The sequence below is a fragment of the Phalacrocorax aristotelis genome, chromosome 2 (assembly GCF_949628215.1).
Source record: "Phalacrocorax aristotelis chromosome 2, bGulAri2.1, whole genome shotgun sequence".
NCBI classification, from domain to species: Eukaryota; Metazoa; Chordata; class Aves; order Suliformes; family Phalacrocoracidae; genus Phalacrocorax; species Phalacrocorax aristotelis.
In genome coordinates, this window is record NC_134277.1 from 62,932,395 (window position 1) to 63,004,483 (window position 72,089).

The window sequence follows — 72,089 nt, forward strand, 5'->3', positions numbered from 1 at the left end:
TGGTGACAGCCTTATGTCTCATGACCCTCATTAATAAGACTAGCTCTGGGTGATGAAGCTTTCCAATTAGGGACACTGATTTTAATCAGTGCCCAAGATGACTGTGAACAGGCAGCTGCTAGTGGGTTAATATCAAAAGAACGAGTACTCTGAATCTAGTCTCTAAAGGCATGTGTTATGTATCTGTCTAGGTTTGCCGTCACATCTCTGCAATTTGCACTAACCTAACAGGCAGTTTTAGGAAAGAGGACAAAGACAGGAAAAAGATGTGGCCATGAATTTTCACATTACTCCACTCTCTTTGGGTGTCTTGGTAAATCTCTGATTTGACATCTGACACAGAATCACCTAGAACATGTTCAAAATCTGGGTAGGTAGAGTGAAACAAACACTAATTCCTACAGATAAAGTGAAATTTACCAAATAAAGCCTCCGTTGGATCCAGTCTTAAGCAATTCAGATGCCTCCCTGAAAGTGAGTTAGCTCATTTATAAATGGTTTACGCTGATATCAGATAGAAATAAGCTACACATTAGGATCACAGAAGCAGCTGAGCACTCATCTTCTATTGATATCACAGAACCTTTGCAACTTATACCGCTGAAGATTTCAAGCCAAAATTTCAGGACTGGAATCATCCAAGGCAAAATACAGATAGGCCAGAGAACTATACACCAGCATGTAGCATTATACATCCATGAGAAGTGTCAGATTTTTCACTTTTATTTAGTCTTCATCTGAGTTGGCTTTCACTGATGTCTCCAGCCATCTTCAAGGTGATATAGATCAGATTCATATGCAATAGGCATCTAGTGCAATCTTAACTACCGTCATTTAACAGAAAACTGGGAACAAAAAAATAAAAGAAGTTCCTAACACAAACAGGTATATACATACAAGGTAGCCAAACTACCTCTGTACAATACCTTGAACAATCAACATCCTGAGTCATTGTGGCACTTAAACCATTTGGCAAAACACAGGATAACATCTGAGACAGCATTATCCTGATCAGCTATTGAAAGTGATACACAAATTAACAAGATAATCTAACAGGGTATTTGGAAGGTATCTTCCAAAGCAGCAGTAAAAATGACAATTATTTACACTTCTGTCTGAGTGAGGCTATTTAAAATACAGCAGCTTTATTAAGAATATGAAATGAATTGCTTGTGACCACATAAACTAAAATTCTGAGCTAATTCTGGATGTTCTTTCATTCCAGTGTTACTGAGTAGAGGAAATGAAGGTGAAGGAAGGAAATGGCATTCCTGGAGTCCATGATTAAATTTCAAGATGCCCAGACTTTCCTCTCCCTGGAAAGTTTTCCACCAGAGGCAATATACCACAATTACTCACTGACACAAATATTCAAGAGGAAAATATTTTTCTTTAGCTTGCACTTATGAAAGGCACTGATCCATTTCAATCATAGTAGACTTAGCAGGCAAGAGGCTAACCATTGGCTTGTCTTAGATTAATTTCATACATCATAAATATTGAATTCCATTACTGAAGCAACAAATGCAGCCTATTTCTTAAAATTTATTTATGGCATAATGGTATAATGGCATGATAAACCATTTCCATGTAAAAAAAACAACAAGAATTTACCATTTGAAAAGATTCTTGGTTTAGCCCTCCAAAAATAATATTGATTTTTTGTAACAGTCTACATGAAGAAATAACAAGGAGGCATATTTCCCCTTCGCTATACACCCTTTCATTATGAATGAGAACTTAAAAATGTAAGTGCATCAGAAAAGCTCCAGTGTTTCTGACATCATGGGACCCCACTCCCTTTCCATCTGAAAGCATTCTGGAGCAGATCCCATGAACCAATAGGTTGTTCTCTGTTTTTACAGAAGCCCTTTGTTCAAGTTATGCGCTCATCTTCTCCTTTCAAGTAAGTCCTGGCTCACAACTGTGTTTCCTCTTGTTCCAGAGAATGTGGAGGGACATGGCAAGATGCTGGAAGAGATGCTAGCTTCTGAAGCTTAGGGTGTTGCAGAGGTTTTGGCCTGTGAAAAGAACGGCGGCTTTGTACACGTCTGGCTGCAGCAGATCTGTAATTTGCTTGTACATCAAGCAACATTTTCTCCTCTTGGGGGTCCTTCATATAAGAGTCTTCCAGCCCTTCAAACAGAAGTAGAGAATTCTCTTCTTGGGAATTCTCTGACTTGTAGCTAACTTCGGAACAGTAACCTGAGTTTACTGTCTCTTTGTTATTTGTATCTGTACCTTCCTCCCAGAAAAGGTCAGGTACATTTGGGTCACAAGAAGCTATATACTCAGAGACAGTAGAAAGAGATATATTCCCTCTGTTTTCCAGTGAGGAATAGTTCTGTGTCCAAGGCATTTGAAGACAAGATGGGAAGAAGTGGAGGGGAGTCACCGAAATATTTTGGTTTTGGTTTAGTTGGTCATCTGAAGAGGAGTATTCTGTCATTTCAACATCATGGTCCATATCACCTAGAGAGCACAATTAAATAGAAACATTTGTAATACACGCTTTCTGTACTAGTATGCTGGCTATTGGGCTTTGCTTTTGGATATTTTTATGAAAGTGAGTGGTTTAAGATGGCTTTTTTTTTTTTTTTTTTTTTTCTGGGGAACTGTACCCTGTCCCAATTTCTATCTCGGACAACCTAAAGTGAGTTTATTAAACTTCTTATCCTTGCTGAGTATCAGGCAAAACTTAGTTCAGTGGTTGTGATGAAGAACTGCCTGTTTCAGATATTTAGGAGATGGAGCCATCATCTGGTCATTAGGGTATATCTTTTTCTTGAAACATTTAGTCCGGATGCTCAGCAAGGAAATCTTTCATAAACTTTTGAAAGAAATTGTGCTCTTTCAATCGAGTAGCAGAGCATATCACCAGGGGTTCGATTTCTTATTCACTGGAGCCTATGATCAGTTTTCTGTATGCTGTAGACTATGTAAAGAAACTTCACATTTCCACCCTTGGCTTTCAGTTTACATTGTTTTTTAAAACCTATTATTTGACATTTCAGTACCATTGTCCTGTTAGGAGAATTTTGTTAAGGACAAAATTCAGAGGAATATTTCAGGGAGTAATCAAGGTCTAAGCTTATTAGCATGGGAAATCTAACTTCCCAAAACACTTCCTAAGAAACACAGCAGTCAAAACCCAGAGATTTTGATATATCAGAGATACGTGCATAAGAACTTGTACATACCAGTTCCTGATAATAAAGTCAATTACAAATAAGGCAATAGAATGGAGGAAAAGAACAAAGGTTAGCAAGAAAATGTTCAGAAATCATATACCAATATTTTACGATGATATTCTAAGTGGGGAAAAAAGTGAAGATAATTTCAGTGTGGATAAGTGTCAAGGAGGAGTTTTCCTTTTGGAATGCTGTTCATTGTTCAAGTTTTTAATGAGGATATTGGAACTTAATTAATCCAGTGTTCATTTTAAAACATAATTTTAAAATAATCAAAGATGTATTAATAAGGAACTGAGTACTAGAATGAACCACAGACCTACAGGCCACTCCAGTAAAGAAAGTGATGTGCTTCCTGTAATTACACTTGAACTGGTACATCTTCTGCAGGCACACAAGCCAGAACAGAATTAAAATGGAACTTCTTTTTCTATTTCTTTTCAAAAGTTTATTAAGTTCTTCTCAAAGCAAAATTACCAGCATTCACTCTTATCCTGAGGTCTTAGTCTGAACAAAGTTTCGCCAACTAACTAAAGAATTGCATTCAACTTGCCACATTCTTTTATTTGTTGATGCACAGAGGACACTAGGTCATACATCTGTGATCGTGGATTCCACAAAAGTGAATTCATGATGAAACTGACTATTGCATTTCATTATATAATCCCCACAGTGCCCTATGTTCTGTTTAATTATGATGTCTGAATTGTGACCTGACCCACCTCATGTACAGCGCTGACTGTGTTGATTATAGAAGTGGAGGCTGCTTTTTATGGTGCAGAAAATTTCCACAAAGCAAGAATTAAAGAGCAACAAGAATATTCATTTCAACCCAGAGCCAATTAAATTTTACACATGAGAAGCAACAAGTTATTTACTGCATCAGAAAGCTAAATATTTTTTCTGGTTTCAAAATAAGGTATGGATTAAGATAAACTCACAGTTTAAGAATAAATCTCTAACCAAAACTGGAATTCTGCTTCTCCACAGTCTGTGTAATTATCTCAACATGTGCAAGGGAACTCTGATGCATTCTAGTAAACATGCTTAATTTTTAAACCCTTTCTTATGCAATTAAATTATGACATCACCAGTGTCATTGAGGACTTGTATTGTAGAAGCGGGACCATTTTCCTTTCCTGGGGACTGGATAAATAACTTGGACAAGTGCTCAGAACTGACTCAAGGCTTCTTAGCAATAGAGTCAAAATACATATTGTAATCATGCTAAGAATGAGAACCTTAGCCCAGCTCATTGCTGGTCTAGCCTTGCTGCTCCTATTGTACATACGAATACGTTAGAGTCCAGTGCGTGAAAGGACTCATCTGATCTCTTATGGGCAAACCATATCCTTTGGTACCAGCAACTGGCATTGTCTTTCTGGGGCTTCAGACTACTCTGCTTACCTCTGCCGACAGTAGTGACATTAGTTGAAAAGACCAATCGCTGTTTAAGGGGGTTGAATCGGAATTACCTGATTCTTGTTAGGGAATTCAGGTATAAATTTTATCATCTAGAACTGACTAACCAAGAAACTTAGAACCTCTTGAAAATGGGTACACAATATTGCAGTATTTGGAATACTATTTCTTGGCATATAATATGTTGAAGCCAAAACAAAGAGCAGAACCTTTATCTGCTGTAAAAATAGCAAGGCGTTAGAGCCCAAATAGTTGGACAGCTCTTCTGCAGAAGGAAAATAGAAAGATGTTTTGTTATTCAAGCTGGAGGAAAATAGAAGATGTTTAGTTGAACAAAGATATCAGGAAGGAAAGAGATGCTCTGGGAGAAGAAAAATCAGGAAAGTAAGTTTAGTTGTCAGTAGTCAGGGTTGATAAAAAGGCTGATTAAAATAAAGGTGATAATATCTTTTCAAATATTACATATATGTTGACTCTGGGAGAAAAGATCTGGGTCGGTCCTCTGGGCCATCTGCTAGCAGGAAGGAATCTATTGATTTATTGCTGAGCCGGAATGGAGTGAGCCGTCTGAAGTTGTTTGGAGAATATGGGATCTGCACTCGGGCCCTTTGTGATGGTACCACAGTATCTTCACTAGATAACCATGGTGAAAACTTCATGTAGATGCTTTGATCATCGTCGACTGAAAATACTGGGTTATCAATTCCTAAAAAAAGTTCACGAGTGACAAATAAAATTAATCAAAGTAATTTCTTGGTAATACAGCAAGATGCTTTGTAAAGGAGAAAGCTATAGTGGGGAAAAAAAGGCCAATACATGCTGGTACAGGTGTGACTAGGCCAATACACAGACCATTATACACACATAGGTTGCTCTTTCTACCTTTGTTGTTGCTAGTCATTTTGGATTTCTATTGAAGAGAAAAAATTGATATTATATCCAATATGCACTTATGTTTGGGATATCTGGAGGTAAAAAATAAACTCAGTAAAAGAATAAATCATTCAGCAAATTTTAAGCGAAATAAAGAAGCACAATATAAAATAACTGCAGAAAATTCAAACCAAACCCAGAAAAAATAAACAAAAGATGGAAAAAAATGCAAAAGCATAAACTGCACAACTCCATAAAGAAATGAGATGTGTCTGAGGGAGCTAAAGCAGGCACAGAATGATCAGAATAAGTTACGGGAGCCTTTTAACATAGGTATCAAGTTTGTAGTGTTTGAACAGAAAAATAAATTTTAATAATTAGTCTAAGTCTGCATCTTGCCACCCACTTGTTTCTGGATTGATTTCTGGGTGTCTTCATATATTCTCAAACATAGACTTTGTCATAGAACAGTGAAAAGGCTGTATCAGCATGTCTGCCAAAAGAGTACAGACACAAGCATTTTTCTTCACTCCATGCACCATGTTACATATGAAGCACACAGTGGCATGCTGAAGATTCAAACACAAAAGTGCTAAAAAGAAACACTACATTTTAAAACTTTATAAATCATATCATATAATTTCTGTTATATGTAGTGATACACTTTCAATCTGATATTTTGGAGCCTTTCAGGGCTGGAAATCAAGCCCAATGAATGCTCCAGGAATGCTGTAAATCTGCCCTTTTCAGTGACTTCTATGAGCCTGTAAGGATCTGAGTGAGTTGTGAATTTAGGAGGAGAAATTCTGGCTGAAAGAAGCAGCACGAAATTTATCACAACATAGTGCTTCAAATGCAAGTAGAAAACAGTTCTACAGGACTAGTATTGACTGGTCTTGTGAGGTAGGACAACCTAGTGGTTTTACGTCTGGATTAGGCGGTCATGCTCACAACTTCTATCAGTAGCAATTCTGATTGTCTCCATACCGCTGGATATCCAAAACTTGTTATCTGTTAACATTAATATTAAGCAAATATATTTTCTAATAGAATACATCAAAGCAAAACAAAACAAAAAATACAGGCTAAATCAACAGTATTTATAGCATTTTCTTTAACATTTGAGAAAAACCCCTCTGTAGGTAATTAATATTTTTACCAGTAGGAGCATCTGTGAAATTTTGCTTCGTTACATTAGCCAGGAAATCAACTCCTTTGCCTAGATGCAAAGTTTCATAATCGTTATTTTCTTCTGATTCAGAAAACTCAAAATCTGAGGAAAAAAAAGAAAGTCCAGTTTAATTAGAGATTTGTATCAGTTCTGACTGATAGAATTTCATGCTGTTTTGATGCTGGCATAGTTATCAAAGATATATCTTTAACAAGGATCTAGGTAAGGGCAAAACTGTTGATTAATCAACAGTTGTAATACTGAAATGCAAATGTGGAAGTATATACAGATTGCAGCTTAGATACCAATTACATCAAGAAACTCAGCATAGGTTTCTGGCTTTCATTATTATCTGGTGCTATGATAGGCAGACATTTCACACTCTGGCTAAGCTTTTGGCTAACAGAATTGTCTGCTTTCCTGGGACTGAAACAAACTTGAACTCCTGCAGTAGAATCAGTTTTGCAACAGCTGCTAAACCACTTGTTAAGACTGTCTTCTAATGAAGCTCTTTTTCTTTAAATAGGGGATGACATCTATACACAGTGGTCTTTAACAAGACAGCACTGAATGACCTACTTATAAGTATCTGGAAAGCTCTTCCCATGAAAAAAATTTCTAGAATATTACACTTATTCAGACAGCCTGTATTGACCCTGTCAGTCAAAGAAAAATAATGCTCAGGAAATTATTCCAAGAACATACATAACGAGAAATATCTTTGCTTGGAGCTACTGAGAAAAGATTAATCCTCCTCTACTTTACTTCAGTTCTCTTTGAGATCAAGGGGTTGTGTGCATAAACAGAGGAACGAACACAAATAAGAGTTAGTTCAGTGGCTTTTAAACCTGATTTCAATTTTTAAGTGACACATATTATTTTATAACTACATAACAAACATATTAGCATCCATCATGTCTTGCTGTGACTGACATCAATGCCAAAAGATGGCTAAAACATGAGATGAAAGAATTTGGGGCTTTACATGCAGAACCAACTTTTGCTAGGAATGCTCCCTAGGCCACTCAGCTTGAGATTACACTTTGAAGGCAGACTTGTGTGTTAGATTTCTCTATGAAGGGTGAATCAGTACTGAAACTGGCCTCTGACTATATGTTCCTTTCAAAGATACACTCTCCTTGAATTCTAATGTGCTTGCTTAACATCAGCTCTGATTCAGTCCTTTCTAAACAAATGGACCTTAACTCAGATCAGAATGCCATCTCAACTACTGACATGGTGTCCTGGGAAGACATATCCTACTGTGATGAAAAAGAAAAATGTTAGCAAAAGTTGCTCTGTGCAGCTTATCCAAAAGGAAGCTGAAAGTTTATCTACATTGTAGCCACTGCATTGTATTGTGTTATGTTAAAAATGTGAGTGAAAAGGCCCATTAAAATTTGGTTTGTCATCCAGCTGCCTAGAAAAACAGCTTCTAAATCATCAAGACACTGCATTAAAGCATGGAGCAGATCCCCGCTCTGAATTCTGAATTATGACTAGAAGTCCCTTTTTAATACCAGCTTCACTGTTGCGTATCACGAATTTCTTCAGTGATGCTTTACTGAAAATATAGCTGGTAAAATGCAGTTAATGAAACTGGTCTGAGAATCTTTTTACCTTTTTCCTTCAAAGTAAAATCTTGTACTGGATTTTCTGAAGGTATTTTTCCATTTGGTATGCCACTGCTGTTTCGCTGAAAGAAAAAACCTGAAGTTACCAAAAACGCTGCCATCATCAGATAGCAATGGCAGTGACATCCTTTGAAATCGTGAATTCATCAGCATAACCCTAAAATCTGTTGTAAACTTTGTTTGAGACTCAATATGGATGTCATTAGTTTCCCACTAACACTTATACGCACTATAGGAAAAGAAAGGAACTTCGGCTCTTTGTATGCTGTACGTTCCCTCTTAGTTTCATGTGAATTCTGTGGAACGCTCTATGCTGTAATGCTAGCCTGCTACATCTACCCTGCAGCATGTTCCAACAGTGTTGTAGCATGGCTCAGGGCCTGTTGTTTTTCAAGTGATCAAAAACCTGTTGCCCAGAAACATCCCAAAGCATAGAGAAAAGCAGCATGTGAGAAGATGCCCCTTGAGTTATCTCATGGTTTAATCTCTTCTTCCTTAGGCCCTTTAAGTTCATGAAGTGATACAGGACAGAGAGAAATGCAGGACATAGGACCTGTCAGAGCCCTCCCTGCCCTCCCAGCCCCTTAGTTTCTATAATAGGTGGCTACATCTGGGTCCTTGTGAAAGTATTTTACCCTTTTTTGGCCCCGGTCTCGCTTGTGGATTTTATTGAGCTTCTTGGAATGGTTTATTCCTAGTTTGGTACTCTTGAAAGATTCTAAGCGCTTCCTCATTGTCCTATGGAAAATCTCCTTGTCTTGTTTGTCATCTTCACTGTGCATGATCTCATGTCGACTGTACAGGTGTTTGTGCTGTTGCCAGGAAGGGAAGGCAATATTCATTTATTTAGAAATACAGCTGGAAGCCCTGAATCAATGCATTCAATCAGTGTCATGCAAATGTAAACAACCTCATAAAAGACTAGTCTGAAGGCATTAGTGAAACTCCTATTTTTCTTTCTCTTTCTTCGCCATGAAACAGGTAGAAGTCCAGGAATTTTAAGTACGTAAGAGTGACTGTCATTCAAAGACTCTCCCTCTAAGTGTCTGAATCACTTCAGTTCATAAACACGCCATTTAATCCTGCTTCAGAACCTATATTGGACCCAGTTCTGCTTTCCATTGGCCACAGTGAAATCAAAGGCTCTAGTGCTGTTAAAAAGGCATGTTCATAAATGAGAAAAGTATAGACAGCCTATCTTCCTCAAGGGTGCGGATTTTGCAGATGGGTTCTTTCCTTTTGAGTTTCACTGCCAAGTTTTGGTTCCTAATGTCTCCTAGTTTTAGACTGGAAAACAGTCCAATGCTAGCCTTCTGCTCTCACCTCCTGCCTGGGTTTATACAGGTACTGTTGTAGGGTGTGATGAGCAACTGTGTCTTCTGTGTCCCGGATACTTTTCCTCCTCTGCTCTAAAGCTTGCATATCAAGGCAAACTGGTCCAGCTTTTTCTCTCCTGAAGAAGAATACAATACACAAATAGCAGTTTTAACAAACAGTAATTGCTGAAGGGGAAGGAAAATATGGAATGAGAGGGAGAAATGAAGATGAAGTTTAAAAATAAAAAAAAAGGAAAGGTCAAAATGGGCCAAATGAAAATGAGTGAACAAATACCTAATGGGAAATGTGAAAAGATTACTGGTTTTTATCTTTCAGGTAGGTGTAGCATTAATTTCTCAATGTACATGACACAGGCTCTTTAGTGAAAGAACCATGAAAGAGTTCTGGAAGGAGCAATATTTTGTCCTTGCTTTTCTCCCGACTTTTTCTGAAGCAGACACAGAAATGACATCTAGCCCTGCCTGTAGTAGTTGGTTAACAAAAGGCACACGGATCAACTCTAAAGCTTCATCTCACCAGCCTCTACTGCAAAAATTTGCTTGTGTGTAAAATGCAACAATATAATGGTAGGTATACCCATTTTATGTGGGAGAAAAAATTGATTGAAGTTCGAAAAAGTAGTGAATGAAGCCCCTGTAATTTGCATATTTAAAAATTTATAACACTGTTTCCATTTCTTCATATATAACATAAAGCCCCCAACACACACACACACACTGCCCCTCAATCAGTCCACATTACTTACAGCAAATAAGAGACAGAGCTTTCCACCGTACTTGGGCGTGGGGTGCTGAAATCCACATTTACCATGTTATCTGTACTTGGAGAACGTATAAATGCCAAGGAACCTCTACGTTCTCCCTGGCCACAGAAAGAAACAAGACATATTACAGCTGTAACCACTTAGGGCAAAATGTGTATCAGAAAATGCAGATGATTTGTGAGGCTGCTGTATGCAAATGGCACAAGAAGCATGTGAGAAGTTGTATTTGTGTAACGAATATGAAACATTTTTGATATTATGGTTTCTTTATGTTAAGTGACATCATCCCAGTGAACAAAGCTAGGAGAAAAACTATTCCACTCTTGTAGATTGATTTTGATGAGGTGAGTGATTTCTTAGGCCTCAATCTGTTTGCAGATTGTATCCTTGCACTCTTGCAGTCTAACCCTTTTCTCTTCACAGGCCCTTTCAGGGATGGTCTTTGTACTTTGTACCACATTGCAAACCAAGTATGTAGGGACATCTATGCAGATTTTTATGAGTCAACACACCACTGCACTAACAGTAGCATTTTCAAAAATACCACACTAAGTTTTCTGTTCTCTAAGACTGGAAGCAGCAAATGTTAAGTAGTGGTAGTAGTCTTCAAGACTATTTTAAAGAGGTTATGGCTTGAAGAGATGAGATACTGAAGAGATGAGATTTGCTTTCAGTTCTAAAACTAGTGTCACAGAAGTGAATTACTGGAAAAGCTCAGATTTATGTCTTCACTGTTTTCCCTACTGCTTACATAACCTCTTGTTTAGGTGAAAGGTAGCTGTTGAGTGACATTGTGGTTACATAGACTGAACCCATCTATGGTTTTGAATCACAGCAGAGAGAAATCACATAGCAGAGCTCTACATTTTAAACTGTAATAAAGAATACACCAAGAAAAACCATCTCCCTTGCAGAATATTGAAAGATGTTTTATCTACATTTCTCCAACTTTAACTGTATTTTATCCCCTTTACATTTTTATATTCATAAAGCAAATCAAACAAATGTCTCCTGTTACTGTGTTAGCCCACATACATGTTACAGTAGTATGTGTTGGATCAGATCAGTGGCATTAAGAAGCACACTCTGGCCTTTGTAGTCAGAAAACTTAAGAGAAATAAAAGTAAATTCTGGGTCAGCATCATCCCATCCATTTTCATAAGTGCATCTGACTTTGTTTTCAAATCAAGTTTAATGTTTCATACATACATCAAACCATAACATCAGTGGAAGAATTTTAGCCAGAAGTTATGAGCTGTAAGTATTTTAAGTTGCTTCTATTAACTTGCTCTGGCTTAGGCTCTGTCCTCACAATTGTAAGGAATTTATTTAGGTTCAGACTGAACTCTCTCAAGCTCTTGTTTATTGTACAGATGCAGAATAACAGCAGAGCTGAAAAAAAGAAAAATTTATAAAATAATTTTTAAACTCCTCTGTTTCTTGCAAGTGAGAAGAGAGTGAGTAGCTGAGGGAGGCAGACCTTCAGTCCTCCTGGAAGAAATGGCTTAAATGTCAATGTCAGCTTGTAATTCACAGATATTTAGCTCAAAGATATATTTAAGAAGTCAAGGAAAAGTAGTTAAAGCAGTGTATCACTGAAGCGAATACTAACGTGAGAAACGTAGAATGACTTCAGGATTCACAGCTCAGATTAATCAGGCATATTAACATAACTAATTTCCACTGGAAGAAATAATATTGCAAATCTTTTTTAGAACCTGGAGAACTTTTGATTTACTTGCCTATCATCACCAGATTAGTAGACATTTGCCAATAGAATTTGTCTGCAAAACACAGTATATACAAATAGTGTTTGGACTAGGGTAACAAAAGTCAGTTTCCTTGTGTTATGAATGGTACTAAGGTACAATGAAAAAGGCAACTCTCCTAAAAAGTTAATCATCTAACTTAATCTGACATTAGTATATGGTATTCAAGACGTTATTGGGTAATGATTCTGGGGCTAAATCTGCATGGCTTAGTGATCTACAGAGCCCTTTGCATCAATTAAAGACAAAAAATACTGTAATTAATCTACTGAACAGATTCAGCAGTGAATCTGAACATGAATCTCATGCTCATCAACATCAAAGTCATTATCTAACTTTCCTCCTTTCAGGTGTGATCAAGAAAGCACCACAAAAAACAAAATTAGTTCTTGAGCTAAAAGGTCAGCAAACTGAACAGGTAATTTACAAAATCACAAAAGGAGGTATTTGCTTATCTTATGAACCTCTCCCCATTTTTCATACTAAAATAATTTCCAAATTTCATCTTATTTTCTGAATTTAATCTTTGAAATTCCATGTTTCACTGGAAGAAGTATGCCCGGCTGTAGCTCATTTTCAAAAAAAGAAAGAGATTAGTAGTAGTAGTAGTATCAGTTATAGTAATAGTGTTAATTTTAATTTAAAAAATTAACTGGTGTATCACCTCACTGTGAAAAAGTGTTCACTTGGTGATTACAGGCATAGATATATTATTACTTCAAAGATCAGAGTTTAAAATACTTCATTTAAAACTATCCTCTACACAGTATGAATACTGCACATCTGTGGTGATTTGAGCTAAGGTGGCCAGTGTCATACTGAAGAGGATTAGTTGTTCTTACATAGCCTATTAACATTGCTCCAGTCTGGGAATGGTACTCCTGCAGAAGGCCGGTAGCTTTCTTCCATTCTGTAACTTTAAAAATTTCTCCTGTTGCAAGTCTTAAGTTTGTCTAACTTCAGAATTCTGTGATTGCCTTTGATATCACTTTAACCCTAATTTTTGAAGTGTGGGTGTTATTATTTCACTGAATTAAAGTTAACCTTCTCAAATTTTTTGTATTACTGTGATATGGCAGAAAGAGATTATAGCAGTCCACTACTTTGGTCATATAACCACACCATTTGGAAGTGTGCTTCTTCAAATCAGGTTTGTCATCGCATAGAACTGCTCTGCAGGAGCCAGACTCTGTTGACACATTTAGAAAGACAGTAGTTTGCCTGATCCCTTTGGAATGACAGTATTTTTTCGTGCAATGAATATAGAAACTAACTTATTCAGTAAAATCCAACAGAAAAGTACTCTGACATCATAAGTACAATATACTCATACTTGGGGATCAGGCATGATACTGAGAACTACAGGCACTCAAACAGATGGTACTGAGATTCAAAACACATTTAGGTTAAAAAAAAAAGCAGAGCAGAAATTAAAATAGTTTTCTTTTAGACATCTCCTGAAATATACCAACTTTTGGTTACATTATAAATAAATATATTTTAAAAAATAAATTAAAAACCAAAGCCAAAGCAAAGCCAGAATGATCCTATAATAAGTCAACAAGTGTTCATAAGTACCTCAGCCACATAGCTAATTGCATCCTTCAAGTTGAGTTCATGGAAAACATTAAGGATCTGGTCCCTTGATTTTTGAGCAGACCTTCTCATCAGTACTTTACTGAGGAATTTCCTATCAAAATTGGACCACCTGGTAATTTAAACAAACTGCGTTAATGGCAACAAGCAATTTTAGTTTCACAGCATCTTTAGTTTAGCATAAATTATATTTTTGTGATCTAAGCACGTTAAAAAAAAGGTGAACATAGCAATGTGATGGATTTGTGTTTTGAAGCTTTTCAGTTAGCATTTAAAGAAGGTTAAGGAAAAGCCTGCTACAGACTTACGCAACTGTCACAAAGCATTTAATAGGTTCACTTACCAAACACAACAGCAGGAGTGCTATGATTACAGTCTCCCATTTCAGAGTCACTAGGACATTTTATACTCTGGGAGATCTTACAACCTTATTTTTCCACTTCTGATTATGCATTGTTATAGTTAATAGCTTCATTCTAAAAGTTTAATTTGCTTTCCTCCTTTGGAATGGAATCTGCTTTTCCCCAGACATATTGTAGGACAGCCAGCCTAGAAAATCTGTTCACAACAACAGTGCCCTTCCAAAAGCACTTAGAGACGGCCTTATTCATGCCATTGATGTACTCTGAGGAATAGAAGTGATGTGTATTTTCTGTGGTTTACACTTCCAAGCTTGTCTGATAATAGGATATCTGCCATGTCATATTTAGGCTCCAGTAGATAGAGGCTGCTTTGCTTTCATCTACCTTCCTCAAGATTTTCTCTCAAGGGCATGACGCAGCTTTGGAGACTACTATTCAAAGTGATTCTATCCATCTTGCCCGAGTTGAGTATTGTGAGTTTACAACTTTTTATTCAGATTGTTGAAACCTTTTTGTTGTTAAGCATTATTCACAGAACTGATAACTATTCCTTTTCTCTAGCCAGAGCATCTGACAAGCAGTCTCTAATTCAGGCTGCCAAACCTGAGCACATCAGTGAGGATGCTTGGGGCTGCCATTTCTTGGAGGAAGCAGCACTTTCATGTACACATAGTCCAAAAGAAGCAGACTTAAGGTGGCCTCATGCAAAATACATTAGTCATCAAACCACACACTCATCCATGAATCTTCATTAAGCTACTCCTTCTCTTGTTACTCAGGGAGATTACTTTCTGACATCTAAGAAGTTAAACTCTAATCTGCCACTTTGAAAATATTTAGCTCCATCTTCAAGACAGTATTTCAAAACTGGGGATATATTCCCCCCTATTATAGCCTGCTGAAATTCATTCCCAAAAAGAAAACTAAAAATTTAAACCAAAAGAAAGAGGATGTTCTATTTGGGATGCCTCATGAAAACTCTTCACTGCATAAATGAAAAAAACAAAAGGAAATGAAGGAGACTGTCCCTATAACTGGGTATAGACAGGTGAGCAATTCTGCCTGAGCTCAGATACAATCTAGCTCCAGCCTAGGAGCTGTATAGTTATATGAGCATAATGCTAAACCTAAGCTAATGTAGTCAGCTTCTCAGCAAGGGTTAGGGGAGTGCTCTGCAGAAAGCTAACAACCCCATGGCTTTTGCATTGGAATTGACATGCTGAGTCAGCAGAATATTAGCAGGTCGGAACTGTGACTGTCCGCACCTATGTGAAATGACCTAACTCCAGGGAGAGAACTGCCTAACCTTAAATAACACTTTTTAAAATGTCCAGATTCAAAGTCCTTTTTTTCACATTTATTCATTTAGATTATGGAAGTCTCTTCATCACAACGGTCACTCTTCACATGTACTTTAAAGAAAATGGTGTTTGTATCTTTCAGCTGAGTAATTTTGCTTGTCTCAAGATGAATCAACTATAAACAGAGGGGGATGGAAATGATCCATAATTTTCATTATCGATTTCGAACTAATAGGATTAAACTATCCAAGTCTTTTCAAAGCACCCTTTGCCATCACCTTCAGACGTATTGAACACATCCTTTGTAGAAATAATATGAACAACTAGAACAGTCATAGTTGAGGGTTTTTTAGTGTCTCCACGCACAAATAATGTCCATGAAATGGACAGAGAAGGACCAATATTAACATTTTAGGTTAAATCTTGTGCAAATGCATGTTCTCAAATCTTGAGAGAAGCTGATACCTGGATGTGAACCGAGCTATTTGCAAAGGCCTAATCTGAACTGTGGAAGAAAAAGAAGAGTTGCAGTGGACAAGAATAAGCTATTTTTACATTTGGTGTATTTCCAGTATTTTCAGTATATAACCTTTTAAACTACATTTGATATCCTTGCTGTCCCTAAACTCACAGGCTTAAAAAATCATAATTTAAAGATAAGATTTCCTAGCAGTATTCAAACATTCCAAGTTAGCTACTACTTACTTGTCTCTCAGATAATTGTGTCCTATTTGTCCAGAAATGTCTTCTATAGCAGAAAGAATGTGATCAAAGGCCTAGGAAAGTGAAAGTGGAATGAATACCTTCACAGAAATAAAAGGCATAATTAGAAAATAGCTCAGTTTTCATCAGGTTAGACTAAGTGACTATGCAGAATAATTTTATTGCTGCTAAGCAGATTTTTTTCCCATTTACAGAAATACTAACTACTATATGCTTTTCTTCAAAGGTCCTGAGCTTTCTAACCAGTTCTTTACAAAATCACTAACTATTCTTGAACTACAAGGGTCTCAGCAAGAAGGTACTTAAGACTCCATTTTAGCATTCAATTTTAAGGTTCTCTTTTATCAACTCATTTTACCATCTTCATTTCTGCCCTATGAAGTACACCAGCCACTGTTAAAGTCAGTGATTAAATCAGTTGAAATATTCCCCTAGTGTTTCTTTTTAGACGTTTCAGGAATCCATACTTCCCTCAGAGAAAGCACCATTCTTTTGATATCTAAGGCAAAATCCCATACAGGGTATATTAGATAGCTGATAGAAATCCCGAGGTTTATAACTCTTGATTCAAACCAAGGCAACTGCAGAGAGAATTTGGTCTTTTTCAGTATCTGGTTGTTAATATTTCACTCTGAACATTGGAGTGATTACTGCAGAATATACAGCATGCTAGGTTTAGAACAAGATGGGTTATATGGGTTATTCCTGAACATAATATTAATTACTGCATCAGGATATATCTGGCATGGAAGCGGAGAAAATGATATTATAAATAAGTTGTCTCCCTCCTACTCCCTGAGAACAGACAGTGCTCCCGCTCTCTGAAGGCTGCAATTTATACAGTTCAAGGAGCACTGTGCCTCCTGAGACAATATCTGCCAGAATATTCTAGGAAGTGGTGTATACTGATGAGTACATACAACTTTACAAAGTGTTAGGGTTAACATTACTGCTCGGCCTGCACTACTAACAGAGATGTAAAGGTATATTCCATAAATGTAGACAGACTGTATTTCTTCACCTGCGGGAAGAACCCTGATTTTCAAATAGTAAAATATTTGAATGGAAATAGAAATTTGAATTGCTGGATAACAAAAGCATAATGTATTTATTCAGTAGCCTGTAAAAGAACTCCTCAGTAACAAACCCAGTCCATCACTAAGTTATTAATTCGCTTCAGGTAACCTCCAATGTGAAACGGACAAGATTAGAAGCTCCTACAAGAACGTGTTAAAATACTCAATGCAGGATAGCAGTGTAAATCTGAAAAGTTTATGAATTAAAGAAGGCCATGAAAGGTGCCTTATAGTTTTCCGTCCTTTAACTTATATTTGTATTGAAAGTGTATGTTTTCTTCTACTGAATAAAAACTGTATAGTGTTGTGTGAAAGGAAAAATAAACTCACTTCCACATGCTTTTTGCTCCAGCAATCTTCAGTCAAAGGTCCTTCTCTTTTAGATGAAAAGAAGGAAGCGTATTCCAGCTGTGCTGTTTCCCCAGTACTCTCAGCCCCATTGAATTCTCAAGTGAAAGACCAGAACCTTCAGTTGAGTATCCCCTCACAGGACTCAACCCAAAGACAAATTACAGCCTACAGATAACTTTTGAAATGTTTGAAGGACTTTGCACTTGAAATTTGATTATCCCTTCCCTTCCAAAAAGAAAATTTCTCTAAGAATTTTTCTCTTAAGGCACTCTGTAAAAATCCAAAAGATACCATAGTTTTGTTTAAAAATATCTTACTCTGCCATGAAGTTTCTCATTCAGTTTAGGCTCTCTGTGTTCAGTTTTCTTCACTTTCAGCCACTGTACCAGAGGCTTGATAGTCAGTCCCTAAGAATTGAAACATGATAATAAATACTTAGGAATTATCTTAGACTTGCCTCTAGCTGGTCATTGTTAAAGAGAAATAGAGCGTTTTTCTATGTTATACGGTCAGTTTCATACTTCTTCAGTTGATCTCTATCCCCTTTAGAAGATAAAATAATGCAGTACCCTCAGCTCCTGTTACAAAGGTTTGAAAAAACACCAACCAGTGGAAAAACATATCTTCTATAAGAAAAATATGGTAGTGGAAGGGGTTAAAGTGTTTCCTATACGATTGAATGTGGTATTTTCTACACGTATCAGGAGTTTGTGACAACAATTAAACTTTCTATAATAAATTTGAGGAAAAATTCCAAGCTGGTATATACTGACATATCTTCATGTAAATTAATCTTGGGTTTTTTTCATCCAGAAAGCACTATTTTATCTGGATACTAAATACTTTCTTGTCCCACTGCTTACTCTTATATTTTGAAATAAGGACTTGGGCTCAGGTAGATCAGCTTAATGACTGTATTTGCCCATAAAAAGGACTATTCCCTGTAGTTATTCACATGAGGTGAAGGATGTTTAATCAGATATTAACTTGAGCACTATTAATAACAAGCAGCTACGGCTGAACATTTTTTAGCACAGAGGAAATTGTGTTTTGTCCCTTGTGGTGCCGTATGAAAACATAAAATAGGATCTTTGTTACTAAAATTACAAATTCAATTATGCTTTCAGTTCAGTGAAACAATATGCAACCTTCAGCTGAGAAGTGCTTTAAGCATTCAGTACTTTTAGGGGACTCCTTCTCCTTGCAGGAAGCATGCTTAAGAAGTTGAATTACCTGGAAGATAACAGTAAAAAACACAACAATGATAGTAGTGCTGACAAACAGGTTTTTCTCTTTCACTTTTGTGTCATCCAGAAGTACAGCCAGAGCAAAAGCTACTGCTCCACGTAGTCCACCATATGACATCACCACCTGGTCTATTATCTCCAACTGGACCATTCTGTAGTGGTTAAGAATCCATGTCTGTAAAACTACACCTATAAAAAACAAATGCCAGCATGTTTAGATATACCCTTATGAAATGTCAATATCCAAAACTTGTGTAACAGAAATGGTACCACCAGCCTGCTTTCATAACTAATTCTCTACATCATCTACTTCTCCCTCTGTGTTGCTACACTGTCAAGGAGAGCAGGCCCATTTGATACCTTCCCCTTCATTTTTAGTCAATGGAATCAGATGAAGCGTTTTCTGTGAGCCAGCAGCTTTTCTGAGAGTGCTGCCTTCTGGCATAGGCACTACAGGTGAAATTCTGCTATGTGCTGACTTTTGAAATTCAGTTGAAACAGAATAGAATTTCTAGCACCACAGTCAGTGATATGCACAGAGCTTTACGGAAAGAGAAACGGTTTGAAACAGTGTTGATTTAGGAAGTAGGTGTGGTACTCCTTACAAATCACTAAAAATGACAGTTATGTCATTGTCTTATGGAGGAATGTGTAGTTATGCTAACACTGTCTTCAGGCCTACCAGTGAGATGCTGCTTGCTGTAGGAGACCTAAAGCTCCAGAAATCACATCTCCCAGAGCCCCCACCATACAGAAGGAAAACAGCTTCACCACTCCTGAAAGTACCACAGCATGTGTGTCCCACTGCAGCAGGCCAAGACTGTTAACCAGTACAAAAGAGATAATTCTCTTTTTAGAGAACTTTGAACTTGTGCTAAGGGAAGAGTGTCTTGTGTATATCACTGTAAGCAAGGCCTCTGGTGGAGGGGACCTTGAAGGTTAATTCATGCCACCAATCTGACTTCTCCAAGGGTATGAGAGCTGCATAAAGCCCAATATCATCAGATCTTTAGTAATTTATTAATGTCTAAGCTCAATTACTTTAATGGATGCATATTGTTATTACTGAATATTTACTACTTAATTACTGATCACACTTATTACAGGACTGTTAACCACTCATTCCAGGAATATAACAAATGACAAATTCAAGATACTGAAAACTTGTTTAAACACCTCATGCACATCAGCAGTTACTGAGAAATGGCTAAATGAACAATAGGTACAGACTATTTAGAAAGGACGACATGGGGCTAGGGCCTTCATTCAGCCCAGAAATCTCTAGACAGAACAATGATAGAAAGTCTAGTAAAACTGCCAGATAGATAGATGCATTACCTATCATTTGAATTTATTTCAAGACAAACAGGCAAATACACCCATTTAGTTTATTCCCAGAGTAAGTACGTACACCAAATCACTAAGTATGTTACTCTCTAGAAGTCCTTCATTCTATGCCTGTTTTGCCATGTTAGCCCCTTTGCTATTTCACAAAACAGTGGTTAAATAGTAGAACTACATAGTTGGGCAAACGGTAATCAGGATTTTGAAATGTTTGCAAACTTATATAAACCCAGTAAATTGACAGTAGGTAGTCCCTACCTGCCACAGGCTTTTTTACTCAGTTTTTCACCAGTCCCTGAGAATTATTTCTTAAGCCAGAGAACCTGTGTTGTAATTATTTATGGTCTTACAACACTGTGTGTCTCAAACCTGAAGTCATCCATAAAATTAGCTCAAATCAATCTCCTTATTACCAAATTGAAAGAGCTGATGGAAATAGACGGCTTACAGGACTCACATCTTTTGTTAGGCTGCAAGTTAACAAACAAATTCTATTTCCCTGGGAGATTTTGCCAATACCATGTGCTGTGTCGATGAAGGTTAGCCACCGGGTGATTCAGGTTAACTGCTGGGCTAGTCATATCCTCACATGTCATTAAAAGTGGACTCCTACTATGTTTTCAGCATATGATGAAGCTCACTGTAGAGATACACCCTCCTAACCCAAAACCAGCCATAAATTCAACTAAAATAAATGGTATATTTTATAAGGAACAAGTTTAGAACTCCAATTTTTTTTTTCTTTTGGGAAAAGAATGTGATTGCATCAACAATACATTGCAAGGACAGGAGGAAGATCATCTCCTTACCAATAACTCTATATACTGAGATGAAGACCAGAGTCAAGAGAATAAAAGCTGTATTCCAAGTCCAGATGTCTGGATTTACAGCTGAAATTCCCAGGAACATAAAGATAATAGTTTCTGCTCCGCTGGCCATCATTTTCATAGTATATCTTACAGTTGTAGAAGATTGTTCAGATATGTTAGCCTTGACATATTTCTGACAGCAGATGCCACAGAAAGTTATCCTAGGAAAAAAAAGCAATTGTTCAGAAAAATATTTGTTGTAACATTTAGTATTTTTTACATCTGCCTATCACATAGTGATAAAAGACCACCATTAACTCCTAAGAAAAAATACGCTCAGGAGTCATTGTGGAATCTAATCTAGGTAAAAAGCATATCTCAAACATTCATCCTGAGGTGACCTCAAGGTGCCTGAAGACAGCATTTCACTAGTTTGTAATACACCTAATTCTCTTCAGACTACCATGCTGCTCTACATGCAAAATTTTAAAACTTGTTTACATTAGACATAATCTTAAACTAACAATGATTGCAGTAAGTTTTTCAGATCTCGAATATACTCACTGTACCATCTACAAACATGACAAGCAAAACTAAGAAGAAAGGTATGCCGGGAATTAGTAGATACTAAAAGAAGACCACAGAGGTACTCAAGCCAAAACAGGCAAGATTTAGGCAAACCTTAACAGGCCAATCAAGACAGTGAGTGCAGCAAATGACTGGCATTCACATAATCCCTTACAAAAATATTGCTTTAATTACAAGTTATAGGGAAAGATGTCGATACAAATGGACAACCGTTTAAGTATTATTAATCACGAAGAGGAAAGAGCCAATCTTGTATTTTGCAAAGGAAGTTCTCATGTTGCATAGCAGATACTGGAAAACTTGCACTCATTTTCAAGGCTGAATGAAACTATTTGCAAACTATAATCTACTGCAGTGTGAAGATAGTAAAATTCAGCATAAACTTCATGATTATCATATTCTATAGCTGTCCTATATAATGTAGGTTTTCTTTACAACATTTTTAAAAAACATATTCCCTTCTCAGCCCCTTCACAGGCAGTAATTAAAAGACACTTACGCAAGGATAGAAGAAAGAGAAAGCATCTCTGCTGTGAGGTAGGACAGGTAGGAAATGATAAACACAAATCCAGGTTCAATGATTCTCACGTGCTTGGTGAAACGACAGACCAATGAGAGCAGGAACGCAAAGAAAATGCCAACCAGTGTCCCACCCAGGCTCACCACAAAGAATGACACTGGAAAACAAAACCAGACACAGCTTGAACAGTAGAAATATAATGGTTTGAACAACTTCTCTTCTATTGCATGGCTGGCAAATCAGAGACAGTTTTGGAGGGCACGTCGAAAATTATTTCTAAAATGCAACAACGTGTATTGTTTTTGAGCACTTGGTATGTGAATGCAGCGTTCTGTAGAAAAAACAAGGTTAATTTCTGTTAAGCTTCACCATTTTTGGCTTATTCAATACTGCACTACTTTTCTTTGAACAATTCTTTCTGCACATTCTGTGAACAAATGCTTTTCCAAACGCATATTATAGAATATACCAAAGTCAGTGTTAAAACATCGATTCATAAGACAAGGTAGTATCATGTCATGCTTGGACTGGGAAATAGTGACTAAATTTTTAGGTAAATAACATTTCTTGATAGTCAGTGGAAAATGTTACTTGATAGCAATCAGTGATAAGGAGTGAGAATGCCCATGTGCAATCTCAACATTCCTGGAATGCAGGGACAGCAGAGGTGAAACTAACGCTGTGCTATAAAATACAAAGAAAATATGTATAGCTGTCAAGTTTACAAGCTGTTGAGTCTCCTTAGAAGAAAATAAATCTTGAGTAAGTTCCCCAAATATTCAGGAATATTAACTTATTAATTTTCTTAAGACATTCGTCTATGCCACAAAAGTGCTTGAATTGTATGTCAATGATGTGATACGGAATTCAATTCTACGCACCTACGCCTTTGACACATTCAATTCCTGTCACCTTCTCTGGACCTATTGCGACAAAAGTCTCAAACACATGGTACAGCACCTGAAAAGAAAAGTAGACTAACTTAATACTTGCTCCTGAATTAAGCCTATTAAAATAATTTCATTATGGGCCTCAACATTATGAGTTCTGAAATTTTGTGTGACTGAAGAAAATTCTGTGTGGAGGGAGAAGATTTTGCAGATCATTAAATATTTCAAAACGGAAAAAAATGTAGTAGAGCAAGAAGAAACAAATTTAAACAAAAAAAGCTAACCAACTTTCTGTTTCTTATTTCAGTGTGATTTCTATCTATAAGAACCATTGTTACATACAGATGGGTTTTCTAAAGCACTTCTTACTCTAAAATCCAGGTATTTGGCAGATTTATTTAATTGCCTGTGTAAGATAAAGAAGATTCTTATGATATTTAATAAGATAATAATAATAGGATAGTGGATTGAAATAGGTTGACCAGATGTAAAATAAGTTGAACACAAAAGAGAATAAACTTTAATAATTGTACTAAAGCTTTTAAAATAATTGACTACCAGTGACAGTGCTGAAAAGAAAACCTCATCTTGTCCATACTCCTACCTAGGGTGGTTTGTATGAGCATCATTCTTGACACACGCCTCTCTAATCTACTCTTAAGTCCTCCATTGATGGAGGAGAACTTTACTACAGCTTTATCAATTTTCCTTGTTGGAGCTAAGCTTGTTAATTCTTATCATATATACCCCAACCACGGCATACAGGTTACTTTGTTCTGTACCAGTAGTCTTTTACATATTTACATTTAAAGAGTGCTACATCATCCACTTTCTTCTGTCTTTCCTTTTTCAGGGTAAGAACTCCAGTTGTTTCAAACTTTCTCATAGACTGTGCTTTCTGGCGCTTGCTCATGCTTAGTCTTCTTGTCTGGATTTTCTTCAAACAATCAAGCTTCCTTGTATTTGTAGAGTAAGTGTTTGGATTCATTTCACAGTAACAAAGATTGCTTTCTTTCTGAAAGCCAGTGATGTTGATACTTGAGTTCATTAAGGGTTTATTTTAATATTTGTTTCTGGTAATACCCCAAAAGTACTAGTGAGACAATTAGGTTTCTCTGGAGGCCCTAAATGGAATTTTCAAACTCATGTGAATAGTTAGGCTGCTGTGAGTGACCTTGCAGTGCCTTGTTGCCTTGGTTGCAAAAAATTAAGTCACTGAGCCTGGTGGACATGTCTTGCCCTCCTTTGGAGATATGCAGAAGCAGGAATAGGAGATGATCCAAGAAGCAAACTGAAGCTCTGTAACAACTCAGTTGCATAGCATCTTTCTGCCATAAGACTTCCTGGTCCCTGCCCGTTAGCACTGTACTACAAAACTATTGACCATTGTATTCTGAAAAAAATTTTGTGTGGAAAGAAAAGGTGTTTCAATCAAAACAAAAATAGCTGTAGAAATTTGGGAATACCTTAGTTCTATTAAAATACATTGTTTTCCTTTTCTTTCTAAATTAAAAAAACACCCCAGAAATTAACAAGTTACCAAAAAACCCCAGACCAAACCAGAAACTTTCTAAACTGTCCCACAACTTTTCCCAAATTGGCTCTTTGTTATATATCTGTTTGATAAACATCTGATTGATGTAAAAGAGGGAACAGGCATAAGCACTTCAGTGAGTATTCTCTGTCTCTCTCACTGTCTATATATGTGAGGTATGCATATAAATTCTGGGAACATCAGAATTATGCAGAAAAGAGTATGTGCTTTAAAAAACAACAGCAAAGAAAGGCTTAAAATCCCTGGAATTAATTTCAGTATGACATGAAAACCCTACTTGAAGAGCAAAGGCAAACAAAACATACACACCTGAAACTTAAATTTAAATGTTTTTATGCTCATCCAACCCAGGTCTGTATATTTTTATGTGACTTATGGGGCTTCAAATAACTTTCCTGCTCAAACATTTAATCTTTGCGATATGGTGTTTGTAAGCAACACAGAGAACACCATGAGCTATGTTACACTAGCTCTTGAGTAAATACACACAGATGATACAGTATTTCATTTAAGGGTAAAATACACCTCAGATGAAACCCTCTAGAGTTTGGGTGACTTTGGGATATGTAATTTACTTACCACAGTTACAGCATCATTCAGAAGCGATTCTCCAAAAACAATGATGAATAGAACTTCATTGACATGGACTTCTTCAAACACTGCCAGAACAGCTACAGGATCCACAGCGGCAATTAAGCTGCCAAACAGGAGGAAGTCTAGCAGTCCACTATTCAGATGGCCTTCAAAAACAAAGCAAACAAAGTATAAGCAGAGTCAGCTCTGCATTATCTATTGTAAAGACACACTGTGATGTTACAGATCATGCAAAATCCTTGAAAATAAGCATCCTAAGGCATCAACCTGAAAGCATGGCACAGAAACTACTTAACACGTTCTGCATTTTGTCACCTTGTATCCTACAAGGTTTGTTGGATCCAGAATTGGCCCATGTGGATCAAAATTGATTCCGGGAGCTGTACAGTCCTGTTCTTATGACAAGGCACTTAATATAACTATTTCCAGATCTAAACTGGCTTTGTATTTGTGTGTGGTATGGTTTATCTAACTTGAGTAAATTATCTAAGGAGAACTGAGAACTGATGAGATGGTAAGAGGAATATACCAGTACTCCTGAAGTAAACAATCCAAAATCCTTCATACCACAGGCTAAATTTGACTCTCGGTCACTGAGAATTGCTACAGTGGGGCTTAACTGCACTGAGTGCATTTAAACACCACTTGTGGCCTCCTTATTCAAGTACACATTCTTTGATAGGTGCAGTTAAGCCATTTGTTCCCAAATTACAATTCATGGGGTCACTGTTAAATTGCCCACAAGTGGACCATAAAAGTAGATGAAGGACTAAAATCTACTTCAACATGTTTGTGTTGATTTCAAAAGTTTTGGAGCTACAAAACTCTGGTGACAAAGTAACGCACTATTTATGTATTTTTTAATCTTCTTTTAGTTATTAAGGTTATTTTGTTCAGTTATGCAGACAGACTGAGAACAAGCATCACTGTAATTTAAAAAGTAACAGAAAATATCCTAAATGTCCTAAATATCCTAAATATCTTGCAAATTTTACCCTCTTCATGCAGTCAGGAGTGGAATCCAGTCATTTTTGCTGGGGAACAGATTTTTGAAAGGGTAGAGAACAGGAAAATTCTCTCTGTGTTTACTAGTGCATGGAGGAGGAAGCAAGGTTCATTAAGAGGTGATGAAGCCCAAAATTATATGAGGAAGAGCAAAGAAGGAATAGGTTGAGAGTTCATTCATTAGAACACAGTACAGAGGTCCATGCTGAAAATTAATAGACAGTTGTATCAGACATGATTTCTACAGGTGAGGGAGAAATCATAGAATCATAGAATAGTTAAGGTTGAAAAAGACCCTTAAGATCATCGAGTCCAATCGCTAACCTATCACTGCCAAGTCCACCACTAAACCATATCCTCAAGCACCATGCCTACCCTTCTTTTAAATACCTCCAGGGATGGAGACTCAACCAATTCCCTCAGCAGCCTGTTCCAATCTTGACAACCCTTTCCGTGGAGAAGTTTTTTCTAATGTCCAACCTAAACCTCCCCTGGTGCAGCCTGAGACCATTTCCTCTCATCCTATCGCTTGTTATGAGGGAGAAGAGTCTGACCCCCACCTCACTACAACCTCCTTTCAGATAGTTGTAGAGAGCGATAAGGTCTCCCCTCAGCCTCCTCTTCTCCAGACTAAACAACCGCAGCTCCCTCAGCCGCTCCTCATAAGACTTGTTCTCTAGATCCTTCACCGACTTCGTTGCCCTTCTCTGGACATGCTCCAGCACCTCAATTTCCTTCTTGTGGTGAGGGGCCCAAAACTGAACACAGTACTCGAGGTGCGGCCTCAAATATCCATCTCATTAAATGATTTGGAAATATGAGTCAGACAATGACAGTCAGTAACCGTAGCCAAAGGATCAATATTGCCTCTAAGGTACTTCCAGAACAACATGGCCACTCCTCTAGCGAGAACTCTTACGAGATAAAATCTAGAATGTTTAGTGCTTGGAAGGTAATTGAAACAGAAAATAGATTCCAAATATTTTTGATACAAAATGGTATGGTCATATTTACTCAAGAGAAGGACACTTACACGGGCAGCCAGAGACAGGAGTAGGCATCACCCTGTTATACACGACAATGGCCAATAATCTGGGGGAGCTGCAGAAGTACATATTCTCTTAGCTGCTGTCTGCCCATCAGAGCATCTACAATCTTTTCCATACAGTTTATAGGGACCTTGGAAAGGCCCTGAAAACAGAAATTAATGGTTTGCACAGACATATAATTACTTTATATTTTCAGAAAGATAAATAGTCCTGTTCACTCTTGGGCATATCGTGAATGAGGTCCGAATCTACCCATTTTAGTGTGACAGAGAAGTTGAAGCAGTGAGCTGAGGTCTGTGCCAAAAATTCTGAGAACAGCCTTGAACCTGAATCTAACTAATGGTTCCATTAAAAGTTGTCCTTCTCTGCCATGCTTAAGGAAGGAACAAGCCCAATGACAATAACTATCAGATATCAGGGTACAATAGAACATAAGCTTTTAAAATAAATTGGCTCACTGAGATTGCTTATCTTTTTTATATGTTACCAATTATAATCATTGGTACATTCTTTGGAGACTTGCAAAGCTAGTGAGCAAATATTTATGGAAAGGTTAGGACACATCTATAGTTCCTCCAAAACAGTGTCAAGAGGCATGGGGTTTCTAAATCAGACTTTTATTTAGGCTAACAATGCAAGTTATTTCCAAATAATACATGACCACTGCTTCCTCCAGCTCACCAGCGTATAGCTGCCAGCAGTAACACCTGAGCAAGGTAATTTTGCTGGGCCTAGTTTAAGACTTCTACACATACTCAGCATGTTGTCGCTATGACTTAGACTGTACAGGAGAAACTTTTCTAAGCATTAGTCACAGCCTCAGTTATTCTATAGAGAAGTGCTGCATGTGTTAGCTCTCCAGCAGATGGTGAACAGTTAGGTGCAATCAGCCAGGAAGATTTATGATTAGATACTTCTTCTTATTCTGTGGAAGCAGACTGGTATGGCTGTTAGCTAATAGTTAAGGTGCTGATCTTTTAGTCTCACTTCTAAAGAAGCATTTCTTTGTTATCATCACCTTCTCTCTTTTTCTCCTGAAAATTATAATACTTATAGGGATATTGAATGCAAACAAAGAACAGCTTTTATGCTTATTTATGTACGAAATCTGGGTAATCCAATTTGGATTATGCACTCTCCTATTGATGGATGGTACTACAGGCCTGTTCAATGATAAAGTTGGAAGTAATTTGGTTTTAGTTCATCTTAGTCTGTAGTGGATATACATTCCTACATTTTAATGACATTACTTTTAGCATTATTCACTCCAATTGTAGAAAAAGTGGGTAGAAACAAAAATATGCCATAGAACTTCATCCGGAGACTGCTGTGAACTCTTCCAGAAACTGAGTAACTCAGCATTCTCCTATCTTCAGCAAGGAGGAGTAACAACAGCAAGGCTTTTGACAAACTGTGGTGCTCAGATCTTGCTGACATCTTAGAGGTCAACACAATGTATTTAGTGGATTAGTAAGTATGTGTCATATAGATATTTTAAAGTCCTACTTAGCTTTGCTGGAGAATGACATAGTTTGAATCAGGGGCAGGCTTCTCTGGCCTTTTCCATAGCTGAAATTAGAATTCTAGTAGGTTATAATATGTCTTGGTGGTAAAGACAGGTCCCCACAATATACCAATTAACACTCATTCTAAACATTTAAATTCACCAGGCATGTCAGCTATTTGGTTGCTTTTGTTGACATCCCTATTTGTACCTTGTAGAGCTTTAGCTGTGACCTGTGGTAGGGGCTGATTCTCCTGTTTAACTGTAAGCTCAGAGTTCTAGTATATACTGTCACTGAAAGATTTGCATAAGGATGAAGCAGAACATGTAGCCATCAAATCCAGCTTTTACGGTTAGTCAAGAATTGTTTACAGATTGCGAGAAGAGAAAGAGATACACTTAAAATAACATTTTTGGGAAAACACTTGATTTTTCCATTTCACATCTCATAAAGACATCAATGCTTTTCCTTTAATGATTTTTATCCACATATTTTAAAAAGTAATTATAATTCATTATACTTCCCAGAACAGGTTGTTAATAAAATATTTCTGGTCATGTTTTTAAAATTGTTCCAAGCAGCTTGGATACTTACAGAAAGAAATTCTTGTTCGATCTGTAGCAATAGCAATATCCCTTTGTCACATTTTCTGTTCCTGAAAAGTCTGTATTTAACTATAAATATGAAATTGTGGATGCTGTATATTGTGCCTACAGGCTGAAAGCACATAGAACATCTTAGCTACCTATAAAAGTCAACAGTGTCTGCATCTGAGCTGTCATCTTTGTATCTCCCAAAGGAAAACTGTTACTTATAAAATGTGAGTTATAGTAAGGTAAATATCTAAAAAGCAAGCTAAATCTATCAGAGAGGTCTGTATTACAAATATCTGCATTTGCATAAGATGAGTCTTATATGAACAAGTCTGTGATCTAGTTCTTCCAGACAGGGATTTTCAAATGAGGACAACACAGATTTTCCTTAAAATGGATGGAACAGATATCCCACTCTTATGCTCAGTTTCAAAGAATGCAACCCCACATTCTGCTAATTCCCTGTGCTGGACAGTGGGAGCAGAGTTTTTGAGGCTGGAAAACTCTGCTGTGTTATCTTCTGTAATAATTAGCTAATAGACTAATTCTTCATCACAAACATGTTCTCTGCAACATCTGCAACTTATGACATTTGAGGTACTCTTTTTATCTGGATTGAAAAGGAATTCTGTGGTAAATTGCTCTGAGTCAATTTTGCACCACTGTGGTTAAAGAACAGCCCCATGATTACCTGTTGAGCCTTTCGTACAACACAACATACCCCTTGCAGTCTTGGAACCATCTTACTCAGTCCAGGATCTCAGCACTGGTTGCCAAGAGCAGATGGGCAGAATGGACAGGCACAGCAGCACTCTATATCTGTACTGCTTTCAGCAGCACTCACATGTGTCCTGCAAGTACTTTCTAGAACTCACTAACATAAGAGAATTTTATCCTAGAAGGGTTCTTCAGCTTCTTCAGTACAGACACTAAAAAAGCAGAGCAAGGATGTTTGTTTCAAAACACATGCAATCCACAATGTGAATTATTTCTCTTCAAGTGGGGGTACATAGCTTACGTGCATGGCACGTGCTGAGGAGATTAAAAATTGTTATTCTGCTCCTATTCTAGCAGCCCCATGCCCTTATATTGCAGTATAATTAAGACAGAGTGCATCTTACATGTGTTACTTGGCTCTGTAAGTCTTCAGTTACAGTTTCCAGCCTCAGAAGACAAAATAAAGATGTGTCATGCATACCTACCCACTCAGCAACCATTGCTTACTTAACATTAAAGCTGACTGAAAGAAGACAGTTCCATTTCACAGTAACTTTGACTGTTTCTATTACAGCAGAAAGAAACAAGCCCTTCAGAGTGTATTTTTGTCCACATGTCCACTAGCAAGATGAATCCTGAGCTTTATCCTGAGAGTGTACCCACACATTTAGATCAGGGTAATATGAGACACAGGTTCAAGTCCCTTTTGTGCTTGCTTCAGAGAAGATTTCTCAGATGATTTTTAAATTTGGTGAAAATATTACAAATTGGTCCTGTTAAAATTGGATTTTTCTGCTGAAAAGAATGGTTTTGTAAAGTATCACCCATCTAACAGCTGGCATACAGTAGTGTTCACAATTGTGCCTTCACAGATCAAACTTACCCATTATTCCTGTCTGATAGACACCATAGAGAGATAAACCGGTTGTGGCAGCGTTCCAGACTGTCCCAATGACAGCATACAAAAGGATGGAACCGAGATTTCCAAAGAACAGTCTATTTGGCATAAAATATCCAGCATCCAAAACAATGGGGGGCAGCAGATAGAAGAAAAATACAATTGGTGTCAGGGCAAAGGAGGCAATGTGGTCCGCTGCCCATACAATGCCACCGAGGACGAGACCAAGAACGATCAGGAGAGCACTCTCTGGAACCACACGAGTGACTTTGTGGGACAAGTGGAAAACTGCAAGAAAAGAGGAAAACAGTTTGTCAGAATTGGAACAGAGAAACAACTTGAGCAACAACTGTTATTAGCTGGCAATTTTGACTTCACACAAACTTCCTGCTTTCATTATTATTAGACCCAAAAGCATGCATGGAACGCATGGGATACAGACAGTGTCAGAACACAGCCACTTATAAAATAAAAAGGTTGATTTTCAGGTTTTATCCACCATATTTCAACTTATATGAAACAATATTCCATGACATTTATTTCCTCTATTAGATTATCTTCTCCATACAAGACCTATTTAGGGAAAGATGGTGTTCTGTGCAATGCAGTAAGTGCAAGACTGAAAAGAAATGGTAGAAGTGCTGGAAATGTATGACTTTATGGCATCTGACCTCCCAGTATTTGTCTTTAAAAATGATCAGTGTACTAGCAGGTTTATTGGAGGATGGGAGAAGAATGCTGAAAGAAGAACTAGTTTCAAGACAACTCTTTTTAAATTTATAAAGAATATTATATGACAATGTAGCCTGCAGCAACATTAGAGTAGAGCTGATATCTTGGGAGATCCCTTTTGGACCTTTTCCTCAAAATCTCACTAGTAAGGATTTCGATTAATTCAGAGGCTTTCTGGAGGAACAGGGGTTTTAGTGTTGCCTTTTTCATATATAGATATATTCATGGGAAATGGTTCTGCAACAGGCTACTTTCTTTTGGATAAAAAGTGTAATAAAATCTGTATCTTACAGTAGTATGTCAAGTCTATTAATAAAGATGAATGGTATATGGTATCTATTACAGAAAAACCTGTAATGGTATGGTGTGGTAAGACTATTAAACTAGCCAATAATTAGAGGGAGGGAAAATTAGAGTGCCATGAAAGAATCTAAAGAGACATAAAGATGGCAAGGCCAAGACAGAAAAGATAGACTGTTCAAGATGACAGGAACACAAGGAAGACTGCAAATATATGTGGCAACATATATTTATACTGCACTTGTTAAGTATCAGATAAAAGAAAACAAAACAGAGAGAAGAACAGAGAGAAGTCAAGTCTACAAAGACAGGTGGAACATGAAAAAGGAGGAGGTGGCAAAGGTGTTTGATAATAAGGAAGCACAGGTGTGCTAATTGACTTTCTTGGCATTTCTGTGAGCTTTTCCTTCAGTTTATCTTAAATATTAATGTGTCCCAGGTGGTCTGAACCCTGGCACTTTGCGATACTGACCCCAAAAATAGAATTTTACTTACATAGCTTTGTGTTGAAAATGTGAGTTCCACTTTAGGAAGAAAAATCCACTAAAAGCCATCAAGTTTCTCCTGGTTTGAGCATCAGCTTAGAACTGTGTTGAAGTTTTACAATGCTAATGCAGGTTAGCTCAAAACAAGTTTGGACAAGAAGCCATCACTAAGAATTCCAACCCTTTAAAGTATAGTGGTAGAATCTTTCCCATAACTATGCGGAGATTTTAGACCAGGTTACTTTACTGAAAGACCATTGTTTTTCCTCCCAGCTGAGTATTTGTCCTAGTCAAACATTTACTAGTTAGCTTTTAGAGTGCTTTAAGGGCCCCATTCCTGAACTGTCTGTCTTCATCTTGGCTGCATCTACATAGGCAATGTTAGAAGCATCACCCACCGTTATAGTAACCCCACAATAAGACGGTTCATCCTTAGCTGTATAACTATATAGCTGTATAACTATAACTTCATGGCCTCATCAGAATAGAAAACACAAAAGGAAAAATGACAACAGCTTGACTATACCAAAAATAAGCATGAACATAGATGTTCCTAAGTGTTTGTAGGCAAGTCTTGAAAACTAAGCCATGCTAGAACATAGCTTCAGAGTGGGATTAATATAACAGCAACCACACATGAAACCAAACTGCATTTAGGGAAGTCAGCCAAACCATGCCAATCTTCTATATCATCTGCATCAGGTAATCGGTAGCTGAATAACACTTCACAGAATCAAACACTGTGTTTTTTCCCAGTTAGTTTCCTCTCTTTATAATAAAATCCCTTGGGCTTGCATAAAAGAAAAGAAGATATTAAATAAAGAAAAACAAACTAGCTACTATTCCATGTGTGTAAATTGTAACTTCTTCTTCTTTTGTAACCTGTATAAATTTGTCTTCTCAAAAGTCTTTCCCACTGGTCATTCCTGATTCCTTGAATTTCCAGTCAGTGAATTATCAACTAATTTATCACCTCACAGAGTAGGGATTATCTCCTTATCCCTGAAAATGAATGTTGCTGAGCTAGTCTTACTAACCCAAATCTGTTTTCCCTACTCTCATGTTTTCAGATAAGTCATGACTACAAGAAGTTAAAGTTAAAAATTTAAAATAAACCTGTGAAGACTTTTCAGAACTAGACATTTGGAAAAAACTCAATGTCTGGCTAAAAATTCATACTGTATAGAATTCTGACCTTTACAGCCAAAACCAGTTTCTCCCAGTGAGTACTGGGAAACCAATCTGATTTTGGTTATAACACTGTCTACTTCTAGAAGTTGCATATTCCCAGTGAATCAGCTACATCATATCTGTCTGTGTTTCCTTTAACTCCAATCAACTGATGATCTGTAACAGATTTTAATGCTATCAGCAATAAATTTTTCTACTCTTGTTAGTTTAGGAATGCAGGCTGTGGATGGGGAAGTTACTGCATGAAACAGGGCTCTAAAGAAGTCTCTTCCCTTTTCTGCATTTGCCCCAAGAAAAATTGAACACTAGACCATATTTGTTTTAAGGTAGCTGCCTAGCTAACCCTTTAGGCAGATAGTACACAATATGATTAGTAAAATCCTAGTGTCTATAAGCACAGAAACATGTAAAAGGAAAATACCACAACTGATGAAGTTCAATGAAATAGCTTTAGACTAAGATGTCACTGGAACTTAGAATGATGTTTGAGTTCATATTTGCACTTACAGTGATTGATTTTTTTTTCTGGCTATGCGCATAAAATATATTCAATCAAGATCATGCATTATGAATAATTATTACATTTATAGAAATTGATAGAGACAGATTAATTCAAAATTCACTCCTTAATGTTTTTTTAGCAATTCATTATCCTGAAGTTACATCCCTAATACATTCTGAGTGTGTTACAAACTGACATAATAATAATACATTCTTTTCATAAAGTTTGCCTTTACTTGCTTAGGAGAGATCCAGAAATAGTCCCACAAAATGAATTATGTCCCCATGACAAAGTAGAAGAATTGAAAGCTTTAATTACATCTAAATATCTAGCATGACTACATATTTCACCTGACTGAGGAGTACAATACAATCCAGCTTTAATGGGCAAGGAGTTTAGTTTCATTCTATTGTGAAAGAAATTACAAATATCAGGAAGGATAGCATGTAGTGCTGCTCAGATAGATTATTCTGTGAGGAAACCAGAGACAAAATTTAGTCTATTTTCACGGTTGTTAATAACAAAAAGTACATGAATGTATTGTAATGGAAAGACCAAAGACAGAAAAATTGTAGCCAGTCCATGGCATAAAGTAGTAACAGTGCACAGGGCAATCTTGTGATCTGTAAATTTTAACATTTATAATTTAGAATTAATCTATGTAAGTCTAGGCACAGTATTAATGAAAAATTTAAACATATGCCTTCCATCTAGTAGATGCTAAACTTGGCTTTAAAGTGGGTTGAACAGGCTAGTGGATAAACTGTGTTTGAATTCAAGCTGAGCATCATTGAATTAGAAGCTTCTACAAAGTTATGAAACAATTACGTAGTATAAACTTCCTACAAAATTTATTTCTGCCCCTTCATTTGAGAGCCAAGAAAAGTGACCATGACATTTAATGTATCTGATGAGAAAGACAAAACAAATTCGCAATCTATGATTTGATGGCTGGAATTGGTTTCTTTTGGCTAAAAGAAAGAAATATACTTCAAGTAGTAAGTTATTTTTAATCACCTTTTAAAAACACAGTAACTTAGATTAAATCTTTAAGGGGAGTTTACAGCATTCAGTGAACTATCTGTTGCTTTCTAAGGCCATCTGAGACTGTTTTGCAATAAGTGATTCAACAGAATAATCTTTCTCTCATTCACAAAATGAAGACAGAAAGGAGTGGTTAAATAGCAAAAATAATAAATAAAAGAATAATGAAGGAGAGATCATGTAAAATTCATGCTCAAGTCACGATATTTGTAGACACACGCAAACAGTTTTCTGAAGTAGGATTTTCCCATATTTCTTTCCAAATTATCTCTAATAGCACCTGTTTATAATGAATACTGATTTTTGCTTGTCAGGTGAAACATTTCAATAATCTAGTTCTAGAATTCTGTGCTTTGTTTCCAGCTGAAATGAATAATTCAAGATAGATTTGTCACCTTTTGAAAATAAAGCCCTGCAAAAATAAAAATCTGAAGCTACCTATTTAACGTACTGTTGAATTTCAGGTTTTATATGGTTATTTCAACACTATTTCAAGTGACTAATGACATTTCCATTAATTTTGTTAGCGTAAAATCAAGGCCCTGAAAGCACTGAAATTTTTTTCAGATAATATCACTGTCCCAGTCAATCACAAAACCTACTGCATGTACACAATGTGCAACATGTTATCCAGAAAAATCAAGAATTGACTTATAATAATGTTAGCAATTCCCTGCTGAAGTTTCTTTTCCTTGTATCATTGGATAAAATCCATGGAATCAGAAAATAATTGAGGTTATTCAAAGATTTTCCACCACTTTTTTCCAGACTTATCATTTCCATGAAAGCATAGATATGAATTTGCAAATATTTCTCAGCTTCTCCTACCCCTGATAGTGACAGGAGAGGGGTCTACCATATGCATTTTTGCTTGTGGGTCAAATATGCACTGATAGTACGCTATTAGTCTATTTTTCAATTTTGACTTTTTATTTTCACTTATATAATGAAGTTACCATATTAAGCCAAGCCATGAGTGCTTTTAATTTGAGATCCAAGACTTGATTCTTTGTAACTGGTGAGAATCCTTGCTATTGACCAAAGTGAGAGCGAAACACTGCAAACACTTCATGATTCTTTACATTTACTTTACAGAGATGCAAATAATAGTATCTCCAAGGCAGTATATAGTCAGGTTCCTGTAATGGGACAACACAGAAGCTACTTAAAGAGAAGGCATGAATAAATTCCACAAAAGAATGTTCTGCTCAATGGGAAATGTTTATTCTAAACATCTTCCAGCAGTCGGACTCTGACTGGCAAGCATGAAATTTTCATTTCTTATCTTATCTACCTGTTCACGTTCTCCTTAGCATTATAGAGGGGGGAATTCTATTTTAAAACGGTTTAGTTCTACCTTTTCTGCAGTTTTTTTGGTAGTGTGTTCAGATACGTGTTATTACTTTAAAAAAAAAAATTACTCTGAAATATATTGTAATAGCACACATGGAAAAAGTCTACTTTATCTTGCCTGCATAATAGCTCAAAGTATAATAAAATACCTGTTAGTGAACTAAATTGATCAAGTGCAGCTGGGCAAAAACCTCTGGAAAGTCCCAATTCATTCCTATTATGTTGGTCTACCTGACCATAACTATATCTGACCTGAATGGCCACGGTGTCTAAAATATAATATGGAGCGTACAGTTTCAACAAGGGGTCATTTTGCTTCCACCATCCCTAAAAGACATGCATCCCTGGCCACTCTCCTGCTCCCTATCTCCATGCATTAGTTGCAAACAGTGGATCACAGCTTATCGGCCATACCGAGAAAGAAGCAGCAGTGCTGTAGAAATTTGTGATATTGCCTATGCAAGCCTCTGGGCAGAGGTTGTAGCATTCATTGTGTAGGAACTGTGCATAGATGCTGGAGCAGAGAGAACATTTATTTTCTATCCTTTTGCTTCTCTTTTTTATCTGCAAACTCCTTTAAAAAGTTATTTTAGATTCTTAGTGTTTGACAGTTTTTTCTCATTAGGATGTATATGTAGGAGATCCAGGTACCCTGACCTCCCCAACAACTAAAAAGAAGCTGAACAATCACTGTTTTAAAATTACTTCTAACTCTTGGTTTACTAACAGCCTCATACAATCGCTGATTTTTATTGACTGCCTGTAGTGGTCACTGTGGTCCCCTCATGATACTGAGGGCAATGTATGTCCGTTTTATTGCTCGCATTACCTAGTCCAGACTAATAGTGAAGGTTTCTTAAACAATGGACAGTACAAACCCCTCAGGAAACTCCACTGGTGCAATTGTTTAGAAAATTACTTAACAATAATGACAGTTAATACTTCTCTTTTTTCTTTTTTCCTTTTTTTTTCTCTTTAAGGAAGTGTAGCTGTCTTTCACTCTTCAGTCACCTTGTCTTCTGCTTGATAGGCTACTTTATACTTCTAAAGCCCTAATCTCAAATTTCTCCAGAGGTTTTGCTTTTTATCCTTAAGTATTTAGTGTTAATTGCTATCTATTTTATATATTTGTTCAAGAGCACGCTCTTCTGATAAATCCACTTTCTACTTACTCCACTCCTACTATGAGGAGGTTTTTGATCCAATTTCCTGTGGAACAAAGTTTCCTATATTTATATTTTACTTTATCTTTTGTTATGGCTTCCTTTACTTCTCAAGAGTGCTGCCCAACTACTAGTTTTCTAATAAACTTCCTGCACTTGCTAGACTTGTTTTCTTTATATTCATGTGTCTTTCATTTTCTGGTCTATCCATGTAACTCTTATTATTTTCACATGACGTGCCAGTTTTGTATCCCTGTGCATTGACCTCAGTTATACTAGACCTCTTTTTTAAGATCTCCTTCATGACTTGACTACTTAAGTTTTCTACCCTTGCCACATTACCAAACACATCATTTTTTACCTGCATCACCGTAGGCATACCTTCCAACTAATTATACTTGCTTATGTATCCTGCATAATGGACCTAGGAATTTTAATTATGACCATAAGAACTAGAAGAGCTATTTGGTTGTGTAGCCAGGCCCTCCTTTATCACACCACATACATTTAATGATCTTCATTTCAGAGGATTTTGGCTCCAGCCAAGCCTATGTGAAGGTACAGCAGTAGCCCTCATTGCATAGAGAGCTCATTCTGATTTCTAACCTGAACTTGTTCACAGCTATATTATATCCATTTTCCTTTGTGACAGTGATATAAATTTTCTTCAATAATTCTTTTCCCCTAATGTTAAGTCCTTCGTTTCCTATTATATAAGCACAGAGAGAAACATATTCTCTTTTTGTTGCTTGTCTTTGGTTTGTTAAACTAAACCACTTATTTTCAGTCTTCACTTCAGCTCTGTCTATTTCAATCTAAGCCCACCTTTGTGGACTCAGAGTCATCAGAAATATCGAGGTTATTCTGCTTGAGTCACAGTAGAAGCAGGTCCAACAGCATTAGTAATGTCCTATCACAATCCATAGCTCAGTGACAGCCTGGATTCATTATCAAGTTGGTGACTCACATCTGTATTCGCTTCTACAGATGTGTACCTTTTTTCTCCTTCTCATTCACAGCCTCATGTAGAAATCCTTATCATTGGTCCCTGAGTGAAACTTCCCTTTGTATTACTGTACTTCCTCCCTTCCCCTAGTCCTCAAGATTATATGGTTTTTCTAGTGCAATAGCCAGATCTACACGAATGCAGATAATGCCTGGGGAAATGTGTCATCAGAAACATTCAGTAGGATACCTCACCTCTTTGCACAGTGACGATTTAAAAAAAAAATCAATTTGTATTTAGAAGTGATACAATTCAATCTACCACAAAATACAAAGACCTGCAAAAATGTATACCATTCCAACAACAATGTATATAAGTTATTAAATAATGATTTGATTTAAAAGAATATAAATGAAGACTTTAAGTAGGCCTTTTCAACATGCATATTATTCCTCATTAAAGAAAAATATGTAAAAAGGCCATTGGTAATTGCTTTGTTAACCACTGTAGAAAATGCCAATTCTCTGGTCACAAACACCACTAGTTTAGCACTGCATAAGACCCTGCATAAGACCAGTCCAAAAATTAAACTTTAAACTTTAGTGACTTCCACAAATAACCTTCTTATAGTTTCATACTTTATCTTGTCCTTTCCTTTCCCAGCCAGTAACTGTTCTACGCCATCTTATTAATAGATGAATTTAGGCCTAAATCAAGGAAAAAAAAATCTTCCATTGTGTTCTAACAGTGGTTCAGTTGAAGCAAGGATTCAAAGCATTAGGGAACTGCTGTTCTAGTCCAGGAAGTGTTTGAGCAGACTCAACATGGCTGAAGCTCATCATTATTACTTGTATTTGCCTTTCTAATCTTTATCAACAAAGTGTGCTCAGGTTTTCTTTTTCCTGGTCAGGATACTGATAACATATTTTATAGTCCTTTAGATTCTGTTCGGTGGACCTTGCAACAATGACATTCTGCAAGTCTTAAGAATTGATTTTGCTATTTTGAATTGTTTGTATACAAGTGGTACAAAACCCTTAAAGCTTTCACTAATTTCTTCTAAACAATATTACCTAGACAAATCTTAAATGATTTTATTAATCAGTACCTTATGTTTTTACTAAATCTAGCAAAAGTAGAAATATTTATTTAAAAAACCTCAGATATTTTATATCTGTAGAAACTCAGATATAATATACATGTATTGTGTAACAAGCAGTAAAAGCCTTTTTTGGTATAGGTCCTTGGGTACTGTCTTAAAATATACTACATGAATATGACTATTAATACTATTCATGCTTAATCTTGGACATATTTTTCCTAAACAAGGCATAAAGTCCTTCATATTTTACTTGTTTAGATGAACTGGTTTGAGTTTGGTTTTACCCAGCTCAAGAAAGCTTTCTTTATTTGTCACATATGTAATGATCACCATTTACAAAGTGTACAGCATTGTAATGAGCTCATTAAAGAGGAGATTTTAGGTTGCTGTTCTTTGTAGGTGAACAATTAACAAAATATGTTAGCAATTAAAAATGCAACCGACATACAGGTCAAGGGTCCAAGCTGATAGGTCATAACATAACAAGATAGCCCCAAGTCAAATTCCAAGAAGTGTGTGAGTAAGCAACTATTACCTCTATAAGTACTTAGAACATAATGAAGTTTAAACAGTCAGGTACAGTTTATCATAATTATGCCAAATAGTTCTTTTTTGAAGTAGCAGTCCCTCTGCAGTGCACGTATGGTAGCATTTGGCCCTTATGGAACTGAACGGCACTGAAAGAGAAATGGGAACAGTCAAAAATAATATTTCAAAATGAGAGCAAAGTGCAGATTAAAAACACCTTGAAGTATAGTAGAGGATATAAAACAGGACAGCAAAAGTATCATAAAACTGCTTCATTTCCTATGCAAAGGTATTAGAATTAAGTCTGAAAGACAGTCTCCTTGCTCAAGTTAGTCTTCCTCACTGACTGAAGTCAGTTAAGGCTTACTATGAGTTTTCTGTTTTAGGATGCCATCAGTGCATAATATTCTGTACTGAATAAAAATATAAAGCAGCACAGTTGAAGGGTATTCCATACTAGAGCTACTTGTATACAAAAGAATAAAAATAGTATATTTTTTGTCATAACCTCTTCCAATTACATGCTAAAGCAATAACTCTAAGTAGAATTAGTGGCAATTTTCTGTTCAGTAAGGTAGTTTTAACTAAAATGACTGCCTGAGGTCTAAAACTCCAGCTGATTTTACAGTATAAATTAAAAAAGTATTCTGGGGAATGAAAACAAGGTAGAATTTACTTTCTATTAAGAGTATATATTGCAACTGCTCCAGCTTTAAAATTATTTTCAAAAATTCACTGAAATCTATTGACAGAAAATTAAAGCAATTTTTTTTTTTTTTAAATACCAAACTATTTTCCGGTAACATGGGGAGAACTGAGTTAAATAAAGAAATTCCAAGAAATGCTGAGTTAACTTATTTCACACTATGAATGTTAGATTTTTTTTTTCATTTTGAGCTTCACTTTAATATGATAAATGAATTAAAACAAAGGTGTCCGTTTGGGAAAGTTTTGGCTTTTGCTTATATAGATAAAGACCTGCAAAGAAATGGATTGCTAGTAATATATAGAAACAGTTATTCTGGTGTCATGATCAATTGCACAAAGAATTACCAAAGCCTGAACACAAAACAGAACCAGTTCTTCTCCTTGGTTCAGGTCCACAGTACAAAGAAGAAAAAGATGATGACGAAGAAATAATTTAATGAATCCCAATAGTAGGTTGAAACTCTGAAAATTTCCTTATGCTGTAGTGACTTCCTGTTCTTCCCCAGTACAGCTGCTTGCAGGACACAGTAAGGATTGCTGCCTGTTAGGAAGGGCATGAGGGACATAATTAAAGCCTAAGGGCTAGGGAGAATGGCTATGAAGGCTGCTCCAAGTCATGGGGTAGGAAAGCACTTTTTTTCAAGTCTTGGTATACTGCCTTGATTCCTGCCCCCTACGTTCCACCCTGGCAGGATTTTAATTAGTACAACTGGGATAGCATGGGATTAAAGTGGAAGTGTTCCTGATTACAGCAGTAAATTAAAGAAGCATTAAGGTATTCAAATTTAGCAGTGATGCCCACAGACATATAAAAAAAAAAAAATCACAGATGTCAAGTAGCTTGTGCTTAAAACTGAAAAATACCCTTAATTTGAGAGAAATTAAGAGAACATACCTGACTATTTTCCACTGAAAATGAACACTACTGTGCACCCTGAAAGGCTTCAAAAATTTGCCAGCCTTATGTTGGAGGAGAGGCTTCAGCAGCTTGATAAGAGAAGAGTTTCATGATGGATTACAACTCTTGTACATAATTTCAGAAACTCAAGTACGTTGTTTACATGGGCTAGGAATTTGGTAATCTCAGATTTTTCTAGATGAGATTATTTTTCACTGACAAGTTAGAAACACCTTTAGGAGAAACACTCCTTATTGCCCTAAGGTGTCCAGAAAGACAACAGATAAAGGATAGTTTTTCCCTAAGATTTATACAAGGCTGTGGAAGCTCCTCAGTGAAGCATTTGGGATTCCAAAGCTTTGTCAGGAAATAGAGAAGCAAGTAGAAGCTTTTTTCTATAAGAATGCTGGTGATATCACTTGTCACTCACCTGTTTCTCCATATACAAATCATTTGAGGAGTTTTACTTAATGACAGAACAGCTCGTTTAACATCAGTAGTGCTAGTCAGAAAGAAGATGGTAAGGAATTGAATAAGGTGATATGTGGGAAAGAAATGGGCAAGGATACTCATGTTAAAATACTTGCACACTAATCTGTCTATTTGTTCCACAGAAGGTTACGAAAACACCATTTTCATCAAGCCTGAGATTTTATGGCTTAGGCAATAGGGGATAGAAAATGTAACATGCTTCCTTACTGAATGCACTCATTCCCGCCCATAAAGGAAGTAATTTTACTTAGAAATCCAGGTAGACGGTTTATTTTTCCACAGATTTAACTTCTTAAAAGCGAAGTGTAGCTTAATTTACATCACTCTATCTTTTTCTTGCAAATGGCTCCAAGATACTGCCATCATTCAATGCGCTTTAACATGGCTTTTGATATTTTTTTACAAAATCTACAATTTCTGTTGCAAACAGCAACATTTTTACATGTTTCTTACAGCTTTTTTGATTAAATAATATGTTAATTCTCATACCTTCATTATCCTATTTGAGAGGTGAAGAACACGCTCATAAGAGCAGGAGGACAGTAGTCTATGTAGTGTCCTTATACTGTAAAATGTAGTTCATGGAAAATAGGTTTGGTGTTTCAAAATGGGGTAGGAGGGTGATGACAATGAGACAGCTGTTTTTTTTAGTTACGCATTTGTGTTTTGTAGTGCATACACAGGGAAAATGAGACAGGTTAGCATGCAAGAGGAAGTTCACAAGGAGATTAGTTTAAACTGTTTTTCCACAGTGAAGAAAAAGGAGGGGAAAAAAACCAACTGACTAAAGCTGTATTTGAAGTAGCTCATAACTCAAACCTTTTAGCTACTGAAGATGATTGCTTATTTCAGGAAAGAAGGAGGGTAGAAACACCACACAAATCTCTTACTAAATAAAAAACAACATCCCAGAATGTCACACACATAGACTAAGCATGATATACAGTACAAAGCCATATCAACTTAGGATTCTTTGCTTTATATAGGAAAATGTCCCTTATACAGTCAGATCACTTCTGACATGGGATAGAGTTTTTCCATATATTCCTAAAAACATCTTTGCAAAAATTCATTTTTGGGGAGAAGTAAGAATTCAGTATGAATCAAAAGTTACACCTAGTATATGCACTTTTTGTCTTCTATTACCACGTATATATGAACTAAACTTCAGCAGAATCATAGAATAGCTTGGGTTGGAAGGTACTTTAAAGATCATCTAGTCCAACCACCCACCAATAAGGAGGGACATCTTCAGCTAGATCGGGTTCCTCAGAGCCCCATCCAACCTGTCTTTGAATGTTTCCAGGGATGGGGCATCTACTGCCTCTCTGGGCAGCCTGTTCTCGTGTTTCGCCACCCTCAGTGTAAAAAATGTCTTCCTTATATCTAGCCTAAATTGACCCTCTTTTAGTTTAAAACCATTACACCCTGTCCTGTTGTAACAGACCCTGCAAAAATTTGTCTCCATCTTTCTTATTAGCCCCCTTCAAGTACTGAAAGGCTACAATAAGGTCTCCCTGCAGCCTTCTCTTCTCCAGGCTGAACAACCCCAACTCTTTCAGCCTGTCTTCATAGCAGAGGTGCTCCAGCCCTCTGATAACTTTTGTGGCCCTCCTCTGGACCCGCTCCAACAGGTCCATGTCCTTCCTGTGCTGAGGGCTCCAGAGCTGGACGCAGCACTCCAGGTGGGGTCTCACCAGAGCAGAGTAGAAGGACAAAATCACCTCCTTCAACATGCTGGCCACGATTTTTCTGATGCAGCCCAAGAAACAGTTGGCTTTCAAGGCTGTGAAAGCACATTGTCAGCTCATGCCCAGTAAAGGGAATTAAATAATTTACACACAGATAAGTCATAAATGAGAGAAAACTTATAACTGAAAAAAAAAAATATGTATGTGGACCTAATTCTAAAAGGATTAGTGTAGCATCTTCATACGCATATAAATGCCACGATAGGTTCTGGAAAAAAAAATGCTGGAGTGGAAAAGCATCAACCTGACAGAAAGACCTAGCTGAACTGACACTGCTTTATACCAACTATAAAATAAAAAATGCAGGTAGGTTAGTCCTGCTTTTCTGCTAAAACAGAAAGTGTTGTGAACAGCGAAACTTCATGATTTTCTGCTAATATTGTTTTTTCAGTTAATCTCTTGAAATCCTGTACCTGAATATACTGCTAGTCCTGATGAGGAGGAAAAAAAAATTTAAAAAAAGACAAATGCCAAGACAGAAGCCAAGTTTCAGCTGAATTTTCCTTAAATATATGGTTTCTCCACTCTCTGCCATGTTCACTAGCATCTAAGTAATCATATGATATACAGGATACATGTTACTATTTTCATTTCAGTTATGAGTGCTTACTTTGTCAGCAACTGAATCTGCTTGATGATATCTGTACTTCTGTCATATTCTTAACTGATAAGCAGTTCCCAAAGTATGGGATCTTTATCAGCCTTCTTTCAACCCCAGGTACGGGTACTGTGTTTTAGGCACTGCAGCACGAACACTACAGGTGGCTGTAGTACTACCCCACTTGACTATAGTCATAAAACATTTATCAGATGAAGGTGTATAGACAAGAGTCTACTGCCTTTCAAAACAAGCTACACCAGGAAACAAGAGGAAAATGTAGTTATAGACCATTCATCCTTCTGAGTAGGTCTTTCCTGACATAGGAGCTTCAATGCCCCTACACAAGCTGAGTTTCCACCTACAGTGGCAGGTTTATCTTGGACTGGTTTTAATCTTTACTTCTAAATCACAATAAACAGAAGGAAACTTCATACTTCCTCCTGCTGTTTTCACATCCTCATACTTTCAAACACCAAAAAGCATCATTCAAGTCAACATTGAAAACTATGTTTTTAGTAAGGTCAGCTACATTGTATTCCTTAGGAAAGGCTGGAGAATTAAGATGCTTTACTGAGTGCTCAAAAAGAACAGTTTTGTCTAAGAGCAAAAAGCTTTAGCCTCTCACTTAATTACCATGTTCTTCAGTACAAGTGTTCAAAACATGAAAACAAGTTGTACTTTTGTTTACTGAAATGCTAGGGAACATAAGGATGCAAATCAGATTCATGTATTATGCACTAATGAATTGCTGTTCCCCTTAACGCCATGATAAATGTGACAGCCCTTTTTTTAGACACATGTGAGGTGGAATAGCCTCATCCTCAGATCAGAAAATGTCTGAAAATTGATCGAATTAACTTGAGGGGTGGGGAAGGTGAATTACAAAGCATTTATCTTTCACTGACTTCAATTCCATATCTATCAGACTGTGAAGAAAAATAAAAGTAGTTTCTGAACTTCCCGTGTTCTTTATTTCTAATAAAAATTTTGGAAGAGTGCAGACCTTTTTTCTAAATATTATCAAGAAGAAAGTAATAAAACAAGCCTTCTCTTTCCAGACACTTTTTCTGCATAAGCAATGTAAGTTTTCACCACTACAGGATTCAAGTTTCAGGCTCTGTTATGGATGCTATATAACCACTTAGATAACTGGCTTGACTGAGCCTTCCTTGTTTTACAACCTATCTTTCATTGTCTTGAATCATAAGTCTGCTGCATGAGAGATTGTGGAACACAGAAGTAAAAAGAGAAAAAAAAAAAGGTAAATACCAAAATAGAAAACCACTTCAAACTACAACTCTGGCTAGCTGCACCATACTGTTTTTCAAAAACCTGTTAGGTATAATCATGTACAGATCAGCAACAATGCAGCAACTGGCAGATATATAATCCACCTTTAAAAAGCCCAGATAAAATGAAGAGCTATAGGATTATTGGGAGCAGATAGAAAAGTGGCTCCCTGCTGTGAAGGAATACTTAGCATAACATTGAAGAGAAGAAGGCGATGCTGACTATTCATCCTGTCTAGGAAATGCCTTGTTAGTGGGGAAAAAAACTGAACCTTGCTATTCATGTTCTTTTTACACCTCTAAAAGGTAACATCCTCTAAGACACACTGTACTCCACAGCATAACACGTAGAGGCACTGGACGAGTCCCCCTGAGGACAAGTTGCCTAAGAGAAAAAGCTATCCTCTTGAAGCTTTATAGAGCAAAGTCTAAAAACTCTTATCTTGTTAATTCATGGTAAGAGATTATGACTAATGGACATATTGATAGAATCTGTCAGGCAGTAGTTTATGACAAAATCCTCCTAATGGATTTCAACAGAAAACATCTGAAAATAGTAAAATATCTTATTTTCATGATAACAAAACAACAGAAATTAACAAAATAAGAAATTGATACATTTATTTCTTAGACACTGAATGTATGTACACACTTTCTGCTCTTTTTCTTTTTCCCTCAAAATCTAATTACATCATTTTTATGCAACACACATAATAGCGCTCTTATCTATAGATTCTTTCCTGCTCTTTCTCTCACAGTACTTTCTATCCTACTTTTTTTCATTATTGATCAGTGCACTGATCAACACAAAGCTATTCTCTTTATTTAAAATTTCACTTAGCTTGTTAATCTAGAAAGATTGTACATGCAAATTCAGTTAGTTTTTTGCCTATAAAAAGATCTGCGATTGCTTTTCTACATGGCATCTATGGTAGCAAGTATTAAAGAACATGAGAATAAAGACAGTATTTACACAATATTTCTACTTAGAAAAAGAAATGCACTATCCTCCACTAATGACCATCCATGGTAACTAATCTAAACATATAAATGAGTACAAAATATCTTCATCTACACTCCAATAAGGTACCTTGACAAAATACCAGTTCAATAGTTGAAATGCCATCCTATCAAGAGTCAGAGCTTGCAACAGTCTTTTGTGAAGTGAAATGAAGATAGAAGGAAAATAAGTGTCATATAAATAAACAATAGGAGCCCACCATGGCTGTAACTATCATGGACTCAGAAATTTCCTGGTGCTTCCTGTAGGAGAGGAAAGAACTGCAATGATGGAATATCCTCACACACAGTTTTGCCTGAGGGTTTTTCTTTTTGTTGGTTGGTTGGGTTTTTTACTCTTTTGTTTTGTTTTGAGGTTCTTTTTTTAGACGAACAAAGGAGATCTTATTGAGGAATTCCTATTAGAAATTGGGAAACTGAGATAGGATTCCAAGGTACTTCCAAAATACTTCCACTCACCTGCAACTCAGGTCAGTGGAAGACCTAGAAGTAATATCCACCTAATACAGAGGAGGACTACAGAAGTGTGCTTTCTGGCATAGAGTTGTGGGCAGAAAAGACATTTGTAGGAAGCAGATCTATCACCCTGTTCTGCAGGAAGCAGGGAACACTAGAACCACCACCTTCAGGTTTACACGTGTTCCTGCTGTATCAGCTAGCTACTGCTTGAGCTTGGTACTAACAGTTTCAAAATATCACTGCACTTTCCTGTCAAGTAATACTATTCATTAGAATATCAGTTCATCCTGGAGAATTAGAATATCAGTTCATCCTGGAGAATGGTTTGTCTAAAATAAGAGAAGGAACTTACGCTCTACCAGCTAAAAGAAGGCAGAAGAGTGGGTAACATACAAGTGAAAGCCAATTTGATCAGAAAGCATCTGGGTTAGAGGAGAGCTGAACTTTGTGCTGATACCTTGTCATTCCTTTCTTTAATTCATGGTGGTGTGACCATAGTGACCACCATATGGCCACAATTTATTCTCCTCTCCTCTGTATAATAGCATGCGATTTTGCCCCAGTTAATTAAAGTATACTGATTCCATCAAAACAGCATGCAGAAGTGTAGCTTTCTTTGACAGGTAGGATGTGGATAAAGTTCCGTCCACGTATGAACACTGCTAAACCAAAGACCAGGATCTGCAGGTCTAACTGATAGAACAACTACTTCTGGAAACCATTTCCAGGTTCATGAAAGATAAGAAATTTCTCAGGAGGAATCATCATGGCTTCACGAAAAGAAGTAATGGTAAATTTGTATGATTTAGTGACAGGCCTGGTAGATGAGAGGAGAGCAGTGCTAGTGTCTGCTGGGCCTTCAGTAAGGCCTTTGACACTGTCTTCCATAAAAGCCTCATAGCCCCTCAAGCTGTTGCTGTGGGGGCTGGATGAGCAGTGAGGCGGATTGAAAACTGGCTGAATAACCAGGCCCTGAGGGTGGTGATCAGTGTTGCAAAGTCTAATTGGAGGCTCGTAACTAGTAGTGTACCCCAGAGGTCAGTACCAGGTCCAGTTCTGTTCACATCTTCATTAATGATCTGCATGATGGGGCAGAGTGTACCCTCAGCAAGTTTTCCAACGACACAAAGTTGGCAGGAGTGGCTGATAAGCCAGAACATTGTGCTGCCATCCAGAGGAACCTCAACAGGCTGGAGAAATGGGCTGACTGGAGCCTCAAGAAGGTCAGCAAGAAGTTCAAAGTCCTGCACCTGGTGAAGATCAACTCCATGCAGCTGTATATGCTGGGGGCCACCCAGATGGAAAGCAGCTTAGCAGAAAAGGACCTAGGGGTCCTGGTGGACACTAAGGTGAACATGAGCCAGCAATGAGCCCTTGGGGCAAAGAAATCTAATGGTTTCCTGGGTTGCATTAGGAGTGTGGCCAGCAGGCTGAGGGAGGTGCTTTTTCCCCTCTACTCAGCACTGGTGAGGCCACCCCTGGAGTACCATGTCCAGTTCTGAGCTCCTCCATACCAGAGAGACATGGACATACTGGACAGTGTACAGCAAAGGGCCAGGAAGATGATGAAGGGACTAGAGCAACTTGCATATGAGGAAAGGCTGAGAGAGCAGAGACTTTTTAGCCTTGAGAAGAGAAGGCTCAAGGGGAATCTCATCCATGTATATAAATATCTGAAGGGAGGGCACAAAAAAGACAGAGCCAGGCTGTTTTCAGTGGTGCCCAGTGAGAGGACAAGATGCAGTGGGCACAAACTGAAACACGGGAGGTTTGCTCTGAACATGAGGAAACACTTTTTCACTGTGAGGGTGACCAAGCACTGTCACAGTTTGCCTAAGGTGGTTGTGGAGTCTCCATCCCTGGATATATTCAAAAGCCACTGCCCTGGTCAACTGGCTGTAGGTGGCCCTGGTTGAGCAGGAAGTTGGACAAGATGAGCTCCAGAGGTCCCTTCCAACCTCAACTATTCTGTGATTTCTGTGACTCTATGATTTTGTGAACTCTATCAGAGACTGAGTGTCCAGCAAAATACCAAACTTATGCCTGAGTTACAGGACACCATGCATCTATACCTGTGTTCTTTCTCCCTAGCCATCAGCTTCAAAGACAGTTACATCACAGGAGCAGTGTGACTTAAGCCTTAAACAGTGTGACTTAAGTCTTAAACATAGTCATTTATCACTGACTGACCCAATTTGAAAGATTACTTTTCCCCGGTTCACAACTGTCCCAAAGTCATCACCAGAACTAAGTAGGACAGAATAGCTGAGGACCAGAGCTATTTCAGTGGAAAATCTGGCAGCTTAATTCAAACCAAGTCCTACAGAAGTTTAAACTCTAGACTATGCATCAGAACAGAAGAGCAAGCATTCAAACACTGTTTCTATTAACTGTGGCATTAGTATTGTAACCTCTTAAACTACTAAATAGCATTTATTAAATGATTTTGTTAAGCATATGTCTAAGCCTTTAAGGCCTGTAAATCTACATCCAGATATTCATCAGTCCAGCTATTCCACAGAAGTAAGGGGATTGTAATAACTCCATACTACAACAACATTTAGTTTTATGCATGATCACATACAACTATACTGCCAGTTCAACTGTTAGTACCAATGTTCTTATATTAATGTAAAGCCATCTTATATCCACCTATGTCATCTAGTCCCTGGAATAGTATTACACCACCAAACCAGTGTTGCAATATTAATTTTAATAAAAGAGTTAGAATGTTTTAACTATGACAAAATAGTTAAGATAATATCAGCTTTGTGCTTAGACAAGTCCCTCCATCAAGTGCACAATCTGTTTGCACCTGGGAGATTTTCATTATGAAATCTTACTCGATCAAGACCTTTGCATGTTTCTGAGTAGTTAATATTTTCCTCAAAGCCCAGATTTTGGAAGTGAAAGAATCCATAAAGCTTCCAATTTCCACTTTTTTCCCACTTCTAAAAAACTGTAACTGAAGCAGAGAAAATCATAACGAAATGTTATGATTTCCAATGTCTACTTGGAAATTTTTTTCCTTGGTGTCTGACTACTGCTATTTTAACTTTTAGGGTTGACAAAAGGTCAAGGCATTTTTTTCTTTCAATAGATAAAAGCAGAAAAACTAACCTAGGCACATATTAGTGAATCTGGAATGACTTTTTCTACCTTCAGTTATTGGAAGGAGAAAACTCTCCCGATCCTTCTACTTAAAAACCCTGCTTTTGCAGGGTTTTTGCTTTTCAGAATATTTTCCAAATTTCTTCTTCCATGAATAAACATTAAATATTCGGGCCTTAATTAAAAATGTTTCCACTTGAGGTCTTGCATTCCATCTTGGTCAGCTCTTCCTTGTCAGCCTGTAGTTTCAGTATTTATGACTTTACAGTGCTTTACATAGCAGCCAATTGGGTATCAAGTCACTCCTTTCATCCGGTGAATTCTCTAAGCTGTTTTACAAAAGGAATCAAAATATTACAGCGCAGCCAACAAGCCATGCTCTGCAGTTTACCGAGGCTGTTTTAATGGTCCGTAATTTTAAATGGGTGCCACTTGTTAGTAAATTGAAGAATAATTAGAGCCCCTACTTCCTTGGGACATTAGTTTAACTGCACTCCTGCAGAGAGATGAGAAAAATCAAAGACAATTTCCTGAAAAAGCAAAAAGAATATTCAAGTAAGAAATACTCTTCTACAACTTTGGACTCAACACTTCATCTTGGAACAGAACAAGCTGTACAGAAGGTACAGAAGAACTCAGTAATCCTTTATCCCATTACTTCAGAGTGATTAAAACATAGTAAATAGTGTGTAAAGGAGTTTTGTATTTTAATTCAAAACTTTTCTTTAAGCAAACTGGTAGTGAAACTCACTGACTTTTGATAGACTTCTGGTGGTATGAGTAAAAAACAACTGGAAAAGCAATACCAGATTCCCTGTTAAGCTTCTCTAACACATAAAGCTCCACAGAAACAAAGGGGACAACATGAAGCCTTTCACTTGAAGAACCTGTGTACACCTGAAAGGGTTTGCTGCTTGCACTTATTACTTGCAGACCTGTGGTCTGCTGCATTACCGCGTGAGAGATTTACAGTCACTTCGGGGGGTTGTAGATCACTCTTAGTAGTAAGTGGCTGTAGCTCTGAAGACAGTAAATCAATGGTTTCAACAATCCTAAGACTACAGTATTAAAAGGATTCCATTGTTCTGCAGAGAACGCTGAGCACTTTGCACACAGGTGCCTGAAAGTAATTGATGGCAGAGATCCTTTTTTAGGTATGCATGCCTGAACTGTATTCAATTCAGGGCCATTCTCAAAATGCCATTGTTTTCTTATGTAATTCACACAAATTGCCGTTGTACATTTGCTATTCGTCAGGGGATGTAATCTGAATCTTGTCGAATTATACTGTCCTGATATCTTCTTCCCTACTCTAAATAATTAAGACTTGAGACTTGGAGGGGGAGGGGGAAGATGTGTGGTTCAGGGAGGCAGGAAGGACAGGAAAAGGATAAGTAAGGTGCAAGAGTAAAATGGAAAAAAAAATGTGGAAATAGGCATCTTTTTACAGATCATAGATTTAATAAAGACGTGGCTTACACAGTTGTTCCTAGGACTGGAAATGTTAAGCTACTGATGTTGGAAATGTTCTTTTCGGCTGCCTAAAATGTTGCATACAAAAAGTAATTCCTTAGAAGGCAGGGATTTTGCAGTACTTAACAATCCTAGCTCACAGATACTCTAAACAGCACTTCGTAAGAAGAAATACAGCATCTTGCTAAAATGAAGACACTCCAGCTATATAACATAGTTGCCAGCACAAATTTATAGCTTTTCTATGTAATTGTTTTTAAGATAGATAATAACAGGCTATATCCAGGAAGGAAATTCATATGCCTTCCTTATAAGTATGCCAACATGTTCCAGGTTCTACTGAGTTCACAATAAAAGTAGAAGATATATTTTTTCCTTATTATCTTGTTCAGGATATAGGGGAAGGTAGCCACCTCCAGACTTACTAGTCACAATGCAAAGTCCTTTTTCATATTATCACTTGCTAATGAAAGCAGCTTTCATGACAAAGCTGGCAGTTTAAAGTTTGCAGGATTTAGTATCCTCACCATTTGAGTCTCTGACTCCATTTTCAGTTAAATACTTCCAATAAAGTTCTGCTAAGCATCCTTCAACACTTCTTCCTAAATATGTTATTTACTGAAGAATTGCCAACAAAAGAGCTATTCTTACATTTTTTGCTTTTTATTAAAACAATACCCTAAATCACTTTCTCTAAGTAATTGACCCTTTTCACTAGTGCTAAAATGCCAGGAGGAGAAACTTGGGAGTCAAATGGGCTTTTGTTTTGACAGTTTGTTTTGGAGGGAGGGGTATTGATTTCTTCAAAGAAAATATTGCCCCAGGAGTCTAAATTGGATGGGTTGTTAGACCTGCATTTCACAGATCCTTCCCTAGCCCATCCCTAACATGCTTAAAATTCTCCACAGCAATTGTTCGTGTTAACAAAGTGTTCTGAAGAGCTTCTTTCTCAGAGCAGTTTGAGACAATACGAAGGGCATGCAGAAACTAGAGCATTTGTAGGAAACCATATCTCTGTAAGCTTAGAGATATGCTTTACTGTGTGCTTTACAGCTCATGTCCTCCTGGGGTCTCAGGAGCTGATGGACGCAACAAGTCCATCTGACACAATATCTTTTTGAGATATCACTAGGCCAGCCTCCTACCAAGTGTTTGTTTGTTCTTATTGAGGCACTTCTTCCCCCTCCTCCAAAGCATGAAGAAGGATTTACCAGCTGCCCTGGATTAAAATTTCACTCCCACTTTTATATTTCTAATATAAAAGCCTTTAGAATTTGTGTGCAACTACACAGACATTAAAAAAAAAAAGCTTTTGTGACATTCTTAGACTCAGCATAAACTATACCAACAAAAACAGTTGGCAAGAGGTTTGAGTCACAGATAATGAAAGGGCTAGGTACCCTTCCTCATTCCTGTTCATAGTCACTCACTCTCTCACCATTTCTTACAGTTGCTTATCTGCTCTACGTTGAGCAAGTTCAGGAGGCTAAACAGGCAGAAAGAGTGCTTTGTAGGGTTTTTTAATTTTATTCTGGGACAAGCAATTAACTATCCTCTGAAAAAATGTTATAGTATGCAAAGGATTTAAACAAGTAGGAATTTTACAAGTTCCCCAACATGACCTCCAATGAAAATATAGATAAAATCTCTCTCCTCTCTTTCCCCTAGCATTTTGAACAGGTGTGGAAGTATGCAGTGGTTATCCCCCAAGTAAAAAGCATACCTTTTTTTGTTTGTTTGTTTGTTTGTTTGTTTTGCAATAGACATGGCCTCAGAAACCTCCTCAGGAAAAGTTTTATACAATATTCAGAGTTTAACCTATTTCTTCTCTTGCCTGTTTTTAGCTCCTGAGCTGATCATTTCTTTCCTTCTACTTGTTTCCAGAGTTGTTTTCTGATCTCCCTCCTACATCTGGCTTTTTCTGTAGCAGACTTCCCTGCCACTGTTTGTATCTTCTATATGTCTGTTTATTAAAAGGTTATTTTCAAGATGTGATCTATTAAAGACATATGAAGAAGGAGGAGAGACTATGACAAAGTGAACTTAGAAAGCGTGTGCAAGGCTGGTCAGTGTACATGCGTCTTTAATCTTAAATCAGAACTATACCGTGCAAGTATGTTGATTAAAAGTGTTACATCCTTTAGCAAAATAGTTACAGTAGGAAATGTCCTAGTCTATAACTATATATACATCCATGTATGTATTTGTATGGTTTTTTTTTTCATTGGTATTGCTTCTTTCATCTGGAGAACTGAGGTACCAGGAAGTGGACACCTGAAGGAGGGTTCTCAGCTGTACCTCATGTACCTTCTTCATGTAGATAAGATGTTTTTCTAGCTTAGCTTTACACATGTAAGTAGTTTATTGGCCTTATCCTGTAAGGATACTCATTTCTAGTGATAAGAGAGCCTATCAAAAGATGAAATAAAGATCATTAGCCAAAGTGGAACACTGTGTACCTTAGAATGGAGAGGTGGAACACTTCAAATGAAGAGGGTCAAACCAAATCAATTCTAGTATGTAAAACAGTACACTGAGATTCATCAGAAGTTTCATAGTAGACACAGACTAATTTATTTCTTATGGCACAAGAGAGCCAAATGTATGAAGACATCTTCCACAGTTTCATCTGTGCAATACTTAGACTTGACCGAGAGATATAAGTATTCTTCACATGAAAAAAATAAAATCAAATAGCAGCTTCCTTCCCACCAAGCCCAAAACACTAGGCACTTCTTCATGTGTTTGGGATGCTTATGAGATTTCACATACAATAGTTGATGTTGCAGAATACCTTGTCAGCACCAATTTACATTCTGAATGGGCACAACATGAACATCAATTCCCGGAAAATCCACAAGAATGTCCTATTAAGTACATGTTTCCCCAAGCCATATAGACAAACAAAACCTCCACAAAACCTTAAGGTTATTCTAATGCAAGAGAAGGCAAAGTATTCTCATATATTTTTCATCCCCAGCTATCAATTGCAATTCCCAGAACACCCTTTACTGACCCAATTGCCTATGATCCACCAGTAAAATAGCGCTCTCAACCTCTGTAGCCATGGAGGTATGACTTGCGTGTGTAAGAACGGCTCCTCCCCTGCTGAAAAACCCACAGCAAAACCAGCATTTTGACTCCACTACCTTTGCCCTCCTTCAGGTAGTAAACCAAGAGACACAAGGGCAGATGTTCCACATTTTCTTCCCTGCTTCTTTTCTCTCTGCTTTTTGAATGTATAAAAGTTCTTTGATCCAGCATAGCATTTTTGCCATTCAAAATCTTCTGACAGATTTCTGGTCTACTTTCCAGAACCCTTGACACATCAAAGCAGATAGAAGGCTGACAATCTGTTTTCTTCAGTTCTCTTTCTCATTGATTAATAAGAATATGTTCATGCTTTCTTCATTAATAAGCTGTTGAACAGTGAGTGTACGTTTCTGCTTTTCTGTATTTTATTTGTCACTGGTGAGGAAAACAAGGAGCATTCATAGGATCTCAGAGGAATATAGCAGTTGTCTGTTGCTTCTTCAGAGACAAAGTCCAGAGTAGTATAGGATTGCAATTAAAAATGTGAAAAGGGAAAAGAATGAAGCTTGAGAGCTTTGGGGAAGAAAAATGAAGGAGTTGATAGATGCTATCTACTAGTAAGTGGCATGCTCTGTGCAGCTGTGAAAGAAGTGCAAAGAATTTAAAAACAGGACCAGCAACAGTCAGCTCCTGAACTCCAAGGAGAGTTAGTGCTTTATCAAGAGTTTATACGGAGGATTTAATGGTAAAATGGCTCATCTTAATCCAAGGTAATCTTAATCCAGGCCACTGTAATTTAAATATAGGACAATCTAACCATCCTGTTACCTTCATTGGGCTTCTGACACAGCACTGATATGGTTGTGCAGCACTAATATTACTCTGTACAACAGTGGCACATGTATAAAGGAGCAAAGACTTCATAACACAGAGGGCAAATACTTATTTAGAAGAGTGTCCCAAAAAGAAAGTTCAAATAAGCAACTTGTGTATTCGTTTAGTTAGCACAGTTTTATAGGGACGCAACCTTGTCACTGTTTTTTCCTGTGTCTGCTTTCCCAGCTTTCTACTTGATGCAACCCACCAAGAAAAGTCAATTAAAATGAAACCATATTTTTATGTAGTCTCAGTAATGCAGCAACCATCTGAATAGAAATTATTTGCAAGGTGTAGGCCATCAGCGAGTCAGATGATAAAGATATTTAGTTATATATCTATGATTAAGCAAGTGAAATCCAAGATGCAGGTATCACTGAAAAATGCTTTACGATATCACCTGTGCATAACTTAGTTCTCATTTTTAATATATTTTATCTGGATTTGGAGAAGGTATTTTCCACCTGAGTCTTACTGTGTTCAGCTTACGTGCTAGACAGAATATACCTAATGCACCTTTTGTACATCTTCCATTCTCTGTGACATGCAAAATCATGGAATGTGATTCTGGTGTCCTAAATTAGTATTAGCAGTACAAGTACTGAAAAGTATTAGTAGGATTTTCAGCTGATCATACCTTCTCAGCTGAGACTGATCTTAGAGATGATTTATTGAAAATTACATTTTTCAATGTCAGCCAAACTGGAGGTCTGGTTTTAGATCCAAAGGTAAAAGGACGAAAATAATAGCATCAAGCAAATCATATACTTTCCAGTTAAACAGAGAGTCTTCTAGTTCAGCAAACATTGTTATTAATATAATTGCTTTTAGAAAAGTCACAAATTTGAGGACACAAGAGTTAGAGCAGTCACATAAATTCACTTAAACTACACCGAAGTTAGACTAAGTCGTTGCTTTTCATTGATTCCAACTTCTTGAAGAAAATTCTGTGTTCTCTAAAACTTCTATTTTTCAGCTGCATCAGATGGTCTGATAATACATATTACCTTTCCCTATGAACTCTGCTCTTTCACTAATTCAGCAATGCACTGTAAAGCAGGGAATGCTAAGTTCATGTGTGTAGTTTACAGTGTTCATTTTTGATGGTGCTACCTAATATAGCTACCAATCGTCATCAGTAGAATAGCATACCATAAGCTGGAATAGGTATTGTATAAGCAATAAGGTGCGATTTGTTTCACTTCCGTAAAAAGTTATTCCTGGCAGCAACAGTAATGCAAGGTTTCAAGGAATTGCAAGGGTTTGCAAGAAGTTAGATGCAGAAGCCACAGTCCTAGGCTCTGAAAATGAAGTAGGCAACCCTCTGGAGCAGGTGAAAATCACACTGCTAAGCACCGTGTGGGGCGGTATTATGAAACCAGGACAGAGTACAGTAAACCCCCTGAAAACGGGTCAGCGGACTTGTGATAAGCTTTCTTCATTTACGTCGGATGAGAGAAGGGGAAGGGGGAAGGGAAAGGGAGAGGGCATGTATTAATATATAGCTCTGGACTCACCGATTTTGGCCAAGCTGGCCACAAGTATCCAAAGTGTAATGATATAAGGTTCCTTGACGTGGTTCCATTGAAAAGAGACGATGGCAAAGCTTTGAGGCTGGCTGCTATTTTTGGAGCTTCCCGAGCTTCTCTGTCCCAGCGCCGCTGGGAGAGCCATCAGCCCCAGGAGGAACCCCACTCCAGATACCTGCCCCATCTCCAAGCCACACAAGAAAAATCCTGCTTCCCCTTCCCGGAGAAATCCCGCCTCTTCGGAGGTCCTCGGGGGGCGAGGTCCTTGTCCCTTCGCAGAGGCGCGACCACGGGCTGCGGCCGGCGGGACGCGGACACGGGTGCGCTCCGCGGGCGGCGGAGGCTCCGCGCCTTCCCCGCCACGGCCGGCCGGGCTGCGCCGCCCGCCTCGGGTGCCGCTTTGCACGGGGTGGCCGGGGAGGGGTCAGGGGCTCCGTGCCTGGGCAGATGCTTCGAGCTGGGGTCCTGCCGCTTGCCCGCACCTGCCTTTATCAGGGTGTTCCCGAACGGGCGGAGGCGGAGCTTTCATGCCGCTCCCGCGGAGGCTGCAGTGCGGAGGCAGCGATGTCCCGACTGAGCACCTTTCGGGATGGGCAGGGAGCTCCGTCCCGCCGAAGGGATGACGGCAGGCTGGGGTCCGTGTCCGCCGGCTCGGCCCCGCTCTGGGCAGACGGGGCTTGCAAAGAAGCGGCCCTGCGCTTCTGGCGCCAGGGGCCGAGGCTGGGGCGCTCCCGCGGGCATGTCCAAGGTGGAGCCCGGGATCCGTGCTCAAGTCGGGGCCAGATCAGCAGGAGATCCACAAATCTCCGTTCGGGTGCTTTGGATGCGCAGCCCGATGGATCAGCCTCCCCCTCTCCCTCCCTCAGACCCACTATCCTAGCCAGTTGCCACAGAGGAAACTCGCTGTTTTCTGTTTTCAACTTCAGATCGCGTTAGGATCTAGCACTCCAAAGATATAGCAGATTTCTCAATCCAGCGTTTTCTTCTGTCCACCAGAGAGCACCTCTTCCCACGGTGCTCGGGTAAATGACACCAGCAGGCAAGGTTTGGCTTTCCACTTAGATCTGCTTGCAGCTGTTTGTTAAGATGTGCTATATTAAAAGCGCTACCTGGCTTCTTTTCCTCTTACATGCTTACAACATGAAACTTTTTTTTATTTTTTTAATGTTTACAACATGAAACCTTTTAGAAGGTTCTCACTTTCCCCATAAAGCTTGCTTTCTTGCTGATAACATTTGCCTGATGCCCTGGATGGTCCATGCTGTGTGTCGTAGGCAGATGGATCCATGCTAATCATCACCCTGCAGTAAAAAGGCAGCAAAGCGACATGTTCCCAGCAAACAGAGATGAGTGCACCTTTCCACGCACCACAGCAGCAGCTCCTGTCCTCAGTTGTGTGCTCTGAAGCAATCCAGGTGGCCACATATGCAGTTCACTGCTTCTGTGACTTTCTGTGGAAAAGTACTACCTTTTTGTTTTACTTACATGACAGTTGGTTTTATCAAGAGTTCTAAAATTAACATGATAAATCTCTCCTTTAAAATGTTTGGAAAACTAAGGATTTATTTTGATTATTTCAATCACTTGGGGGAAAAGCTAAGCACTTTTTCAAAGTCTAAGTGACCTGCACAGACACTGTGGGCTCATGGCTTAGTCAGGTGTACTCTTCACTGGGTAAAAAATCGACTGGATGGATGAGCCTGGAGAGTTGTGGTGAACGGAGCTAAAGCCAGTTGATGACCAGTCACAAGTGGTGTTCTCCAGGGCTCAGTTTTGGGCCAGTCTTGTTTAATATCTTTAGCAATGATCTGGATGAGGGGATCAAGTGCACCCTCAGTAAGTTTGCAGATGACACCAAGTTGGGTGGGAGTGTCGATCTGCTCGAGGGTAGGAAGGCTCTGCAAAGGGACCTGGACAGGCTGGATCCATGGGCCAAGGTCAACAGCATAAGGTTTAACAAGGCCAAGTGCCGGGTCCTGCCCTAGGGTCACAACAACCCCATGCAATGCTACAGGCTTAGGGAAGAGTGGCTGGAAAGCTGCCTGGCCAAAAAAAGACCTGGGATGCCTGTTGACAGCCAGCTGAACATGAGCCAGCAGTGTGCCCAGGCGGCCAAGCAGGCCAACAGCATCCTGGCTTGTATCAGGAATACTGCGACCAGCAGGAGTAGGGAAGTGATCGTGCCCCTGTACTCAGCACTGGTGAAGCTGCACCTCGAATACCGTGTTCAGTTTTGGGCCCCTCACTACAAGAGGGACATTGAGTTGCTGGACCATGTCCAGAGAAGGGTGATAAAGCTGGTGAAGGATCTGGAGAGGGTATCTTATGAGGAGAGGTTGAGGGAACTGGGGTTGTTTAGCATGGAAAAGGGAAAGATGAGGGGAGACCTTATCACTCTCTACAACTACCTGAAAGGAGGCTGTAGTGAGCTGTGTGTTAATCTCTTCTCCCAAGTAACAAGTGATAGGATGAGAGGAAACATCCAGGGGAGGTTTAGACTGGTTATTAGGAAAAATTTCTTCACTGAAAGAGTGGTCAGGCATTGGAAGAGGCTGCCCAGAGACGTGGTGGGATCATCATCCCTGGAGGTGTTCAAAAAATGTCTAGACATGAACTTCGGGACATGGTTTAGGAGGCATGGGGGTGTTGGGTTGACGGTTGGACTTGATGATCTTAGCAGGATTTTCCAACCTTACTGATTCCTCTATTCTATGATACTGATTAACTAAAATGATAAATTTGCAAGGAATGTCATTATTATAAAGGGTTTCTGTCATCACATAATAATCTTATTTAGCTAAGGAACTCAAGGAGCAGTTATTATTACCTCAAAGCAAGTGCAGGCCTTGAGTTGGACCCTCTCTTCCAACAATGAAACATCTTGGCTTTTATATTTCCCCTGCTTCTTCATTACCTAAGGGAAAGGAAATTATGTAGGAATGTTTTAAAATAGGAGTCAATCTGAGGATGGAATTAGCAACTCCTTTTAGGAAGCATGACAGACAACAAAATATTTTCTTTACATTTAAGAAACATTGTAGACAAAGACCTGAACAATATTTCAGTGTCCGACAACTGAAATCCAATCTATATTATTTTTATCTTTTTTTTGGAGTATGACTTGGTCACCCAAATATCCTTTAGAGTTTGCTCCCAAGATTTTTAAAGATTCTACAAATGACTCTGGGCAACGGAAGAACAACTTTTCTGTGAATTGTCATTATGGAGAGAGAACTACAGTTGGAAGTAAGTAGCTGCTGACCATCTCTGTAACCTGTTGCTAAGCCCTGTGGATAGCAGTAGTTTCTAGTTGTTAATGACAGTTCCATTTGGTGATATTAGAAGAACAATGAACTTTAGTGGAGACAAGCCGTCAGCATTGTTTTAATTATCACATCTTATTCCAAGTACCATCACACATCACAGTGAAAGGTTTCAGTTGCAGATGATAAAAGGGCATCACAACTGCCAGTGTCCCATCTTATATATGTAATTCTTCCAAAATCTAGTTCAACAAAATGATAAATGGGTTAGAAATAAACCTCACTAGTGAAAGTGTTGGAGCTAATCGTGTTGATAGGACAAATGTGTCATAGATCAAGAATACCTCAGCTGTGCTAGAAAAATGAGAAAGCCTTCTTCAGTGGATCTTTTCTACAGATGAGCAAAGGCTTACACTTCACTTGGAGGGGCTGCAGCCAAGATCATACCTCTGATTGCCCTTAGGTAATGTTGACTACAGCAACCAAGTTACATGACAATTCCAAGTTTGCTGGTGCAAGTAAACCAGTATTAGCAAACAAAAAATGCTGGTATCTCAGCACAGACAAGCTAATGTTAATACACCTCTCAGTTGAAAATATAATGCCCAGTAACCTACCTTAAAGGGATGTTGTGAGAAGTATTGGGATTTGTAAAGATTTTTTAAGGCCTTGTTCCAAACTGGTACAAAAGTACATAACTTTGCTTGTCATAAAATAGTCTCAAAACAAGGTTTACAAAACTGTTAAAATGCCAACACTGTGTTTTTGTTTAACAATAGCAAGTTAATGGTTCAAGGTGCATCTGTTACATTTGTCGTATCATTCAACTGCTTATAGAAGTTTTTGAAGTAATCTGGATATCAAATGACTGTACGTATCAGGGAATTCTTGTGCAATTCATTAATATGTTAGAACAACACAGAGAGGACAGGGGAAGGAACTGGCAATCGTGAATCTCCTGTACGTACATGAATACATGCTAAACTAAACCAACACTCTACTGAATATACATGAACTCTTGTACAGAATATATAGTTGTACAAGAATACATTTGCATTTATGTATTTATTAATAGATTCAATTTTGGAAGCCCTTATGTAGTTTCACATTACCTCATTCAGTAATAAAAAGCATTAGCTTGAGTACTATGTTTGCAATAAAGCTATCATATCACACAACAGCTGATATTTCCTCATTCTCCAAAAAGATCGCAAAAGAAGACTTCTACTTACTGTAAAATAATGGCTTTGTGTCCTGGGTTTTGTTGGGTTTTTTTTAGCTGAAAGGGCACCAACATTGTCACTTCTGGAAATGTTGTATAAATAATTGCTTAGAGAAAATAATTAGTACTGTCTTATACACCCTTCACATGATCTGTTTCCTGTAAAGATTACTTCTTGGGGATTTTTTTTAAAGCTGAGGTAAAAGAAAAATTTCAGTTAAAAAAAACCCCAACAGATAAACTGAAATATTTAAAATTGTATTAGTGTTATCTAGCAAGCACACACAGTATTTCAGCTGTACTAACTTAGAGGTAGAATTACAATTAACTTTCAATATTAGCATTTACAAACAAAGGTGTATAAGCTGAGGTGAAATTAAGAAGCACATTCCTGTGGAACCCAGATAAAGGAAAATAAATAAAGCTAAGTAGCAAAGAACTGGCAAATGAACCATGAAAAATCTCCTGATGCAACACAAATCACCATAAATCACTTATTATCATTCCTGTCTGCCCTCAGGGAAATGCTCTCTTTTTATATTAATGTCTATTAAATGCATAAGCAGTGAAGGTAGAATTTTGAAAGGAATATAGTTCCAGCATATAAATTTTATACCATAATTCCAACTGTATATGTAGTTAAATAGAACAGTAATTGTTGTGAATGGCTTTGTACCAATATGACTCTATGATTTGGTGAAAATTAATGTGGTTTATATACAGATGAATGCAGAACCATATGAATTTATAGTGAATTTACTTGATTCAACAGATGACATTTTGCCAACTTCTCTCCAAGTGAAATGAGTGCAGCTGTGCAAGTTTATGCTGCAAGGAGTTGGATAAATATTGCTGGACTAATGTTGCAGAGCATTATGTTACAACATGATGAATATGAACCTTTGAAATCACTTTGAGAAGCAATGTATTAATTCAGCCCCCACACATTACTACCAGTAATGGTTGGGAAGTAGGATGGCAGAGGAAATTAGCTGGATTTTTCATGACTCATTTCGAGACATGACTGAATTTAAAGACAGTAAGTGGAGGGGGTTTTTACCAGATGCCTCATTTTTAGCCTCAAATCTTTTTGAAAATGGCAGACATTCCAGGCAGATTGTGAGATTTTCCTGGTTTGTTGTTGTTGTTGCTATTACTGTTTTTGGTAAACCCCCACATTTGTATTAGGTTAGCAGCTAATCTAGTTGGAGTGGGAGGTACAAGTGACAAACATTAACTCCACCTATGACCTCAGTTAAGGATGGCCCCCTCCATAATCTTCTACAGTTATGTAAGGTTATGTACAGTTATGCTCCTGTGAGGAGCAGCGAGTTGGTCCTTATAGGTCCCTTCCAACTCAAGATATTTTATGTTTCTATGATTCTGTAGAGGGTTATATCTGTGTGAGCTCTCAGTGTAATAAGCAGTGAAAAGGGAATAGGGCAGGGAAAGTAGTTGTTACATAGCAACAGATACCTAATACATTTTATCATATTATGTTCAGGAAAAAATTGTACTTTTATAAAATGCCATGTGTATTAAAAGTCCTCCATTAACTTTCAATTTCAATGAAAATTCTTCTATTGTGTATTAGGACTCTTCTGGGCTTGCTACTAGTCAAAAATGACCGCAGAGATCTTTTACCTGCGACAGCCTTCATCTTCCACACTTTTCCTCTTATACTGTTTGCATTCCCATGTTTTCGGCATCCTACTTCTATTCTCTTTCTCTGTACTCCTTGTCCCTGCCCTCCTTCCTTTTCATGCATGTCTTCTGTCAATACTCACCAAAAATCCCAAATACTGAGACATAAGGAACACTCAGAAGGCTACTTTGTGTATGATGTTTCATCCCAGTACTTAAGCTCCCACATGACTCTCTATACCTTCAAATTCAGCTTTGTCATTTTTCACCACTTACCATTCTTCCAGGTGCTCACACCAGCCTGACCAACATAAATGCATATACTAAACTCAAGACACAAGTCATTACTAGTTTTCCTAGTCATAAGGGAGATTGTGTTTGCTGATCTTTAAAAATCAATTGTCATTTTACTCTATGTTAAAAATGCTGGGGGAAGACTGTGTCAGAAACCATAACTACAGATTTCAGAGATCAAGTGGGTGTAAAAAAAGGAAATAAAAGAACATATCTCTGAACTGTTTCCATGTACAGAGATTTGGCTTTCTGTAGCTTGACCTGAGAGGGAAACCAAAACAAATAGCTGAACTGCTTAGGGGAAAAACGAATGACCCTTAAATAACAAAGGCAGCTAAATATAATAGTTTCTATTTCTAGCAAAATAATTTTACATTTCTTTCTTTGTTTTGTATATAAGCTTCGATGCTTCTTGGTCTTAATTTTTGGTTGACCTGTGAAGAGGGAATCTTTCCTTTTTCTGATTCTCCATATGCCATGCCTCTCTGCAATCCACGGTTGGTGCCTAGCTTGAAGTGTGCGTGCTCATATTAAAAGTCCAGCTGGTTTCACCTAAAGCAGCTACAGAATTAAATATGTCTTCAGAGCTCCTCTTTTGGCAGACACGTATGACTTGTTCAAAAGCATCTGTGATATCTGAAGGTAGAGGCTTCCCCTTACCCCACCCCACCCCAAAACTGTACAAGAGTGTCTCCTGTTCTCCTTGCCCTATATAAATTACATGCTGAGGTCTGCAGAGGTGGCAGCAGCCACTGTCACACAGTGATTCACGCTTGTTGCTATTGGTAGGCCATGGGTGGACGTGGATCGTTTAACCAGTATGTGAAAACTCAGCAACACGAGTAAATTTACTTACCTGTTGCAATTCAAAGCTTATTCCAGCAGAGGGAGTGACCTGCAGTCTGCCCGGGCTTGAGGGCACCCAGTAACCTCTGGCGATGGGGCTTCCCGGAGTTTCTTGGATCTGATATTTGTTTAAAGCTGCTCCTGCCTTCAGGATGCTGCCTAATCCAATCTAAGCGTCTCCTCTGTCGTTACACATAAAGGCGTTTCCCTCTGAAATATTTTTAGAAAGCGGTTGAGGATTTGTGAGAGCAAAATTTTGCTTTTTTTTTTCTTTTTATCTTTATCTAAATTGTGATAAAGAAAACAGTGAACCTTGGATATGTGCAACAATAATAATGTAATAATTAGCAGTTACTTTGAACTTAAATCAGGTAAGCCAAAGAGTCAAATAATTAAATTAACTATGGTACAAACGAAATCTGCCAACACAAGTTATGGCTCAAAGTATCAATTATGGCAATTTGATCAATAAAAAAAGACATAAACAACAGTCAGTACTTCCTTGTTGTTGATGCATAATTAAAAACCTGCAGATATTTAAATATGATGTATTGGAGGTGGTGGGGAGTTTTGTTGGATAATTCCAGTTTATTAAAATCCAAACATTTAACCAGAACATACATATTTTTATGACTCTTTCTTTAGAAAGTTTCACATTATCAGAATCCTATTCTTTGTCAAAGCCACAGAGAAAGGAAAAGCTTCAGAGCCAATGATAATATCAGTGATCTGCCTAATTCAGTGCAATGACATAATCTTGAACCTCATATATTTCAGGTGCATGTCTCAGAAGAAATTAAGATGGTCCTGATTTACTTTTATTTTGCACTGAAGCAAAAACAATGGTTGAAACTTCAATTTTTGAGGAAAAAAAACAAACTGGTTTTCAACTAGTCTGGGCTTTTGAAAACACTTATTGTATTAGTACATAAATCTTCGCACTGTGCTAGGAGTTACAATCAATTTAAAGAAATTTGCATGTGGTGTTTCAAATGTCCATTTAGAAGGAATGCAGTACAAGTTATGTAGTCATTTGGACAGTAGTGGAGTGGAATGGGAAGAGACAGTCCTTTACTGCTGGCGTAAAAAGTGACAGAGATTCTTTGAAGTAGAAGGGCTCTCTACTGTGAATTGAGGGAATCTGAACTGGATTGCTACTTATCTCACTGAAGTTCCAAAGGCTACAAGGTGCAGCATGTATATGGCATGCACTTCCACATTACCAAAATAGGAGCCATAAACCAGCTGACTAAGATCAGTAAATGAAGGTGTAAATGGGAAGCGGGATATTTTCTAAACATGCAAAATTATTTGACACTATCGTATTTAATAATTAACTACATCAATCTACTTTGACAAATTCCTGGCATCTGGAAGCCAGATCAGAGTTATTATTACTGAATTTTCAATAATTCTTTTCAAGATCAAATAATATGTTGAAAAAAAAGTAATTTTATAATGATAGCTTTAAAGTGAAAACAAGAAACTGATTAGAACATTAATACTCATGAAGCTGTAGAAATAAATTTATGCAGTCGATCCAGGTTTTGTCAGACTAATATATTTTAAACTGGTTTTCCTACAAAGACACATTTTTGGAAATATGGAAAAATAAGCTGCACAGTTGCAGAGAGGGTTATGGATTTTGTTTGTTACATGAAAATAAGATTCTACACAGTAGAAAAGTAATTTGGAAAACTTTTCTAAATTTTAACTGCTGTAGTCACCTTGGAGGCACCGTTCCATATGATGACACAGGAACACACCCCATCTTTGGGAGCTGCTGGAGCATTTATGTCTGGGACTAAGGATTCAATCCTATCGCTTGCCCCCTGGCTGCACATTCTTACTGTTCTTCTATTTCCTTGCGGACCTTTTGATAAGCCATTTCTGCTTTCACTCCACTGCAGTCCTGAAGTGAGGTGATACTAAAATCAGAGGCACTTGTTCTGAAAGGTCCTCACCAGCCTAATCTCTGTGCAGGACATCATCAAGCTTTTTGTACTGTACCCTAGTCTTAAAAAAATAAAGAAAAATGTATGGAAATGCAGATCGTACTGAGGGGAGATACAGGAAAATGAGACTATGAAGGCTGCTCTTGGCACCAAATCCTGTCTCCTGGGACTACAGGCATCACATTGTTTATTCCCTGCATAAATTTACCACACATTGTCTTAAAAATGTTATCTCAAATACTTTCTGCTGGATAGGAATATTAATATAATTTCTAGCCTAAATTTCATCAGAAAGTTCACGACTTACTTATACTTATGTGAGCATTGTCCTTTACAGTTCTTTCTTCTTCTGATCTTTTTTACCTTATAAAAGTAATCATACTCTCTTTCAGCATTTCTTTTAACCTAAACTAGGTTAACCTAAGGTATTCTGCATTTATATGGCAGACTCTCCTTTTCCCAACCACCTGAGCATTTCCTCCTTGAAATGAAGCTTGAGTTAATCCTTCTTGAACAGAGCTCACCACGACACACACAAGTGAGGCTTTAATAAGCCTTGTAGGCTAGCAAAAATGCTTCTTCATCCCCCTGAAACATATAGCCTGAAACACACCAGAATGGTATTTGTTTCCAATGGCTACATCCTGTAACCTCTCATAATACTCATCCTGAAATCAAGTTAAATACCCAAGTCCTACTCTTTTCCACTGGTTTCCAGTGAATGAGCTTCTAGCTTACTGATGATTGTTTTGTTGCTATTGCATGATCTTTCATTTCATACTGTGGAATGTCATTATGTTAATATTACCCGAGTCCTCAGTGTCATCATGCCTTTTCAATACAATCTTCCTCTGTATGGATGGTGAGTCCAAACTTTGTATCATCAGCAAATCAGTTGTGGATGCCAAAAGCACTGATAAAAATATTAAACAAGATGGACCCTAAAGTGTAACCTTGACATATTCGTCTTTTGACCTCCTTGCAGCCTGATTCTCTCTTCCCTTTTTCAATAGTAGTTGACTCCACAGATCATTGCAGTCTACAAACAACAGTGTAGCACCTTGACAAACAGAACAGTGAGAATGTGATATTCCTGCATGGAGTTGTGGTAAACATTTGCATGTCCTAAAATACGAACATCATCTCTGTACCTCTAATTCTGCTGCACTTCCAGTTATGTATGTTCTGAAGAAACATGCAATGTTGTTGCAGCATGGTATACACTAAAAAATGAGGCAATTTTTCCCCCATGATTATTAGCTTCAAAAAAATTAAAACATTTATGCTGAGTTAAAACAAAATCAGCTTTCATTAAGTTCACATTTTTTTAAAATTATCAGCTCAATAGATGTAGCTGTTTGATTTTTTAATATATTTTGTTGTCCACACATAGAACCAGCAACTCCCTTTAAAATCAGGCCTTCATAAAACTTGAATTTTTAAACCAAATCAGCGTTTATGATGGTTTGGGAAAACCACACAGTTAGGAAAAGTTGCTATGATCAGGTTGAAGAACTGTGACCAGACTGAAGAACTGTGATTTCCTACAAAATTTTCAGATACATGAGAAAATTTGGAGTTGGATTTGGGAATAGGCATCAAGCTTTTTCAATGCTTCTTCAATGAACTGAGTCCTGCAGTTTCAAAAGATATGGTGAGCTTACCTAACATCTCATTATTGAGAAGCAGAAATTTTGAGAACTCATCTAACATTAAGGGACTGGAGGATCTCATCTATGAGGGAAAGTTGAGAGAGCAGAGACTGTTCATCCTGGAGAAGAGAAGGCTCAAGGGGAATCTCATCCACATATAGAAGGTGAAGGGAGGGTGCAAAGAAGACAGAGCCAGGCTCTTTTCAGTGGTACCCAATGACAGGACAAGAGGTCACGGGACAGGTCACAAAACAAAACACGGGAGACTCTCTGAACATCAGGAAACACCTTTTTGCTGTGAGGGTGGCCAAGCACTGTCACAGGTTGCCCAGGGTGGTTGTGGAGTCTCCATCCTTAGAGGATATTCAAAAGCTGTCTGGATGTGGTACTGGGCAACTGGCTGTAGGTGGCCATGGGTGAGCAGGGGAGTTGGATCATGTGACCTCCAGAGGTCATCTTCCTTCTAACCTCAACCATTCTTTGAGACTGTGATCTCATCACCAGATGGGGAAGGCCTCACAGCTTGTATCTGTTTCTGCTTCTTCACTGCTGCAGCTCGCCACTTACCTTGTGCTGGCTTTAATGGTCAACAAAACCGTCCCTGATGTCATTTTCATAGCCCAGCAAAAAATACCAGAATAGATTTCTACTGAGTTAGCGAGCTGAACCAGTCCTTTGAAGGTCCAGTAAGCTCCACAGGTTGGGCAAGGGAAGAAATAAGGGCCATCTGTCCCAGAGCAGGGAAAAGAGGAACAAGTAGGCACAAGCCAAAGCCAAAAATCTTTCCCTCTTGGCAATGGTGAGCAGTTTAATTGAATTTAAATATAAGCAAATAACCTAGGACGCTTTTACTCCATTGTGTTCCCTAATCTTCCATCTTTTCTATCATCTTCTACCAAAGATTTTTTAAAATATTTTAAAAAAATATATTAAAAAAATATAGGGCTGTCATTTAAATAATTGAAAGCCCAATTTTCTTGTAATGGAGAAGACTGCTATTGATTTTTTTTTGCCAAAAAGTGTTCCTGTCAGGACTATATTTGATAATGAATAATGAACAGTAGACCTACTATAAATTTTAAAAAATGAAATAAAGCACTAAGATTTTGGCAAGGTAACTCACAAATTATAAACATATTCCCCAAAGTTTTCCCTGCAAGCATGTTTTTTATGATGTCACGCTTGGGAAATCAACATCATACTTGGGGATCAACAAAATTCTACTTTTCCCTGCGTCCCTTAACACATAAATGTCTTGTTTCACCTTTCCTTCTGTGACCTCCAGAGTTATTATGTGCTTAGCAAAGCAAGCATTAAACATTACTGTAGGGATCCAGAGAAATTTACAGACTTACTGATCTTGATGTTAATAATAATAGAGGGTAGGAAACAGTGCATAATTAAACTTGTCATTTTTACTTCTGCTTATTACTTATATGTCATTTAACTTTTACTGTGAAAAGAGGAATCACTGAGAAGTACAGCTAATACTTTCCATATCGAGATTCAGTAAATAATTTTACTACTCTTTCTGAAAACATTTTAAACTATGATCTCAACATTCCACATACTTAACATTTTTCTATTCTTAAACAAATTGAAAACTTCCTTAATCTACTTTTACATGTGCATTTTTACTTTTTTTAAACCGTCACCTAAATTTTGTTCTAGAGAGAGAGAGAGACAAAAGAATGCTACTTCAACAGTGCAGTGTTCTGTATCTGAGAAACCACACAAGCTGCAAGTTATTACTTCTGTATTTCCTTATACACTAACTATGACAGCCCATATATTGGGTCAGGCAATAAAGTCTTGATTTCTCCCAGATCAGTTTGCATCATCTTGCGTCATCATGTTCTGTGCTACTGACCATTCAACAATTACCCTTGTCCCACTCCCCCACATATATTCTTATGATCATATACATTTAGCTCTAGCAGTGGTGCTTATCAGTAACATTTAATGTGACCTAGAAAATAATATAACCAAGGTAAAACGAGCTAAACAGTTTTAGTTTCTCATTATAGGGGAGGCTTCTGAAAGGGCAGAAAATTTATGGAATAGAATGGAATAGTATACGAACAATACAGTTTAAAAAAAAATCTAAAAACCTCAGCAAGGGTTGAATTTACACAATATTTGGAATTATTAGGTTCTATATAAGCAAATGACATTTTTGTAAAAGAAGTAAACATTTAAGACTGGAGAGTTCTTAAAAACAAAAAGACAGGATTTAGATTTACAGAACAGAGCACTCAGTGATTTTATTATTTACTCAAAATAATGTGGTACCCATGAGCATCGACTAACCTCTCTGTTGTTCTCACCTCTAATTTCTAGGATTTTAATTATGGACTTAGTGATTTTTTTTCAGTTCATGAGTTTTGAATTTATTATCCTACAGTTTCATATAATATTTCCTTGTTCCTGTTATGATAGGAAGAACAAAAGATTCCGCCTTATTTCCTGTGTTATTTTACCATGTACAATTACCACATACCTTCTTACTCACTTTTCTCTTAAACCATATAAATCTTTCCACCTATTCTTTAGATAAAAGATAAAAGATTTTCTCCCATGCTTCCCAGCTTCCTCAGTGTCGCCTCATTCTGAACTACCACTTCGGTATTTCAGATTTGGAAACAGGTTAATTTAACTTTACATTATATACGTCACTGAGGTTAGGACCATATATGCTTCAGCATTCTGTATTCAGTGGAAAGACAATGGCTGTACCTAGGGAAATGCAGGACATTCCAAAATAAAAATTAATTACCTTCTGGAGCTGCCTGTTTATGTGTTGGATATCGAAAGTAGAGTTAAGGGGATCTACTTTCATAATTCAGCCATCTCAATTATACTTTTACAATTAAGCAAGAAGAATGTGGACTGAAGTTAAAGACAGTGAACAAAATATTCTAAAGATTGTGATTTCAACTTGTGTCATTTTCTTATTCTTTTCCATATATAATCTCTTTTACTTTTCCTTTTTTTTTTTTTTGCTGTTGGCTTGGCAGTTGCTTGGGTTGTGGGATTTTTTGTTTGTTTGTTGTTGTTTAATTCTAACATCCTTATTACTGTTACATGCTTGCCAGGGTTGTTTGGTTGGGTTTGGGTTGTTTGGTTTTTTTTTTTGAGTTGACAAAAGTTGTTCATATACAACCTGTCCTGAAGATGACAGAAATTACTTAGTATTTTATGAGTGGTAGTTTAGATCCACCCTACCAGTCAAATACTTTGTTTAATCAACACTGATTTTCCTCATTGCTAAGTCAGTTCCTCTGAAGTTCCTCACAGTTTTATCTTTCCCTGACTAGTTTCTGTAACATAGTATCGCTTTCATATTTCAGGTGTATTAAATTGGAAGTTATTACTATTTAAGTTTAAATATATTTGAAATTAAAGCATCTTTAATCAGGGAGTGGTATACACATTTACTTCTCTTAAGGAGGGGGATTAAGGCTTGATTTCTACTGATTCAAAGGTTTTCAATCAATTGCTACCAAGAAATAATTATCAGCTGAAAATCTGTTTTCAGAAGCACTATTGCAAAGGCTAAAAATCTCTCCACAATTTCACAGTTATATAAAAATGACTCGTATTTTCTTTTGAACTGATAAGAGTATGATCTTATTTTAGATCAAAGATGTTACTTTAGTTTGCAAACTGAACTATAATCTTCAGTAAACTCTAATCTTGGCAATGTAACAAATGCAACAACAACAAAGCCACTTCTACATGTT

At 37.6% G+C, this 72,089-nt stretch overlaps 1 protein-coding gene across 2 annotated transcripts; it reads right to left on the reverse strand.

Moving 5' to 3' along the window:
• Positions 1 to 2,394: 2,394 nt before the first annotated feature.
• Positions 2,395 to 57,994, reverse strand: SLC9A3 (solute carrier family 9 member A3). 2 transcript variants are annotated; one of them, XM_075083800.1, is made up of 17 exons: positions 57,459 to 57,994; positions 30,870 to 31,172; positions 25,103 to 25,263; positions 22,960 to 23,038; positions 22,058 to 22,235; positions 20,971 to 21,191; positions 18,804 to 19,006; positions 17,888 to 17,977; positions 16,126 to 16,196; positions 13,740 to 13,869; positions 10,375 to 10,490; positions 9,615 to 9,744; positions 8,927 to 9,103; positions 8,278 to 8,353; positions 6,646 to 6,759; positions 5,076 to 5,319; positions 2,395 to 2,472 (listed from the first exon to the last, which is right to left on the reverse strand). In XM_075083800.1, exons 1-17 carry the CDS (start codon positions 57,652 to 57,654, stop codon positions 2,469 to 2,471), a joined length of 2,493 nt encoding a protein of 830 aa, XP_074939901.1. In that variant the 5' UTR covers positions 57,655 to 57,994; the 3' UTR covers positions 2,395 to 2,468. The 2 variants fall into 2 exon arrangements, with proteins under 2 accessions (XP_074939901.1, XP_074939900.1); XM_075083799.1 differs by lacking the exon at positions 2,395 to 2,472 and having other exon boundaries at positions 5,072 to 5,319.
• Between the last annotated feature and the right edge of the window lie 14,095 nt (positions 57,995 to 72,089).

Bases quoted from the DNA above. Each gene is read 5' to 3' on its own strand.
- SLC9A3 (XM_075083800.1), bottom strand. From the start codon at position 57,654: ATGGGGCAGGTATCTGGAGTGGGGTTCCTCCTGGGGCTGATGGCTCTC. The intron at 16,197-17,887 runs GTAAGATATTTT...TCACTTTCCTAG, and splicing joins ATGAGAAACTTCATGGCAGA to GCCTTTGATCACATTCTTTC. The intron at 8,354-8,926 runs GTAAAATACTTT...TTTTTCTTTCAG, and splicing joins GAGACCGGGGCCAAAAAAGG to CGAAACAGCAGTGGCATACC.